The sequence below is a fragment of the Rhipicephalus sanguineus genome, chromosome 4, assembly GCF_013339695.2.
Source record: "Rhipicephalus sanguineus isolate Rsan-2018 chromosome 4, BIME_Rsan_1.4, whole genome shotgun sequence".
NCBI lineage: Eukaryota > Metazoa > Arthropoda > Arachnida > Ixodida > Ixodidae > Rhipicephalus > Rhipicephalus sanguineus.
The window spans coordinates 210,948,829-211,020,917 of NC_051179.1; the positions used below are offsets into that span (position 1 = coordinate 210,948,829).

The 72,089-nt window shown below is 46.9% G+C and overlaps 1 long non-coding RNA gene across 1 annotated transcript; it reads left to right on the forward strand.

Annotated features, from left to right (window-relative positions):
* Positions 1-19,724: 19,724 nt before the first annotated feature.
* Positions 19,725-48,232, forward strand: LOC119391087 (uncharacterized). The gene is made up of 3 exons (XR_005183611.2): positions 19,725-19,836; positions 46,305-46,358; positions 48,119-48,232. It is a non-coding gene; the product is annotated as an uncharacterized LOC119391087 (long non-coding RNA).
* Positions 48,233-72,089: the final 23,857 nt, after the last annotated feature.

Here is a 72,089-nt window from a genome sequence, read left to right on the forward strand (position 1 = left end):
CTCCATGAATATTCCGCCCTCCAAGCGTCACTTCGTGCACGGAGCCGGCGTCAATACCACCGAAGACGCGCAAACAACTCGTCCACGCAACGCATTCCAATAGACCAGGAGACTGAGACGATGAGACAACTGAGAGAGGAGAGCGGCGCGCCACCCCGGCGCCAACCCCGTCTGCGTCGCCGAGCAAGGCGCCACAACGGCGCCAAAGGGCGAGCGTGCGATATGTATGGCGTATACGGCGGCTCTAAGCCAATCGAAACGCGCTTCAGGAGGGTGCAGAGACTCCTTCCCAAATGCGAACTCTTTTTTTCTGCCTGTACCTTCCAAAAGGGGTCAGATGGACACCCGAAGACAGTCACGGTTCCATGACCCTCTTTTGACTCTCCTTTTTCTTAGAGTGTACTTGTTGAGTGAATCATGGTGATACAAATGTCAGATCCAAGCAACTGCTGTATCTCAAACGACGTAAATATGTTGGGCTGCCGTCGTTCATAATGTTAAGCTCGTGGCGTGAGGCAAATTCAGCAAGTTTCGGGCTCTTGGAATCAATTTCGGTGCTACTCCAAAGCAAGTGATGTGCATTGAAATCACCAATGATAATTCAGGGCCGAGGTGTCGCCGTCAGGATGTCATGCAGTATTTCACTGTCGAACCGACCACATAGTGAGATGTTGGCGCCGATAAGCGTGAAGGCTACCTTCTTCTGCGCAACGCGGAGGCACAAGTACTGATTTCCGTTATGGGGTTGCACCAAATGTTGAATCTCGGAGGTTAGGTCTGTGCGGATATACACAAATACTTTGCTGGGTTCACCACAAGCCGATGAGGTGAAGGCTTCGTAGCCAGAGAGCTGTTTCGCTTTTGACAAGTTCGGTTCACATATGACTAACATAGGAAATCTCTTCCAGAAAACGTACTGGCGAAAACATGAGATCCGTGATTTGACTACTCTGGCATTTCACTGAAAAACTATTGCACTATGTACTGTCGGCCGCAAAAGTTTGCGGGATCTGCAGCGCGTGGCGGAGCGACGAAAAAGTGCATTGCTGCGTCACCTACCGTGACGCGGCGGGTGTCGCGGCTATAGGCCTCGGCGATTAGTGACGGCGCGTTTAGCCGACGTGCCGTTGCCGGATCTAATCGCGGAGGCCACGGCCGATGGCCTCAACTAGAGCACTGCACGGGCCCTGATTCTCGGCCCGGGCCTGGCCCGGGCCCGGAACTCGTTCAAGTTTACCCGCCCGAACCCGGCCCGGTCACTCAAAAGAGAGACCCGGGCCCGGCCCGAGGCCGACAAAAAATTTCGTCTAACCCGGCCCGGGCCGGCCCGACGGCAGATCGGGCCCGACAGGGGCCCGAACCAGTAATCTAGGTGGTGTTGCCCAAACATGAAATCAACAGCATAGTGCTTTAGGTGGAAAATGTCTAGCCTTTGTTGGCGCATCTTTCGCTAACAATTATGCCTTAACCTACGGTAACTTATTTTAAAAAGGTGCTCACGGTGAAACAGTTGCGCGGACGTACTGGGTACAATGAATGTTCGTTCGTTAGAGGTATACTGTACTTATTTTTGCTGCAAATGGAATGGGTATCATCAACAGCGTTTCGTAGCAGATACTGTAGCAAGGATAGTGATTTGCAGCAGTTCAGCTTCGGGGAGACGGAGAACATAATGCTACCTTCACTTCACTTTTATTGTGCTCTCTATTGAAATTTAAACACGCTCTAACGAGAAAACCAGTCGTGCACCCTTCTGGATATGCAGCGCCTGCCTTCAGCATAGCAACACCTTGCCACAGCAAGAGAAATACAGGAAGAAAGTCAAATTTATTACCTTGTTGTAAGTACACTAACCTAGAAAGAAACTAAAACAAACCGCGTGCACCACGTGTACTTTAGAAATACGTATTCTTTTAGCATTCTTTTCATATATCACACCACTGCTACTATACACAGTCCATAAGTTTTTTTGTGGTATATTTCATAGTTTATTTCTTCACATGTCAATGTGCAAAAAATCAAATTATCAAGAGATTTCGGCTTTAAGCACGCCACGCGCTGTTGCATAACATATCCTACCGCGCTAAAGTTTCTCGCGTGGCGTGCGCTAGCCCAAGGGGCGTACATCTGACTTGCGAATTGTGAAGGCATCGGCAGTCGTTTTTAACTTCCACCACTGGAGCAAAGTTAAGATGTCTTTAGGGACCTCTGCGGAATGAACATAGCTGCCCAGCTTATCTCTTCACTTCTCTCCTTCTCAAACGTGGTCCCACTCTTCAACGTCATCTATAAAACTCCTCTTTGAGGGTTTATCCTAGTAGTTTTCAGGAAGTGGGTTATGCAAGGTTTGCACCGTGCTCTTTTTTCCATATCACAATGGTGTGTGCCTTCCTAACGATGTTGTACTGGTAAAAAGTTTTCATTGGATTGCGCGGGTAGGACTGGCAGGACGTGCACCATGAGATTTCGAACTATTTTGGGGTTCGTTCCAGTTTGGTAACAAAATCCTGAAAAAGCTGCTCGTCGCTTACTCATTGCATGCATATGGTTTGACGAAAGGGACATCACCCAGATATTTCGTCAACCAAATATACTTCGCTTCACGCCTTGCTTAATGGACCTACACTATTCCTGTACATTCTAACGCTGTTGCGGCAGTATCATCATGCAGCTCTCGCACTATATAGCGCAGGGGTCTCAAGAACGCGTCCCGTGGCCCGCACATGACTGTATTCGACCCATTTTCTTTTATTTTGTTTAAAAGTGCGTTCCTATGCTACGAAGACATGGCAGGCTTCAAGCATCTTTTTAAAGACGATAGTCTTTCTTGGGGAACTTAAACGCAGAAATTTTGGTCTGTCTGTCTTTCTGTTTGTCGGCACGTCCCTCGATTCAGCCACTCGGCCAAAGTTGAACCACTTGCCCAAGGGTCAGCCGTCTGAACTGGTACGGCTGTTCATACTTGTGAACGTTGTCGATCAAAAAGTAAATATCATGCATATCTAAGGTGCAACATAACTAGGTAAGTATTAGGTGGCGTGTTCCTTTAATAGAAAATGCATACATACGTAATTTTAAGGACCCTAGTTTCTTAAGCTGCGCTGAAAATGCATAAGAATGGAAGCTTGAGCGAGTTGGTATGCGTTCATCTTTGTTGAAACAGCGCTCACTAGGCGACGACGAGGTAAAAGAAGGCACAGGACAGGCAGCGCCTGTCCTGTGCCTTCTTTTACTTCGTCGTCGTCTAGTGAGCGCTGTTTCAACAAAGCTGAAAATGCGACTGCGCTGAAATTTGCCTTCCTCCGTGCCCTTCGCACGAGCTCATTGTTGTGTTTCGGTTTCGGTTCTGTTGCACTGTACGAATGCCATGGGTTGGTGTTGAAAAACTTTAGTTTTGAGAAGGCCAAGAAGGTGAAAAAAATATTTAAAAAATGAAAAAGCAGCGTTGTGGGCGGCCTTCAGGCTGCCGGTTGTGGGCGCCGCTCTGGCGTTCCTGTTTTACCCAGGCGGCGTGTAAATAAAAGAGTGTGTGGAGAGTACTCGTTGAGTGCGGAAGTTTCTCTGCTTCAGAGCTTAGCGCCAAACCGCGTTTTCGGGCTGGCTGGCGTCCCCGCCGGTCGCGTTGGTCACCGCCGGTCTTCGCCTGCTGCTGCGCCGGGACTACCAGCACGCAACACAGCACTCATGTTTCCCGACGTATTGCCAGATGGCGTCCATATCTCACACAGCGCCTCTTCTATCGTCTTTGCACGACATTTGCAGCGAAGCACGCAGATACGCGGCCAATTTTTTGTTAGGCACCCCATGCGGCCAGCATGTGCTGTTTCAAAACCGTGACACAAAACTCTATAATTCAGAATCGGCATCCATATTTTAGTCATTTTGGAGATAGGTATCGATATGTGGTTGGTATCCTGCCGCCAAATACCCTTCAGAAATGACCAATATATATGATATACGAAAGGTCTTCTTTGAAATGGCAACGTTAGCTGACATTTAATTGTGGGTATAAATTTATTATATTACATTTATGACTGCTACTACAATATAACATTTGGGATATAAAATAATAACGAATGCAAACAAAGCAAAAGATAGCGAGATGGTAACTATATTGGCGCCTGGTCTATTTACTTTTAACTCGCCCGTTTCAGATAAATCAAGTAGCCCCATATGCAAGAAGCAAAAGAGGTTCAGTACTTGCCCTTCATGAATCTTCTCCAAATAAGTTAAAAAGCGCTTTTTTTCATGATAAAAAGTGAAACATATATGTATGCACAACGTATGTGAACAAACTTTCAGGGGTACGAAACAGAAAAATGATTTTTCTATTATTAGTAAATTACTGTTTTACAATTCCAAAATCGCCACGCTCGCTGCGACAAGACTCTTTTTAAGCGCGAAAACGCGCTAAAAGCAAATGCGGGTGGCGACGCCATCTTGAAATTGGTGCAGCAGACGCCATGGCTTCGTAGATTCTGACGGCGTCTACTGGGGCCTGCGTAGTTCCCAGTCGGTAAAAATGAAGTACACTGACGTCTGAGGAAGCCATAGACTTAACATACCAAGTTTCAGGAAATTTCGTACAGCTAATGTCCCCAAAATACGATAAATGCAGTTTGAAATCCGTAACCTCACGCGTGGAGATTTTAGCGAGGAAATTAAAAACGGAACTTTGCCCTTGATTTCCCCCTCTATTCATAAAATTATGATGGTGAAATGAATGATATTCGAATTCTCAGAGTACACTTTATCAGTCTAAACCGATTCATTGTTTCAATTTAGTGTCCCTTTAAGAACTGAGCAATGTCGAAGCCCGGCCCGACCCGAGCCCGCCACTTCAAACCCAGGCCCGGCCCTAAGACCGGAGCTTCAGGCCCGAGCCCGGCCCGAGCCCGGCCTGGGCCCGCCATGGAAACTACTTTACCCGGGCCGGGCCCAGATTTTCGGGTAGGCCCGAGCCCGTGCAGTGCTCTAACGTCAACCCCCGCCGCGTCACGGTAGGTAACGCAGCAATGCAGTTTTCCGTCGCTCCGCCACGCGCTGCAGATCCCGCAAACTTTTGCGGCCGACTGTGCGTCATCACGGAATGAAGGCAACGAACGAGCCATTGTGGCTACGCAAAGTTGGCAAGCACTGGGCTCAGCGCATCCAATACTTGCACTGCGCATCGTGCTGTAGGCGTGTTCGTATTACCTACAAGAGTGCGAATAGCACCGATGAGAGACTTGATCATTGTCAAAATGTCACGGTCATGCTCTGTCAGTTCATCTGGGCGAAATGCAGAGTGTGAGCGTCGTGCTAATGGTGCGCTTTCCAGTTTATCCGCAGCAGTTATCCTTGGAAATGATGGTCATGCTTCTTCCACAGCCTCCATTTCCGGTACAGCATTCTCAGTACGCGTGTTCCTTGTGTTCGGCGGTGGTTATAAGTCAACCGAAAGAGGCTTTCCAGTAGGCATGCTCCTGTGTTAGCCCCTAGGGGGATGTGTCATATGGGCTGAGGCTGTTGAAAAGGCTGATATCATTGTTCAATAAACTCAGTTGTTAGCCTGCGCTTGTTTGTCTTGCCTTTCTCTTCGTGTCTCGTCCCGCTGTGCAGTTTGACCAGAATGTTATTATTTCGGTGGTTTAGGCACTAGAGGCGTTAATGAAGGAGAACTTGTCTACTTTTTTAACCCGGTTTCTGCGGTCAAAAACGACGACAGGGGTGCTATGCAGGTTGGCCCGAGTTTGGCGAAACTCGGAACCTTTCCGAGTTCTGGCGACACCCCCTTTTGAACGAGCTAACAGTACGAAATAGTCAAATCCATCCCTGAGCGCGCGCTGAACTTCATTGGTTACGATGAAACGCGGCGTCATGTGAAGGGCGGTCGACAAACTTGGGTGGTGTCTTCAAACCAGAGGCATCTTCTTTCACTTGTTTGTCGTTCCACTGAGGGCAGAAGTGCATCGGTGCAAAAAAGTGTCAGAAACTTTTACTAACGATATTTTTCAGAGGTACGGGCTGTTTAAATCCCTTTTCGGGCGTTTAATGTTTTCATTAAATATCATTTAGAATAATCAGCACCGTGACCTCTGAGATAAGCTCCGGCCGAGTGCTTACAACGCCGCGGCCGGAGCTAATCGCCGAGGCCACGTGTATAATCATCATCGTCGGCCTATACGTTCTAGCGCGTTGCTCGGTACCAGGGTTGCCAATGGTGGCTACTTTTCGCCAAATTGGCGAATTTGAGAGGCTCGTGGCGACCTAAAATTATGAATGGCGACACGGCGAATTTTTGGCGATTTTCGGCTTAGGTTTCCACTGAGTTATGCATCCTAAGCTCAGTGTCTTGCCAACGAATGAGCAGCAACATTCTCTGTATTTTTCTTGGTTTTAGACCCACGAGTTGAATGTGCACATTACGCGTCATTCGGTGTGTATCTCCTCAATTCTTCTAGATACAGGAGGTACTGCAGCGGCCCCAAGCGACATTCTGTCAACATGTAAGTCAGGAGACTGCCTTGCATACCACAAGGCGGCAGTGTTTTACTATAAGTTTAAGGCTTTCGGTGCCTTAAGCTTCTCTAAAGTTTCGCTTCTGAAAGGGCTAGACGACAGGTTGGCCGCGTCTTCCGACCATTTGTTCCGCCAGAGCTCCAACTGTTCTGAATAGCTTGGCGACTTATTCACTGTTTCAGTTCCCCCAATTCAGCTCGTAAAGACTGTTTTGGAATAGCGAAGACAGGCGGATACGCGGCTATTTGTGCAATAAAAATATATTTATTGAGGCATTTTCCACTGTTCTCGGTGAGCGTTTGCAATGAAAACAATTAATATATAACATTTTACCTTATCTACTTGTTCATTAATAACGCATCGGATTAACGCGTGTAGATATAAGTGACTATAAGAAAGGGTCGGTGGCGACCGGTATCATATTAGTTCACACTGAAAAGGTGTAAGACTCACTAATGATCGGTTCCTGTAAGAATTCTGTCGTGTTACCTCCAATAAATCTTTTAATCCTTTTAATTCGTATAAGGGTACGTAAAGCTGTCTACAAAGAACGATTTCACAGTTTTCGCCCAAGGTTTACCATACTTTTACCTTTGAAACAGTCGGATAGGGATGGAAGGATATCATGAGCGTTTCATTCATTCACCCTTTCGCCACCATGGACATCTTGCGGCTAGTCGGAGAAGCAGCGCCATGTACTCCCATGGTGAAGCGGGTGATACGACTGGCATTGAGAAACGTCCATATAATTTAAGGGTCTAGGATGGTACTGTATTCTGCGGGGCTATACATGAGTGGAAATTTTTATTACTATAGGTATGCCGCACATATCTATAGAATGGCGACATTTTTGGCGAAATTTGTGAAAAAATGGCGACTTTTGGCGACTTTTTGCTCATCGTTTGGCGACATTTAGTCGAAAGTCAGTGGCAACCCTGCTCGGTACGGCGCGCGCCCTCTTCGCCCTCTTACTCATCCTCTGCTCGCTCCCCGAGCACGTGCGCCCGGCTGATTAGCTAATTGACTGGGCTCTATACCTAGCTAATTAAGTGAGTACATGCTATAATGAACCTAATTAATCCATTTCATACTAAGACCGAGCTAATAAGCCACCTCTTACTAAGGCCATGCTTATGAAGCCGTGTAGAGCTAAGACTGAGCTCATCAGAACCATGTTAATTAACGCGACGCTAATTAGGGGTGCGCTAACTAAAACCGAGCTAATTAGGACCTTGCTCACTGAAACCACGCTAACTACGATCGCGCTAATTAGGGTTATGCTAATTAGCTTCATACTAAATAAAACCTTGCCAAATAAACCTGAGTAATTAATGACGTGTAAATAAAACATTACCAATAAGACATACACACAGCGTCCGTCGAACTCACACTCATGGTGTCTCGCGCTCGCATATGCGCAACCGCGCCGTCACACGAACGCGCACATTCTCCGGAGACAATCCCACCACCAGGCTAGTCTCAAGCCACACCGCTGATCATAGCGCACAGGATCGGCGGCGCTAGCTACCCGCTAATAAAAATAGCTAACACTCGGCCGTCCTGAAGCCTTAACGTCCTCGTTAAGCTGGTTGCAAAAAAATGATAGCTGTTTTACATCACACAGTCGCGTAGCCTGGCAGGCACTATCCGTTGCCTGCGAGGGCCACTAATTGCCAAGGGCTCGTCGCACTGATCCTGGTCCGTCGCACTGATCCTGGAGCCCTTCCGTTTTCCCACCAGGGGCTTTGTTCAAGATGCATTCAAAGCACTGTGAGATGTGCTTTCGCACGTAGTCGCGCATCCGAGGGAACCAGAAAGTCTCCTAGATCTTTGCCGGAGTTTGGTCCACAGAAAAATGACCAAACAGATCACGACATCGAACCACAACTGCTTTCCTCATGCACTTCGGTAGAACAAACTTCATTACCGTCTCTTTGTCAGAGTCGATGATCCGCATGAGTCGATCATCCTTGAGCACATAGTCCTTTGTACTGTCCTTGTCTTCTCTCGGGTGGTCACGTTCCGGCTGTTCAAGTATTCCTATAATTTCTCGTAACTCTTCGTCTCCTCTTTCAGTGGCAACTATCTGGTCTTCCAGACTGCAGGTCAGGCACACCTCAACGCGTCTCTCCAAAAGATCATCCATGGTATCAGTCGGACACTCCACTGGTTCTCGACTCAAAGAGTCGACATGCTCCATCCGTGTACCCGGCCGATGCCTTACTGTGAAGTCAAATTCCGGAATGAGGTCATACCATCGTGCAATCTGTGGTTTCTGTGTTCCCTGTGCATTCAAATAGATGAGGGCCTGGCAGTCTGTGACCACCGTGAAATGTATGGCCAAGAATAGGAACCGCAGTCGATCAACACACCACACAATGGCCATCAGTTCCAATCTCGTGGAATGATGTCTGCTTTCTGATTCAGTTGTCTTCTTGCTTACACAGTACACAAGGTGCCAATTCTCACCTTTCTTTTGGAGCAACATTCCTGCTAACCCCTTGGAACTGGCGTCAGTGTGCAATTCGGTTTCCGCCTTTGGAGGAAACAGCTGCAACACTGGCTTGACGTAAGCTTTTCCTTCAGATCATGAAAACTGCTCTCTTGGTCCGACTTCGATTCAAATACTGCGTCTTTCTTGGTTAGTCTTGGGAGTGGTTCAGCAACCAAGGCGTACTTGTGAATGAACTTCCTGAAGAATCCACTCGATCCGAGGAAACGCCTCACCTCATTCACATTCCTTGGCCTTGGGAGCTCAGATATTGCCTTTGTTTTGACCTCGCCTGGCTGCTGTACTAGTCCTCTCATCAGACGGAAACCCAGGAAGTCCACACGGTCGTTTGCAAATGAGCACTTTTTGAGTCTCAGTGCCAAACCTGCATCTCTGAAAGCCTGCAGGACTTGACGCAATCGCACGACCATTTCACTGCAATCTTTTGCCGGTATGACGATGTCGTCTAGGTAGCACCGAACGACTTCACCCTTAGTGGTCCGAGCACTCGATTCATAAGCCGTTGGAACAAGGCAGGCGCATTTGTAAGACGAACAATCATTCTTTCGAACTTGGTTTCTTCTGTCAAGGGCACTTGTAAGTAGCCTTGAGCCAAACACAGAACTGTGTAGTAGGTAGCTCCCGCGAGGCCTTGGAACTGATCATCTATGTTAAGAAGGGGATACTTCTCCTTCACGGTTTGCGCGTTAAGCCTTCGGTAGTCGATAACAAGGCGCTTTTCCGCATTCTTTTTGTCTACTACGAGCACAGGGCTGGCATAATCGGAGTTCGTCTCGGTCACTATGCCTTCCATTCCTTGACAATTCTTCGGATTATTTCTCGCCCTTCGGCGTTTGTTAGATGTGGACGCAGTGCAGCAGGGGTGCTACCCGGCACTTCTACAATGACCATCTTCAGCACACTTGTGCAGTCCAATTCTGCTAGGGTCATTGCAAAGCATTCTTGGAATTCGTTCAAAACATCCACGAGTTCTGAATACTGGGACTCTGTCACAGATGGTCCAACGTTCACGTCACAGCGTCCTATCGGCTGTCGTTCAGTTGGCGCAGGCACCTCTTTCACCGCTATCTTTCCCTGCTCCGCGTCATCCAAAATGGACCTTCGTGCAGAAACCTGTAGTACCTCTACTTGTGTAGCTCGTCCAAGCGGTTGACTCTTGTATGAAGGCCTGTCCGTCACCTACTGGGTGCATAGGAACAGTAACTTCTCCAAGCGTCATGTCGAGCAGGACATCTTGACCACAGTGTCTGTATACGACGGCAGTGGTGACCCTTTGCTCCGTGCAAAATGTAACCCAGTTTACGGTGTCCCTCTGGAGTATGCATTCCTCCTTGGCTCTCAATTGCAGACTTTGGTGACTTTCATCTGGCTCCAGATGAGCAAACGGACAGTCCCTACAATGCCAAAACTGCAGAGAACCTCCCATTCTGGCATACGTGATGTAAGCCAACTCTGTAAGTGCCCTTCCGACCAATAAATCGACATATTGAGCTTCATCTGGGACTACGAGAATAAATATGTCCTTAGCCAAAACACCATTGACGCATAACCCGGCCTTGCATCTTCCAATGCTTTTTGCCGCAGACACGGTACTATTTCCAAAACTATACAGGGCTGTCACATTTCTAAGTCACATCGCTCTGCTGGGGAGGCACGCAGGAGACAGCCAGAACTGCCTGTGTCAATGAGCCCAACGACAGTGAACCTTCCATTCATAGTGACTTCCTTCAGCGACACGCTTGGGCTCTTGATTTCACATACTGGCTCAGTTACAGTGTTTGCTTCATTGCGGTGCAGTACCACCTTGCAGTGACGCTGTGTGTGGTCTGTTCCATTGCAGCGAAGACACTTCATCGGCCGTTTTGGTTGCGGACAGTCTCTCGCTATGTGGTCGTATGGTCGTTTCAGATACTACACCGCATTGATGGCTTTCACTTATTGGGCTTATCCTGTATTCGTTATAAACACACCTATTGTCATTGACCGTGCCACTAATTGTCATTGACCACCTATTACCATCGACCACCTATTGGCCACCTATTGTCATTGATGACACCTATTGTCATTGACCATGCCAAGTTGTACTCTTTAAATTATTTTATTGGGCTTTTTTCTTTATGACAGAACATTGGTCAACCAAACAGGTCTGTTCCTTTGCAGCGAAGACACTTCATCGGCCGTTTTGGTTGCGGACAGTCTCTCGCTATATGGTCGTACTGGCCACAGTTGTAGCACTTTCGTTCTCCCTTTTCATTAGACACAGGGGGTCGCCTGTCCTTGGTACTTCCCTCGCCGACTGATTTTCTTGCATGCAGCACGCTGGCATTCTCAGCACGTGTTTCGCCACTCGCCACTTTACGGTCACGTGTTGAACCGAAAAACTCTTGCCTTTCACGCTCAATCCTTTCGAATTCTTGAATGTCGTCGTCGTCTTCATGACTTCTTCCGAGCAACATCGTGCTACGTTGTTTCCAACATAGTCGAGTGATTATCTGCTCACGGGTGTCTCAGAAATCCAAGTTCGCCTCCTTGCACAACCGCACCTTGGCGTGTAAATAGACCACAGAGCTTTCGTTGCGCTGTTGCACGCGCTCGTGCATTTTGCGCCAGCGTTCAGCTGCGCGCGTCTGGCTCACAAAGGTACGCCGAAAACGCTCTTCAAAATCTCTCGAAGTTTTGATTTCGGACCTCCTCAAACGCAGCCAGTCTCTTGCCGGTCCGGTCAAACCAGACTTGGCGGTCTCAATCATAAAAGACACAGGCCAGCTGAGTGCCACGGAGAGAGAATAAAACGTATATTTGATGTTCTGTGAGAAGATAGGTGAGTGGGATCCCATTGGCGCGGGCCGTTGTCCTCGCACATTTCGCGAGGGCCTCTTGGACCTTCTGATCCGAGCTGCACAGAGCTGTCTCCCACCCTTTCATGTTTAGTTGCGTCCTGGGTTGCATGGGTGGATTGTGTGGACGTTCCCATACCATGTGGTAATGTCCTTTCATGGGATGGTGGCGCCCTCTCTCAGCCTAGCGGCGAAGCTCGGTGGCTGTTTCACTTCGAAATGCGTGACCACGGATGGACGCCATTTGCCTTCGGTCAATACGTGCATTGCACTTAAAAGCCAAATTCTGGGGCATGCGCACCAAGGCTACGAGAATACTACGAGGCATGCCATAGCGGGGACTTGCGATTAATTTTGAGCACCTCGGATGCTTTGATGTGCAACCTAATCTGAGTACATGGATGTATTTCTTACCTCCGCAATTACGGCGAGTTAACTCTAAGAGGGAACGCTTCCGTGCGTCTTTGAGACCTTCAGCGTCAAATTGCATGGTACGTTGTAGTGCTCAGCCCAGCAGGCAAGGAGTTACGGTAGCACACCGGAGCCGGAGCACATAACGTATAATCAAACATTTACTGTAAATACGCCGTCTCTATGAGGTCACGTCTTGGGCTGATACAAGCAGACAAAATGCAAAACAAATGTCTTCACGGAGAGCTCGCTGCCGAGTGTACTTCTTCTGGCAATGGTTTAGAATGTTATGACCATTTTGTCACTTTTGTTGCTCCATAGAGCGGTTCCTGTTATATTTAGAAGCTGCCTATTGCAGCTTTCAACTCATGATTTCATCAAAGTGTTTCTCGAAAATAGCCTAAGTTGATTGATGGACAGCTGGTTGCGTGACGCTATGCTCTCTCCTCGGTTTATTTCTTTCTGTGTAACTGCATCCGGCTGCGGGCAGCGTGTGCTCTGTAGACGAGGACAGGGGAAGCGCTCCACTCGGGATCACTCGGAAGAACGTTCCGCGTTTCCTTTCAACAGCCGTAGCCACACAGTCACTGTCGATGCTCTGCCATTCTACTACAATTTTAAATGTCTCGCACCATTGCACTGCCTTGAAAGCCCTTCATTGACCATATTGACAAATTTATGCCGGATATCTGAAAGCTCGGCATCGATGAAAAGTAAGCCTTTTGCGGAATGCTGCTCATTCATTCATTGTTCATCAATATTTTCAGCCCTACGGCGAAAATAGCCAGGGTATTCTCGCGAAGAATATTTCTTGATATATCGCGATATATATTTATTATGGCCATATCAAACCATTGTCTAACATGAGCATAGAATACAAAAGGCAAATATCAGCCAGAAAATTTTTAGGAATTGATTTTTCTCCCAGGTTACGCAGACCACTATGAAGCCAAACAACGGAGCTTGAGTGCAGTGTTTGTCGGTTCTTGGCAATCCACACAATTTATTCACTCACAGGCATGCATCGCTCTCTAATATCACCTGCAAAAACCTACAGCCATAATTTCGAGCTACTATGAGCAACTGTTTTTCTGCTAATCAAAATAGGTTCACGCAGACGGTCCAAACTCAACAATTTTCAGATAGTACACCGCATTGATGAATTTCACTTATTGGGCTTATCCTGTATTCGTTATAAACACACCTATTGTCATTGACCGTGCCACTAATTGTCATTGACCACCTATTACCATCGACCACCTATTGGCCACCTATTGTCATTGATGACACCTATTGTCATTGACCATGCCAAGTTGTACTCTTTAAATTATTTTATTGGGCTTTTTTCTTTATGACAGAACATTGGTCACCCAAACAGCACATATTCATTCGGTAAACACTGCTCTAAATAGAGACAAAGAAGAACACTGGAATAACTACTAGCTCTTACTAGCTCGCATTCAGGCCATATTAGGTTTCCTTACCACATATCATGGTCGGCTGTCCTTTGGTTAGACCCTCCCTAACGAGTGCGCACTAACCGCCAAAGTTACAAAGCAATTACTACAGCAAACTCATCTACAAAACTTTTTAACAGCAGAGTTGTTTAAGCCGAGCGTTAGTACGTCCCTCGCGGCCAAAAAAAAAACCTCGCGTAACGATGACGCCACGTCGCGTTGCCTAGCAGCCCCTGGCACATCAGTGCTTAGCTTCGCACTCGCTTCCCTAGCTCGCTATCTAGCCCTTGCATGGAACGGCCGGCGACTTGTCTCAAAGCTGGGCGCAGCTTGCTCTAGTGGCGCAAGGCTAGAGTCACAGCGGAGCTGATCGGCACCTAGGTGGCCCTCGCCCAAATCTGAGCACTACTGGCTGCCACCCGACAACACTGCACTCGTCTCTGATGCGGGGACACCAACCGAGCCTGCAGGCTGGCTTAGGGACTATACACGCGCTATCCGCAAACCCGCTCCGCACGTGGCGGGACACTTGCCGCCCGCAAAGGGAGGAGGAAAAACCAGAAAGACGCCAATCATCGCACACGGGGTACCGGTTTTTCCTCCTCCGTTTGCGGGCGGCAGGTGACCGACCACGTGCGGAGCGGGTGTGCGGATAGCGCGTGCATAGTCCCTTAGAGTGATAGAGCTGGACTTGGCGAGTCTAGGCATCGCCTCACAACACTTGGCAAAGCAGCAAAACTTGACAATGCCTAGCAAAAATTACCATTATCTCGCAAAACGTAACCCAAACTAGCCTAAACTCGCAAACCTTAGCAAAAGTCACAGTTTCGCCGCAAGGGCGAAGGAATGAATGCGATAGCAAGAAACTGTAATGCTATACGAAGTGAGGCTCTCCAATGGATACTCTCAGTTTCAACAGAGCTCCTGTTCCAAAGGCGGCCGAAACAGCGAAGGAAGTGTTGAAAGGCGGGCAAGTTGGTATAGATTCATACTGAAAATTGGCAGCGCAAACAAACGGGATACAGAAGAGGAACACAAACAGGCGCAGACTGAAACTTGGATTTATTCACAGAAGATAATATATACCAGAAAAAACATGAAGGGAAAGGGAAATACATGAGGGAAGGATCCACCATAATCAGGTGTCGTCCATAAAGGAGATTTCACAATCTAAAAGCGATATAGAAGGTGAGCTGACACAACTATCGATATTCTTTTTAATGAAAAAGGCTTCCGCAATCTCCCTAGTTTTAGTGTCACGATGGGCATATAAAACAGACGTGCGCGAAAATTCAGGTACGCAACCACACTTTGTGCAATGGGCGGACAAATGTAAACCCGGGGCAGACTTAAGCGCATTGTGGTGTTCTCGCAAGCGCACATTCAGGCAGCGCCCTGTCTGCCCGATATACACCCTGTCACAAGACAACGGGATGCAATAAACCACTTTTGACCGACACTTAGTGAAACAATTGACATGTTTAACACCACAACCTTCCTTCACAGGGCCTGCTTTCAATTTGCATTTTCTGTCAATTTTGGAACACACCTGCTGCAATTTTTCACTGGCGGAAAAAACAACGTCAAGGTTAAATTTTTTTTGCACATTTTTTTATCCTATGCGAAAATCCGTGCACATACGGGACAACCGCAAACTTCTGTCGCTTTTTTACATCATTTGTAGGGCATCCTTTTCCTTTCTTCAATCTCAAAACCTTCTGAGCGGCGAACACCAAAACACTGGACGGAAAGCCTGCTTCTTGTAGCCTAGTTATTTGTTTTGAAAAAACACATGCCATTGTGTGGAAACATTATTTCGTAACCGCTGAATTCAGAAGGTTAACCGCAATACCTGATTTTACAACTTTAGAATGCGAAGAAGAATAGTCTAAAATTGGTTTCTTTGAACGGGGAGAGAAAGACCAGCATAAGTGGTTTGCATGAAAAGATAGCTCAAGATCAAGAAACTGTAATAAATTATCTTGCGGAACCTCGTGCGTGAAACGCAACCCATGCCCTTTTTGCTCGAAGATTTCTATAATCTTATCCCGGTTCTGTTCCATGGAAGCAGAATCGACAAGCACAAGGTAATCGTCCACATACCTGAAGACATTAATTACAAGGCTGCTCAGCGCAGTTTTCAAAGCCCTATCAAAATAACTTAGGAATATATCACACAGGACAGGTGCAACCCGAGAGCCGATACAAATGCCAGATTTCTGAACGTAAAACTTGTCGCCCCAAATTACAAGAGTAGAATTCAAGTAAAAAAGTGGTAGTTCCATAAAGCTATCAACAGACATCATGCATTTGTTGATAAATGTAAGTTCGTCATTTTCCTGCGTGATGCATTCTTTTACACACTTCATAAGTTCAGGATGTGGTACAGAGGAAAACAAATCGACTACATCAATGCTAAAACCACTGCAAATAGGCATTTTTTTGTTTGCCAAGAATTCGACAACCTGATTAGATCCTTTTACGAGAAAAGGGTCCTGAAAATTCAAGGCAGACAAGTGGTACTGCAGGAACGTTGAAACTTCATGTTGCCAAGTGCCTCGTTCTGTGATTATCGTTCGAAAAGGAATGTCCTGTTTATGTGTTTTTGCTGAAAAAAATGGTTCCAGTGCGGTTTTTTTCGCTCTTTTCACTGAAGATACTAGTCGACACACGTTGCTAGCTTCCAGCAAAGCAATGGCTCGTTTCTTAACCTCAGCTGCCCTTTTTGAAACTTCTTTAAAGTTCTTCCCGATAGCTGAGGACGCCTTTGAAACGTATTGTTCTTCTGACAGAACAACGAAACACCCATCTTTATCAGCGGTAACAAGCCTCAGCCTGTTAGAAACAAAGAAATCAACAATCGGGCCCACTTTGCTACGAACACCCACACTCACGTTTCCTTTAGAAAAAGTTGATACACAGTCCTTAACACAATGCAGACTGTCCGCTTCATGAACTTTTTGTGCCACTGACCGTGTCATGGCGAGCTTCTCGAATCCGTCAGGGGTAGATGCCGGACAGAACTTGGGTCCCATTCTTAGAACACGAAGGTGCTCCTCGTGTACCTGGCAGTCGGCCAGCACCACAATGTCCCGCTTATCTGTAGGCATCTTCTTCCTTGTCGCCAGGGTTGGCCTTGCCGCGTTCCAAAGTGTCTCAGCGTAGGTTTCAGCCAAGTTAATCCAGGAGGAAAATCTTTCACCACGCGCACAGCACTGCTCTCGGAGGCAGTCTTTAAACACATTGGCCTGGTGATACCACTCCGAGCGAATTATCCTGGAAAGACGTCGAGCGTGGGAGGGAGATGGCTGGAGCCACCCACACATGGCCTGAAGCTCCGTCGGGCACATTCGCTGCCTTGAATGCCAGGAAGCACATCTGGCCCGGCATACGCACACCGCTATCAAGGCCGTCAATACAGAGGGATTAGATAGATCTAGGTTAGAACACATAACAGAGCCCGTGGACGAAGTGATGAATTGCAGAAGTGTTGAAAGGCGGGCAAGTTGGTATAGATTCATACTGAAAATTGGCAGCGCAAACAAACGGGACACAGAAGAGGAACACAAACAGGCGCAGACTGAAACTTGGATTTATTCACAGAAGATAATATATACCAGAAAAAACATGAAGGGAAAGGGAAATACATGAGGGAAGGATCCACCATAATCAGGGGTCGTCCATAAAGGAGATTTCACAATCTAAAAGCGATATAGAAGGTGAGCTGACACAACTATCGATATTCTTTTTAATGAAAAAGGCGAATTCTTGGCAAACAAAAAAATGCCTATTTGCAGTGGTTTTAGCATTGATGTAGTCGATTTGTTTTACTCTGTACCACATCCTGAACTTATGAAGTGTGTAAAAGAATGCATCACGCAGGAAAATGACGAACTTACATTTATCAACAAATGCATGATGTCTGTTGATAGCTTTATGGAACTACTACTTTTTTACTTGAATTCTACTCTTGTAATTTGGGGCGACAAGTTTTACGTTCAGAAATCTGGCATTTGTATCGGCTCTCGGGTTGCACCTGTCCTGTGTGATATATTCCTAAGTTATTTTGATAGGGCTTTGAAAACTGCGCTGAGCAGCCTTGTAATTAATGTCTTCAGGTATGTGGACGATTACCTTGTGCTTGTCGATTCTGCTTCCATGGAACAGAACCGGGATAAGATTATAGAAATCTTCGAGCAAAAAGGGCATGGGTTGCGTTTCACGCACGAGGTTCCGCAAGATAATTTATTACAGTTTCTTGATCTTGAGCTATCTTTTCATGCAAACCACTTATGCTGGTCTTTCTCTCCCCGTTCAAAGAAACCAATTTTAGACTATTCTTCTTCGCATTCTAAAGTTGTAAAATCAGGTATTGCGGTTAACCTTCTGAATTCAGCGGTTACGAAATCATGTTTCCACAAAATGGCATGTGTTTTTTCAAAACAAATAACTAGGCTACAAGAAGCAGGCTTTCCGTCCAGTGTTTTGGTGTTCGCCGCTCAGAAGGTTTTGAGATTGAAGAAAGGAAAAGGATGCCCTACAAATGATGTAAAAAAGCGACAGAAGTTTGCGGTTGTCCCGTATGTGCACGGATTTTCGCATAGGATAAAAAAATGTGCAAAAAAATTTAACCTTGACGTTGTTTTTTCCGCCAGTGAAAAATTGCAGCAGTTGTGTTCCAAAATTGACAGAAAATGCAAATTGAAAGCAGGCCCTGTGAAGGAAGGTTGTGGTGTTAAACATGTCAATTGTTTCACTAAGTGTCGGTCAAAAGTGGTTTATTGCATCCCGTTGTCTTGTGACAGGGTGTATATCGGGCAGACAGGGCGCTGCCTGAATGTGCGCTTGCGAGAACACCACAATGCGCTTAAGTCTGCCCCGGGTTTACATTTGTCCGCCCATTGCACAAAGTGTGGTTGCGTACCTGAATTTTCGCGCACGTCTGTTTTATATGCCCATCGTGACACTAAAACTAGGGAGATTGCGGAAGCCTTTTTCATTAAAAAGAATATCGATAGTTGTGTCAGCTCACCTTCTATATCGCTTTTAGATTGTGAAATCTCCTTTATGGACGACACCTGATTATGGTGGATCCTTCCCTCATGTATTTCCCTTTCCCTTCATGTTTTTTCTGGTATATATTATCTTCTGTGAATAAATCCAAGTTTCAGTCTGCGCCTGTTTGTGTTCCTCTTCTGTGTCCCGTTTGTTTGCGCTGCCAATTTTCAGTATGAACAGCGAAGGAAACTAGTGTGCTTCAAGTGTCGAGCTGTGACACTTGATAGTTCGCGCTCATCTTCTGTTTGTTCGTTCGTTTAGCGGCGTCCCTTGAGCTCGAGTGACTTTCGTACGCTCCGTAACATCAGCGCGGACATCACGGTGAAAGCTCGAAACATCCCTCCTCCCCTCACCACGAGATAACCGCGCGAGCAGACAGCGGAAGGGCAAGGTTCTCCCTGCGCAAATATTAGTAGAAGCGAGCGAGCTGGCCGACGACTTTTAAATGCGCCCGTTGGGCTCCTCGCGTCATCTCGCTGGTAATGAAGAAACGCTTATAAGCGCCTGCTGTCTCCGAGTACTGCTAGCGGTAAAGGGTGCGTACATAACGTTCGCCCTTAGCTACCTGGACGACCTGCGTTTTGTGGCGTAGTGTTTATCGCCAAGCGCTGCGGAGCGAGAGGTCGCTGGTTCGATTCCGCGCTTCGGAATTATTTTTTCTTTGGGACTTCTATATATATACACATAGTTATACATATATGGTTCATGACGCCGGCGACGGCGGCGGCAAAAACCAGCCGAGACTGTCCATATAATTACTATGGCAATAAAAACTTGGTAAACACCTTGAAAGGCCAGGGCCAGCTAGGTGCCGATCAGCTCCGCAGAATCTCTAGCCTTCAGCCACTAGCGCATGTTACGCCCAGTTTTTATCACTCTGTTTGTTTTGACGAGGGTTCTCATGACCGTTGTGCGTACCCTCACTGACTACGCCCTTTAATGAGGAAATGACCCGGCGGGTGTACTTTGCAATCCTATGACGCAGGGGGCCGCTCCATACCAAGAACAACTCTACAAGTGTATGAAATATCTCGGGGATTCCATTATGCTCATTTACCCAGTGAGTATTTCATTGATCGTTTAATTACCACTTCAATGGCGCCAGATACTCTTCTAGCCATGTAACGCGACCGGCGACTGTGAAGAAACAAACAGTAAAACAAATAATAGGTACAGCGAAAGAAAACTAGTATGTTGAACCGAAATGTGATAAATTAAGAGGTATAGGTCAAGTAATAAATGTCTTCACTAGTGCGCAAAAGGTTTTCTCACACACCCGGTAATAAGCAGAGCTCTCGAGCTAACATTTTGACAAAAGGTGCATAACATAAGAAGTAATTATTCACAGCGATATGAAACGGAAATCAGCTACATTAAGTTTGCGACTTGGTTCTGCATGACGACGATGGGAATTCGCTTCGAACAAGACGCCCACAGAAAGGAGACAAGACGCACACAGCGCACGCTAATGCGCGTGACGCTTCGGCTGCGTTCTGCCATTACTGGGCATGCGAGAACTGAAAGTCCTTGTTGAATAACATCGGGGCGGCTACAGTGACACAAGCTCCTGTTCGCTGACAAACAATCTTGTTTCGATGGTAAGCCTCGCCGATTGATTACGGCGGCGGGATATCACGGCCCAATAATCAAATTGTGGGGTACACGCGAAGTGAGTGGTCAGATGGCCGTCAGTTTTGTTCTTTACATTGCTGCAGCGTCGCCTTAGCAAGCTCAGCACTGTCGAAATTTGGGCTTGTTGGTGCATTGTGACAACTCAAAAATATCGCTAAGAAACGGGGACACAAGAAGAGGACACACGACACAGGCGCTAACTTCCGACATAATGTTTATTACCACCGCACACTCGCCTATATCACCAAAAGAATAACATCACATGACATGTATGAAGCGCACAAAAATTAATTTCTTAGAAAATACAATTCCTTATCACTGAGCGTAAGCGAGGGAGTGCTGACGCACATAGGCGAGCGTGCGGTGGTAATAAACATTATGTTGGAAGTTAGCGCCTGTGTCGTGTGTCCTCTTCTTGTGTCCCCGTTTCCTAGCGCTATTTTCAGTCGTCACTTATCAAGCTCATATAGGCATCTAACGGTTGCCTAAACAAGTTGAAAATCCACTAAACAAGTTCAAATCACAAGTTGAAAGTTCCTGTGTGTGTGCCTCCTCTCTCCGCGTCTTCGAAGCACGTTGCCATCGTCGTTAATAAGCTGCCAGCAATATCAAAAGATATACGTGATTAGTCGCTGAGGTACCTGAAGCACAAATTCAGGGCGAGTGAAATAGTCAATAATGCAGGCGGTGACAAGCTAGCTCTAAACATTGCAAGACTTTGGATGCTAGTGGTTTTTGTTTCCTCTCCCTCGATTTTTATATAAGGTGTAATTGTATTCTCATAACTACTTGCTTTTTTTCCCTGCTTTTTGCAATTTTCATTATATATATATATTGTCACAACGTCAAGAGAGAGGTCGTAACGCCAAGATCGAGAGAACAGCAGGTCGGTCTTTTTAATACCGCGCGCAAGCGAGTTCCTCTTCTTTCTTCATTCTGGCTCCTGTAAAACGCGTATGAGCCTTTTCGCTGTCGTCTTCGTCTTTCTCATAGCACGCACGCTGCATTTGCCTCCCTCCGAAAGACGCATCGTCCCGATGCGCAGCCCAGGCGCTCTACTTCGAAAAGCGCGCACATATGCACTGAAACCCAACCAGAGTTAGCTGGACAGGTACGGTTTCATCCGCACGACATGCACGACTTCGGGTGAATGCTTCCGGCGACTGGAACAGCAATCACTGTCGGGAACGACCTCGTAGTTCACGTCGTTCAAGCGTCGGATGACTCTGTAGGGACCAAAGTATCGTCTCAGCAGTTTTTCAGAAAGTCCGCGTCGACGTATTGGGATCCAGACCCATACCTTGTCGCCTGGTGTGTAAGTAACGAATTTGTGTCGCAGGTCGTACCGTTTCGCATCTTTATGTTGCTGATGACAGATGCGTACGCGGGCAAACTGTCTGGCTTCCTCGGCGCGCTGAGTAAATTCTTCGGCGTCGGTATCAATGTCGTCACCCTCGTGCGGCAGCATAGCGTCCAACGTTGTCGTGACCTCGCGACCATGGATTAAACTGAACGGTGTCATTCCAGTAGTTTCCTGTCGAGCGGTATTATAGGCGAAGGTCACGTAAGGCAAGATTTCGTCCCAGGTTTTATGTTCCGTGTCGATGTACATAGAGAGCATGTCTGCGAGGGTCTTATTAAGGCGCTTCGTTAGTCCGTTTGTTTGGGGATGGTGCGCAGTCGTTCTCCGGTGAGCTGTACCGCTGAGCCTGAGAACCGACTCCAAAAGTTCCGCCGTGAAGGCAGTTCCTCTGTCGGTGATGACCACTCTCGGGGCGCCGTGCCGAAGGACGACGTTTTCGATGAAGAAGTGAGCCGCTTCTGCTGCTGTGCCCTTCTGCATAGCTTTAGTCTCCGCGTAGCGAGAAAGGTAATCAGTGGCGACAATGATCCATCGGTTCCCTGCAGTAGAAGTTGGGAATGAGCCCAGGAAATCCATTCCAATTTGGGCGAATGGCCGTGCTTGCACTTCTACAGAACGTAATAGGCCCGCTGGCTTACCGGGGGGCGCTTTGCGTCTTTGGCAGTCAGCACAAGTCTGAACGTGATGTTTTACAGCAGCAGGTAGTTTTGGCCAGTAGTACTTTCGTCGCAGTCGGGACAACGTTCGGGTGTAGCCTCGGTGACCGGAAGTGGCCTCCTCATGGCAAGCTTCTAAAATTTCTTTTCGCAGTGATGAAGGCACGACGAGCAAGTACGCGCTGCCGCTTGGAGAAAAGTTCTTCTTGTAGAGAACGTCGTTCCGTAAACAAAAAGATGGCAGTCCTCTGGCAAAAATTCGCGGCACGTCTTTACGTCGTCCTTCCAAGAAATCGATGAGCGGAAGCAGCTCTGGGTCGCCGCGCTGCTCTTGTGACATAGTGGCCGTGTTGACGACTCCCAAGAATGCGGCGTCCACGGATTCGTCATCAATGGCGGCAGGCTCGACGGGCGACCGCGAGAGGCAGTCGGCGTCAGTATGCCTCTTTCCGGATTTATAAGTTATGCTCATATCAAATTCTTGAAGCCGAAGGCTCCAGCGTGCCAAACGGCCAGATGGGTCTTTCAGGTTAGTGAGCCAGCAGAGCGAATGGTGATCGTTGACGACCTTGAATGAACGCCCGTACAAATATGGACGAAATTTGATTACTGCCCACACCACAGCGAGACATTCCTTCTCGGTAGTCGAGTAGTTCTCCTCGGTGCGAGAGAGAGCTCGGCTGGCATAGGCTATCACTTTTTCAGTGCCGTCTTGCCACTGTACCAGTACGGCGCCCAGGCCTACATTGCTGGCGTCGGTGTGAAGTGCTGTTGGCGCATCCTGGTCAAAGTGCGCAAGAACTGGAGGTGTTTGGAGGCGTTGACGTAAGTCGGTAAATGCCATTTGTTCCTTTGCGCCCCAAAGAAAGGGAACATCCTCTCGTGTGAGTCGGGTCAAAGGTGCCGCAATAGACGAAAAGTCCGCGATGAATCGTCGGTAATAGGCACATAGTCCTAAGAAGCGCCTGACTGCTTTTTTTTTTTGTTGTGTGGTGCAGGAAAGTTTGCAACAGCGTCTATTTTGGCTGGGTCAGGTCTAACACCCTCGTGACTTACGACGTGGCCGAGGAAGGAAAGCTCACTGAAGCCAAAATGACATTTTTCTGGTTTTAACGTCAGGCCAGCCGATCGTATAGCTTGGAGAACTGTGAATAACCGGTTTAGATGTTCTTCAAATGTAGCTGAGAAGACAATAACGTTGTCTAGATATACCAAGCATGTTTGCCATTTCAGGCCTGATAGCACGGTGTCCATCAAACGCTGAAAAGTGGCTGGCGCTGAACATAACCCGAATGGACTGACTTTAATTTCATAAAGACCGTCGGGCGTCACGAAAGCAGTTTTCTCACGATCGCGCTCATCGACCTCTATCTGCCAATAGCCGCTTCGTAGGTCCATTGATGAGAAATAGCGTGCATGCCGCAGTCTATCCAGAGAATCGTCTATGCGTGGCAGTGGGTAGACGTCTTTCTTCGTGACTTGGTTTAACTTGCGGTAATCTATACAGAAGCGCAAGCTGCCGTCTTTCTTTTTAACCAATACCACGCGAGATGCCCAAGGACTTTTTGAGGGCTGTATGACGTCATCCTGGAGCATCTTCTGCACTTGCTTCTGAATCTCCTCGCGTTCTTTCGGAGCCACACGGTAGGGATTTTGTCGGATCGGTCTCGTGCTATCTTCAACAACGATTCGGTGCTTGGTCAATGGTGTTTGCCTGACCTTTGATGTACACGAAAAAAATGCCCCCACCTCCCCGAAGGGAATCGTGAGGAAATGCGAATGCATTTCTTGCGCCGAGAGTACACGGCGCAGTAATTTTAATGGCGTAAATTAATGACGAGACGTGGATTTGTACCGTAACCATTTATTTACACATTCATCAGCACCTGTTTGTGTTGTCATTGTACCTGACGGCCATAATCTCAGCCTTGTGGTCGCCGTTGGCGTTTCACAGCGGCGTCTCGAGCACACATTTCGAGAGGCGCCCAGCCAGCGGACGGGAGAGTGGGGCGCAGGGAGGAGAGAGAGCGAACGGCGAGAGAAGGAGCGGCGAAGCACTGCACCCAATGCCACCTAGAAGAGCGGTGTGGAGCCGGCGCGCGCCCGCGCAAACCGCGTGGAGGAGGCGGAGCGCGCGCAGTCACGTGGGGTGTGACGTCGCTGCGCCGTTGCTACAGACGCTCCTCTCCTTTCCTCGCGCCGTTGCTATGGGACGGCGGATTCAGGGTCGCTTATAAAGTGCATTCGCACTTAAAACAATCTTCGAACTGGTGTATCAGTTCCAGTAGGCGCTGCCTATCAGAGGGTGACAGAGTAGAACTGACGTCGACAGACAAAGGAGTCGAGGGAGGCGTGGTCGCGTCATGAGGTTGCAAAGCGAAACAATCCCTCGTTTGGTCGATGTCGTCGTAGTAGGCAATCGCGGTACCCTTCTGGATGTCACGGCGCTCGTTGCTGAAGTTGGTGAGGAGTACTTCTGCCTGCCCACCAGCTAGTGCCAGAATGCCTCTCGCGACGGAAACACCTTGCGTAAGCAATAGCGTAGCTATTTGCTCCGCTGTCACATCCTTGTGACACGGCCGCTCACATGATACAGACACAAGGCAGCAGGATCTCGGCGGGAGCGTCACATCGTCGGCAACTCGCAAACGCTCGTGTCGGTCGTCAGTGGTGGTCGTGGTGGTGTCGACATACGGATGTGCGGAAAACGTCACCATACGGTCCGGAATGTTGATGACAGCGTCGTACTCTCGCAGAAAATCCATACCCAAAATGAGCTCTTTACAACATTCTGGTAGAAGGACAAAAGTGGCGACGAAGCTGGAATCGCCGATTACAAGCCGAGCGGCGCATTTACCCGTTGGAGTCATTAGCTGACCACCAGCACTTCTTATGTGCGGCCCTGTCCACGGCGTCTTGACCTTCCGAAGGCGGTCGGCGAGCTCTTGCTGCATAATCGAGAAGTCAGCGCCTGTGTCAACCAGTGCTGTCACGCGGTGTCCGTCTATGAGAACACTGAGATCGGCCCGTACGACGTCGTCGGCATTAGTATTCGTCGTCGTCGTCATATCGTCTTTTTGCGGCGGTAGGGGGGACTTTTCGGCGTCTCGACGATTGGCAACCTTGCCCCCGGAGGTCGCAGCAGTTAGTTTCCCCGGCGCGGGCTCGGGGAACGCCCTCTGGTAACGTCAGCGTAGCTCTGGCGGTTCGGGGAAGTGTGACGCACAGGTTACGGAGATTGCCAACGACGACTTGGTGAAGGTACGTGGCTGGTCGACAAGCGGTCACCATCGTGGGCGCGACGGTCTTCAAAGCGAAAAGAAGCTGGACGTGAAAAGTTGCCAAACCCAGCATCTCGATGACGGCAGTAGCGGGAAATGTGGCCTGGTTCCCCGCAGTGGAAGCAAAGGGGTCGACGGTCAGCCGTGCGCCACAGGTCTGTTCTTCGAACTGGTGGTCGTCTCGCAGAATCCCGTTGCCACCAAGGCACGAGAGCGGGCGGTGGCTGGAAGGGCGCTGCCTCAGGCGAAGGTGGAGGACGACGGACCACTTCAGCATAGTTGAGCGAACGCTGCTCAGGACATGGCGCGGGCGATGTGAAGGCTTGCCGCAACTCCTGGCGCACGATTTCAGCGACAGACGCAACTGGCGGCTCGGTAGAAGGAACGCCGAGGGCCCGAAGTTCCTCACGCAGTATTTCCCGGATCATTTGTCGCAGGGAACTTTCGCCAACGGCAGCGTTCTGAGCCGCAGCACTTATTGGCGTGTGGTTGGGGAGGCGGTCCAAGTGGCGGCATCGTTGCTGCAGTTCCCGCTCAATAACAGTCGCCTCCTTTATAAATTCGTCGACTGTTGTCGGCGGATTTCGTACGAGGCCCGCGAACAGCGGTTCCTTGACGCCCCGCATCAGATGACGCACCTTCTTCGACTCGGGCATGTCAGGGTCAGCTCGGCGAAACAGACGAGTCATGTCCTCTGCGAACATGGCAACGGTTTCGTTGGGCTTTTGCACGCGGGCTTCAATCAGTTGCTGTGCGTGATCCCGCCGATCCGAGCTCTGGAATGTTTCGAGGAGCTTGTGGCGAAAATTGGCCCAAGTTTGGAAAGTGGGCTCCCGGTTCTCGTACCATGTGCGAGCGCTATTTTCCATCGCGAAATAGGCACGGCCAAGCTTCTGTTGTTCGTTCCAGCGATTCACCACAGCGACCCGTTCGAACTGTTCGAGCCAGTCCTCGACATCCTCATACGCTTCCCCACGGAAGATTTCAGGCACGTGAGGGTGCTCAAGAGTCACCTGGGAAGGAAGGAGATCCGCTGATGTTGTAGGAGCGGCCATGCTGGGAAGAGGAGGAACAGTCGAGAACTCCGGACTTAGGCCTAGGAGACGCCGGCTGAATCGGTGGACTGGAGTCGGGACGGGAGGCTGAGTCTCCGGACTGGGGGTACGTGTCCGAATAAGGCTTTCCTGCATCAGGTTGCAGGCTCCAGCACCTCCACCAGTGTCACGACGTCAAGAGAGAGGTCGTAACGCCAAGATCGAGAGAACAGCAGGTCGGTCTTTTTAATACCGCGCGCAAGCGAGTTCCTCTTCTTTCTTCATTCTGACTCCTGTAAAACGCGTATGAGCCTTTGTTTGTTTGTTTGTTTGTTTGTTTGTTTGTTTGTTTGTTTGTTTGTTTGTTTGTTTGTTTGTTTGTTTGTTTGTTTGTAGCCTTTGCATATTGGCACATACCCACTCGGGGGGATTGGCCAAGAAAACATGTTGTGGCCTATTAATGATAATTATAAAATGTCCACCTTCCTATCATTGAAGTAGAAAAAAAAATACCTAAGATAAAGAGCAATAAATCAAGAGAGGGAAAAAAGGAAGGGAAAAAATTCTTTCTCAATAGCGGAAGTCCAAAATTTTGATCCGACCAGACAGCTGAGTTTTCCAGACCCGATCAAATTCGACTGTATTTCTTACAGTAGGCATTATATTGTAATACGTTTAGTGGCAAGAATGAAATTACACACTGCATTGAAAACTTCTCTGTGACACTGTCTCAAAACTGAGGTACCGAAATTTAGAACATTTTATGCAGTTAAATTTAAACCAATCTTCAAAAGCGGAATAATCAAAAGTCTTTTCCTAATTATTGAGTAGTTGCGACATGATATGAAGTAATGTTCAATAGTTTCTGTTTCGTCGCAAAATAGGCAAAGAGGGGATATCGCAAGACCAGCTCTGTGTAAATAAAAGTTTAATGGGGGGACACGGCATCGAAATTTGGTAATAATCACTTCAAACTTTCTCGATTGACTCCACTGAGTTTTCCATGGAAATTTAAGGTGCTGAAATTCTGTCCATTTTGTTATAGTTTCCATCATATCTGTACAAATTGCGAATTTGCGATATCTGATCGCTGCTATGTTTTCTACTTCTGGGAGAACTGAAAGTATTGGTCCATCAAGGGAAGCCCGGGCTAAAGAATCGGCCAATTCATTTAATTGTAGCCCGCAGTGACCTGGGACCCACAATAATTTCAGGAGTTTCAGCTGTGGTGGTACTAATGTGCGCAAAGTCATTAGGGCTCGTGATTGTTCTGAAGCTGTAAGTGCTGTACATACCGAAAGCGAATCTGTTATGATGATTGCACTCATTTCGGTTGAAGGCAGTTTTCGAAGCGCCAAAATAATTGCCATGAGCTCGGCTTCAAAAACAGGAGTAAAATCTGGCAGCCTCACTGAGAATGACCAGCCAAGTAAATCGGAAGCAATTCCTACGCCTGCCTTTTGATTATTCACTGAAGCATCTGTGGCTATTATGTTTTTTTGTTCCTGCATGTACCAAGTAATCTTTTAACCTGTTATTCAAAAATTTGAGAGATTGGAATTTAGGTTTCGGGGGGAAAATTTCATCATATTCTATTGTAATATTACTATGTGAGCCAATCGTTTCAGTTACCGTCCTTATGTCCACCTTAATGCTGTCTAGTTTCTTTTGAACAAAAATGATTTGGGGTGTATGAAATCGTGGCCAATGAGCAAAAAAGAAGGAGTCGTGGTCTCTGATAAAGGCGTATTCTGATCTTCTAGTCGGGAAGCTGTAGAATTTTAAAAAAGTTTGCACTGTTAAGATGCAGAATCGACAAAGAAGTGTTGGAAGGCGTGCTTCTTGGTATATAACATTAATGGCCACAAACTTTGGGAGTCCCAGACACATTCGCAGCGCTTCACGCTCCAATAGAACTAAAGGTTTTGTTTTATAAGCAGGGCCACCCGAAAATAATATGCACCCAAATTTCAATATTGGGCGCATGTACATTTTGTACAACATTAATAAAGTGTGTCTACGTAACCCGTATTTTCGGTTGCTCAGTCTACGCAATAAGCCTAACGCCTGTTGTGCCTTTGCTGTTATATATTCTATGTGCGGACTCCAATTTAGTCTTTCATTATAAATCATGCCCAAATATTTGATAGAATCCACTTGTGGAATGGGTTCCTGCTTATACAATACGGAAATTGAAATTGAATCTGCTAGTCGGGAAGCTGTAGAATTTTAAAAAAGTTTGCACTGTTAAGATGCAGAATCGACAAAGAAGTGTTGGAAGGCGTGCTTCTTGGTATATAACATTAATGGCCACAAACTTTGGGAGTCCCAGACACATTCGCAGCGCTTCACGCTCCAATAGAACTAAAGGTTTTGTTTTATAAGCAGGGCCACCCGAAAATAATATGCACCCAAATTTCAGTATTGGGCGCATGTACATTTTGTACAACATTAATAAAGTGTGTCTACGTAACCCGTATTTTCGGTTGCTCAGTCTACGCAATAAGCCTAACGCCTGTTGTGCCTTTGCTGTTATATATTCTATGTGCGGACTCCAATTTAGTCTTTCATTATAAATCATGCCCAAATATTTGATAGAATCCACTTGTGGAATGGGTTCCTGCTTATACAATACGGAAATTGAAATTGAATCTGCTAGCGGAAACACCAAGATCGCACTTTTACTGATGTTTAAAGACAATGAAATCGACTGGAGCCAAATTTCTAGGGTATTAATATATCTCTGCAATTTTTGGTGTAATGTGTAAATGTCACTGTCTGCCGCGAAAAACCCGATATCGTCTGCATAAATGTAGACATTGACATCCTGGTCATTTGGAATAGAGCTCATCAGTACATTGAATAATACCGGGGATAGGACTGCCCCTTGAGGAACTCCGCGTTTCTGTTTGAACTTAGATGAGCAACATCCCTCCTTAACACAATAAAATTCCCTTGATTTTAAAAATTCTGCTACCCACTCAATAATATATTGTGGAAAATTTAAGCTCTGTAGTGTATTCAGTAAAATGGGGTGCTCTACGCTATCATAAGCATGTCAAGGGTGACAAGAGCAGCGTAATGTCTTCTTTTTCTGGCAAGCCGTATTCGACTCTCTAAATCAGCATGAGCACACCAAATTGAACACTCATTACGGAAACCAATTTGATTTGGTTTTAATATTGGCTTGTCTGCCATCCAGATATTTATTCTGTCATTGAGGACTCTCTCTATAATTTTGATCATATTAGATGTTAGAGAGATGGGTCTGATATTTTCTATATTAAAACCTAACCCTTGCTTTTTTAATATGGGAATGACCTTGGCTATTTTCCAGTCACGTGGTATCCAGGCGTTATTTAAAGAATAGTTTATCATATTGAGGACATCCTCAGGTGATAACTTGTATAAAATTTTGATCATAGGCACTGTAATTCCATCTGGACCAGGAGCTGACGAAGGTAAATATCTAATCACATTTGACACTTCGGACAGTGTCACTTTTTCAAAGTTAGTCGTTTTGGTAGATTTTTGCCAGTTGTTCGGCAAAGTCGAAGAGAATCTACTTTCTAGACCTTTGCCAATTGACTCTAAAGATTTTGTCATTTCTTGCGCCGATAGACTTTCATAATCTGTATTTACTGGAGACGGCAGGATTTTGCGAGATCTCATATAACGAAATAACGCTTTTTTACTTTTAGGTTTAGAGAGAAAATCGAAATGTCTTTTGTCATATTCTTCTTTCGCTTGGGCCACCGTACGTTTAAATCCAGCAGCAATAAATTTGTAGTCTGACCAATTTTGGGGGACTGATTATGAATTAGCTGTTTCCAAGCTGCCTGTCGTCGTCTGTGCTCACGTGAGCAATCTGAATTCCACTATGGACTATAAGGCACCCTCTTGGCCGATTCAACAGTAAACTCTGCTTTTTAGTATGTTCTTTTAATAACTGCGCTCAATTTCATAGCTTTAGTTTCATCGCTGTCTTCAGAGGGATATGCTAAAGCTGCTTTTAGGTCATTTTTAAATTTTGAATAATTAATAAAAACTCGGACGTGAGAACATGATGGTATTATGGGGTAAATGATCTCAAACATTATGGGCAGGTGGTCACTATTGGTGGCACAATCCAGGGCTGTCCACGAAGTGCTAGAAATTGTCGAGCTTACAAAACTCAAATCTAAGGCAGAGCGAGATCGATCTCGGATAAATGTTGGAGTTCTAGCGTTGAGGCGCGATAAATTGTTGTCTATAGCCCAGTCCCACAATCGTTGGCCACATTGGTCTGTTCTAAAACCCCAACAGGTGTGGTGGGAATTAAAATCTCCAACCAGAATTTTTTCTTTACACCATAAATGGACTGCCACATCTAAATTTCGCGTGTCTTGTACGCCCACAGGAAAGTAGACGTTTACTAAAGAGAATGGTGAGCATCCTGGCAAGGTGATGCCTAAGGCAAAAATTTCGCATTCTGGGGACATACTCTTGTACGAAATTTTGGCCTTTAAACTAATTTTATTACTGATAAAGAATGCTAAGCCTCCGCCTTTAGCTGGACGGTCTAGTCGAAACGATATGAAGTTGGTTAAGTGAAACGAATGATGTGCGGAAAGCCACGTTTCTTGCACTGCAATAATGTCTGGATTGAATTTAGAAGACAAATACAACAAATCTGTTATAGCTGAGTGAATAGATCGGCAGTTCCAATGCAGAATTTTCAGGGACCCTATGGTTTCGACAGAATAGAGTCGGCGACAGCCTTATCTAGAATATTCTCCTTTAGAAAATCGCTTTTCGAGAGGGTGTCCTGGTATTTTTTTGCTTTTCGAATGTTTTGGTGATCCAGATTTTTTAGAGATAGGGGATCTCGAACGCTTTAGAGATTTGAGGTCCATGTCCATTTCGTCTGATTCCTGACCATCTTCCGGTATGACATCACTTTGCCTGTGGATGCCTCTCCGAGAGGACCCTGCAGGCTGTGTATTCGAAGCAGTTATTTCCGAATCTGCTTCCCTTATTATATGTGGAATGTCAGCATTTTGTGAAGCTGTGCCCATATTCCTCGACGTGTCGCATACCTGCGCCATCTGGTTGGCTACAATATGAGACACGGACTCACAAAGAGTGGTAGCGAGGCGTTGCATAGCTTTTTCCATAGCCTTTTCGATCATGTCTGCAATGGACAGGGAAAGAGATGCTTCCAATGCTACGTTATGGCGGGCTGCAGCACCAGCGTACCCCTGTGTTCTAGCCTGTATTTCAGCAATGGCGTCTTTTCGAGAACGTCGCCTTCGGTCAACAATTTCAAGAATTTGAATTTCCCGTGCTTTGGCCGAGCAATCTGGGTTATCAGCGCAATGCGCTTCATGGCAAAGACAGCACTTTTCTTCATTACTTTTACATTCATGTGAATTATGCGCCTCACCGCAAATTCGGCATCTAGGAGCTGATCTGCATCCTTTGATTGTGTGACCGTAGCGCCAGCACTTTAGACACTGTAGGGGACGAGGCGACAGCGGTTCCACTCTGTATATTAGAGGCCACGCCTTGATTTCCGTTGGGCGACTCGACCCGGCAAATGTAACGATCACGGACTCAGTAGGGATCTTATTCTTATCTACAACTCGTCCACACCTAAAAACTGCAATCGCACCTGCCTCGGAAAACATCTCGAGTACCTCAGCTGGAGTCATGTTGATATCGACGCCCCGAACTAGTCCTTTCACGCATGCTAGGTGGGGTGGAATAAAGGCGCTTACCGGATTGGTAGCGAACACCGAACATTTGAGCAAATCTCGAACACAGAGCTGGTCAGACGAGAAGCATAGTATGCCACCCTTGCCGAATTGTCGGACCTCTGTGATGCTGTGGAAGTGAGCTGTAGCTGATCTCAGTTCCGCCTGAATGACTTTTGGGTTCTTCATTCGTATGACCCCTTCGTTGTTTGGGACAAGGGCCACAGGCACAGATGTGATTCCATTGCTTAGAAAGAGGTCTACTGGTAACTCCTGCGGAGGAAGAGAAGCAGACCAGAGGAAGGCCCCTGGTCCAGGTGAGGAAAACCGCATCTGTCTGATCCACGATCAGAAAGGAGCTTATTTGGCTTCTCTGCAGCGAAGACAGTGGTGACGCACGAAATGTATGCGTGACACGTTTCATTTTTGTGGGGAAACGCCCAGACATACCGCGTAGCGTTGTCTATCGCCAAGTGAATAAACTTCTTCGCAGAGTCGTATCCAGAAAAACCACCTGTAGTGTCCATCGCCAAAAGATCGAATGGCTGTTCCGCCCTTTGACTGTTTGGTAGCGACTCGAGCGATCCGAATCTTTTGGTTTTAGGTTTCTTGCATCGCTGGTATATGTCGCAGTGTCGGACGTGCGATGAAACGTCTCTGATGATTTCCGGATAATAATAGCGAGGTGACAACAACGCCAGATTTTTCTTTACTCCGACATGTCCGAACTGGTGGTGTGCTTTCTGCAGAAGTTCCAGTCTAAGCTTGTGAGGAACGTACACTTTGCGAATTCCTTTACGTGTCACGATAGTGACCCCGTTTGCAGTAGTGTACTTGCAGCGAGGGTGATCATCCTGGTAACCATGGAATTATGGTAACGAAAGGAGTTGAACCACAGGACTCCGAGAAAATGCATTTGCCTCAACGCTTTCGCTGCCTTTTGGGTGTCGTATGTTAACGTCATACATAGACAGCTGCAGAGACCATCGAAAGAGACGGCCCTGGGGATTTTTTATATTTTTGAGCCATTGTAGGGCAGCGTGATCGGTGACAACAGTGAATGGTCTTCCACGGAGATAGCAGTGCCACTTCTCAACAGCGTCGACTATAGCTAGGCATTCAAGCTCTATTATGGCATAGTTTAATTCGTGCGTTAGTAGCTTGCGCGAGTGATAAACGACAGGGTGTTCTTTGCCATCATCATCAGGTTGCTTCAAGACTGCACCGATAGCGACGTTAGATGTGTAGCAATAAAGTATGCATGGTTTCTAGCAAGGAAGTCTTCTTAAAATTGTCTCTTCGGTCAAACAATCCGTCATTTCCTCGAAATCTTGTTCGCAAGAAGCGTCCCATTTCCACGGTGTGTCCTTCTTCAACAATTGTATAAGTGGGAAAACTGCGTCACTGAAATGCGGTATGAACTGGCGGTAAACGTTGGCGGTGCCGCGAAAACGCTGCAGCGCTTTCGGAAACCTTGGTCTTGGGAAACGCAATACTGCTTCTATATTGCTCCGTTTAGGCGATACTGTACCGTGGTACGCCCAGTGACCCAAATATTCAATAGAATCTTGGGAAAAGTGACACTTCTTCAGCTTTAGTTTGATGTTCTCGGATTTTAGAGCTTGCAGTAGAGGTGATTTAGGTGCTCAGAAAATGTGGCCAAAACATCTCTCAAAGCAATTTGCTGCGACGACGGAAGGTGCGTTACATCAATGGATGTAAGCGGGTATGTATCCGCATTGAAGACGTCCTTTTTATTTCCGAAGGGGGTTTGCAGAACTTCGTTATCTTGAAGCAAAGTCATGGTGCTCAAGTTCAGTGAAAGGTCGAAAAAGGAGGCGCTGTCCAGGCCTAGCATGAATTCATTCTTCATTCCTTGGAGAACGTCTGCTTGGACTGCCTGCTTTATCTTCTCTATTTCCAATTGTATGTGTACGCGGCCCAAAGATTTTATTGTTGATTTGACTTCTTGGACACTGATGCATGGATCCTTTAGCAATTGCAGCTTGAGCTCTTTGAACGCAACGTCACTGATACAGGCAATAGTGGCTCTTGTATACAGGGTTGCGTTCACAAGTGCACCAGAATGTATTAGTGCAGCATTGGGCCGCCCTCTTCATTTCCCTGGTCGTCAGCAAGAGCAGACACCATTTCACGATAAGGGCACTCATTGTGCCAGTGAAGCTGATTTGGCAAACCAGCAGATGCACACTGTCGGCACTCACTGCGAGGGGTGCGCATCGATCCTGCGGGGTTCCATCGTCGTGTAGGTGAGCCTCGCGTTGCACGGGTTGCTGCTTCGACGAGCGTGGGGAAACATCACTTTGGACAAAGACTTCCGCTTGGAGAGCAGCAGCAAGACGCTTGGCTGGGGTAGGGAGCGTCAATCCAGCTAGGCACCTTTCGATCTCTTCGGGCACACCGTCAGTCAAGCCTGATATTATACGAGCGTCCTTCAATTCTGCGAGGCTAACAAGACGCGTCTTTTCCGCCTAGTAGTGCATGACATGTTGTCCTTTTTTGAGTCTGAAGTGTATGAATTGGCAGAATGGGTCTCCGATGGGCTCAGCAAATCGCTCTTTCATGCTTTCCTTGAGTCCTTCCCACGAGTCTTCAACGTCGAAAATCTCGGTGAGGCAACAGCGGAATGCCTCACCTTCCAGGTACTCGCTGATGTAGACTATGTATATATATAGACTATATAGACTATATAAGGAATGAAGAAGACTATATAGACTATATAAGGAATGAAGAGACTACGAGTTTCGTTGGTTTGGCACTGTATATTTCCACTAATGTTTCCTCTGGTGGACCAGACTTTGTCAAAGTAACAAGTACATCGTGGTGGGTTTCCTTATAAACACGCCTAAATTAGATAGATTCAAGGAACCTATCGATAGGAAGAATAACAACATAAAATAGCGAGCACACGCAGTCGACATAGATTCATGGGCGCACATTTGGGACTCGTGGCAGTGAAGTCAGGTTACGCAGAGTAAGATAGATTGCACACACAGTTGATATGGCATTACACACTAATGATATGACAGAACTATTGGATTGCACGTCACATGGAGGAAAAGGGGGGATGACATCAGATCTGCGCTTTATCTAATTATTTCGCAGGAGCGTTATCACATGCTAGCATTAAACTGCAAACATTCTGAGATCGCAAACAGAAAATCTACGCAGCACTAAGATCAATTTTTGTTTTTTAAATTCTCCTGACGTACGCTTCAAGCACATCAAGGTTCATACGAGAACAAAATATAAAACTAAAAAACAGCACAGACACAGTACATGATACACACTACTCAGTACGTCAACACGTAGTCTGGTACGAAAGCTGAAAAATAGTGGGTGATTACCTAGCGTAACCGTAGAAGAAACACGATCGATATTAGAAACAGAGCTTCCTATCCCGTTGAAGACCAGGTTATGATTAATAGTGCTTAGTGCGAACACTTGTAAGTGTGCCTGTGCTTTCGTTGATACCGGATGAGACGGTGTTCAACTTATAGATTAGATAAGACTCGTGGGCTACACGATCATGATGAGAACGAAAGCCTGACTCAAGTATAGTGGCCCGAATACTTTCAAAAGAATGTTCAGGTAAACGAATGTGTTTTGATAATGGTAGGCTAGGAAGCTTATTGGAATGCGATCTATGGTTGTTAAAGCGTAATCTAAATGAAGTTTCCGTTTGGCCAATGTACTGTTTTTTGCAGACGGTACTTTGAAGCATGTATATAACGTTAGAACTTTCACAGTTAAATGAACCTCGAATGTTAAGAGAGGTCTCAAAACGTGCTAATGGCTTTCTGTGTCGTTTGCATATCTACGCATTCCTTGCAACGTGCTTAGTTGCAGGGTGCACAGTCAGTTATTTCCGGCCTATTTACTTTTGATGACGTTAATAAATCTCGGAAATTTTTAGACCGTCGGTACACAACGCCAGGTGGTTCAGGAAAAACACGCTTGAGATGTTCGCTATGGGCAAGGGTATTATAGCGGCGTTTTAATAGAGTGTACCTTTGGTGCTGATGCTGAGTGTGTTAGTACAAGGTTGGTGCTATTCTGTTTTTCGGGCAAACGGTTCCCCCTCAGAATTTCCGCTCTATTTAATTTACCTGCTCGACCTATTGCGTCATCGATTAAAGCCGATGGATATTGCCGTTTAGTGTGAGAAGTTTTAAGTTGCTCGCAATTGTTATGAAATCCTCGCGGTTGGAGCACAATCGTTTAAAGCGATGGGCATGACTATAGGGAATGGCGGTCTTGCAATGTCGTACATGGCTGCTCTGGAAATGGAGAAGCGGGGTTTTATCAGTAGTTGTAGGTTTACGATATAGTTTAGTCAGCAGTTTTCCTTGGCATAGCGACACAGTGACGTCTAGAAAGTTTACCGAAAGTGGAGAGTAACTAGGCGATAGTTTGATTGACGGGTGGAAATTATTAAACGCATCTATAAACTTCAAGAGGTTTTGCTCCCCATATGTCCAAATCAAGAAAATATCATCAATGAATCGCTTATCAAGGAAATGTTGTATGTCACTGCTGGATAAGAAATCATTCTCCAAAATACCCACAAAGATATTACCATAATTCGGGCATATTCGAGTTCCCATTGAAGTACCGCTGACCTGAACGTAATGGCTATCATTGAATTCGAAGTTATTAAATTCAAAAATAAGCTTTAGCAGCGATCCCAGGATTTCTTTATCTACAGGCTTTTCGACACGGCACTCTTCATACGCTTTAAGGAATGCTAAAATCCCGTCGTGTAATATATATTAGAGAAAACTATTCGTATCATTTACGAATGACGGAAATGTTCCAGGAATTTGGTTGTCAAGGCAGTCTACATAGCGTGAAAGGTTTTCCGTTGTAGTGTTCACAACGGAAATGATCGGGCGGCCTGGGTTACCTTGTTTGTGAATCTTTGGTAGCAAGTACAACCTACCAGCCACGGGACCGAGCGGTATGAGATACTTTTTCGTCTAGTTTTTTCTGCTTTAGTATTTTTGTGACCTGATCTATCAAAATGGACCTAAAGTTATCGGTTGGATCGGTTGCGTAGGGTTTATAAAAAGTGGCATCCGAGAGTTGTCTGGTCGCTTCCATGATAAAACAACTCTTATTGAGAACAACAATCGCTCCTCCCCTATCCGCGGGTTTAACGACAATATCATGATTATTTGAAATCTCTTCAAGCGCTGTTTTTTCTTCCTTCGTCATATTCTGTCGGTAACGGACACGGGTCTTGTACGCCTCGAGTATTTCAAGTTGCAGTGCACTTATATACAAATCTAGACATTTATCACGTTGCGCTGGTGCGGTGCAGTGCTTGTCTAAGGGCACAGATAGTTTAGCGTCACTAGGATTTTCACGGTTATGGAAGTACTCTCTTAGGCTCAGACATCATGGTTTATTGCACGTATACATACCCTCATTCATACTGAAGGACGGAGTCTCGTTCATCTATGTGTGATCTCATTTCAGCCACATAGTGCAGGTCACTGTAAAATAAACAAATAAAAGTGGCGGGAACGCCGTTGACCCGGTTGCCAATCATGATTACCAATCAGAATGCGCCTTTGTGGACCTGCTGTAACGAACAAAGATGCTAAAAAGAAACAAGCTTTTTCTTCTTTTCCATTCCTTTATACCTTTTCACAGACGACTGCCTGGCCGCCGCCATAATCCTCTCTGGGCTGCGCTAAATAGGCGTGACCTCCCAAAAGATGCACTGCCGAGTCTATGACGTCAGCCTCTGTGCTCCCACGCGCAGCCCAGCATGGCGGCGTTTTTTCACTCTTGTGGAAAGGTCTTATGAAGCGACCAGGGAGAGATGCATGCGACTTCTGCACAATGCATCGCTCGGCAACTCCACACGCCGGCAATATAGCTTGCCGCCAAACAGGTTGGCAGCGCAACGAAGCTTGTACGCAAAGGATTCTTGCTGTTGGCGGGGCCCGAACTTTTCGTGTATGAAAATGTTCTGCCCATGAGCGGCTGTTGCCCGCAGTGCGGCTCGTCGCTTGAAAGGAAGGTTCCCGTCCGAGAACCGAAAAAAAAGGCGCACCTCCCCGAAGGGGTTCGTGAGGAAATGCGAATGCATTTGGGTGCACCCGATGAGTGTGCGAATAATTCATGAAGAGAGACGAGAGTGTGCACGTAAGCATTATTTATTTATACGTCAGCACCTGTTCGTGTTATTGTTGTACCTGACGGCCACAGTCACCGCCTTGTGGTCGCTGAAGTGCACGGTCAAAGGGTCTTTGAGAAGCATACGCGCGGCAGTTTCGCGTAAACACCAGATCAATGTAACTCCCGTGAATAGTAGTGGGGCACGTGTTGTCGGAGGCGGCAGAGCGACAATGCATAGAGTGCTTGGTCTGCATGTACTCCACCAGCCACTCGCCACTCTTCTTGCACACGTCAACGTTGAAGTCGCCGACCAAGACAATGGGATCAGAGGGTTTAGAGCGCACACGCACACTTTCCATAGGCGCGTCCAGCTTCGCGGCAACGGCGTCCCGAGCGAGGTTGGGCGCGAGGTACACGGTCACCACAAAGACTCCGTCTCCTGTGTAGGCAAGAGTGTACAAGTCCTTGTACGGAGACGCGTCTCGAACAGGAGACGTGGCAACAGCGTGCGATATCAGTTCCCGTACTCGCATCGCGCAGCTCGCTCCGCGATGCGAGCGCCATCACACGCCCGCGCACTCCTCCCCCCCCCCCTTACCCTCCGCCGCTCACCACCTGCTTCGGTTGCTAGGCGCGGCGCAGCTGTTGCTAGGGGCGAGGAGGAGCGCGCGCGGAGATATCTGTGCGCACGCCGGCCAGGGACGCACGACAACTCTCGACTAAGAAATGCATTCGCATTTAAAAAACAACTCGGTGGTTCTCGCAAATCCAAATGCCTGGGCACGGGTCCTGACTATTGACGGATTCCGAAGCACTGTTCAGAACACGGCGTTCATGCGTCCATCCCGCGCCTCCGTGGGGCCCCAAGTGGCTCGTCATTAGAAGGGAAGCCGCTTTGCTTCCGAGAACTCATCAAAAATAAAAGCCTGGCAGTCGCCACCAGGGGGCTGGCACCTGTGACTGCAAACTTAGCATGGTCTGTGTGTTCCGGAAAATCACATATATATCGGCTGACCGATACGGGTACTGTTACAGGTGGGTATTCGGATCCATCCCACAGCGGCCATCCAGTTGTTACGAGCGGCGTCGTTGGCCGACGCGGACTCAGGGGGTAGCGTGGAGCTGAGCGGCGGGAGTCGTACCGCAGGCCCAGGGATGTCCAGGACAGCAGGAAGCCGAGGCAGAGAGACCGGCGTTGAGGAAAACTTAACAGACGTTTATTTACAACATCATAGAGGACAGGATCGTCAGAACGACATCTACTCCGATCGATCCGTCCCGAGCAGACGCTCTGCTGCTCCTTAAATATGCTTCCTTCCCAATATAGGGAAACGCCTTAATTGGAAATGTCCAATCACAAACGTGCATGCCTTTGAAGCTCCATAACTAGCAAACGTCCAATCACAAACGTTCATGCCTTTGGAGGGTCCGTCTCTTCGACACATAGGTCACCGCCCCCAGGATAGCAATGCCAGGGACCACTACACTCTCACTCTCCACGTCCGACCAGTTCGGAAGAAAGGGGGGGGCAATGTCACTTCGGGGAACTGAAAATCCTTTTACGAACAAAGGCACCAGCTTTCACCAAAAACAAGCTCGTTGCAAACACGTGTTCCACGGAGGAGACCCGCGCGTAGCTGCCAGCTTCCAGCCGAAGCGCCCAGTTCAGGGAAAAGAGGGCAGGTGTAGTGTCAAATCGGTTCTCTGAAATGAGGGGAGGGGGGTCCCAGAAGCGGGAAGACTCCTTTGGGGACAGCTGGCCCCGGACCCTCGCATCTGCTTTGTAACAGCTTCCCCGGCGGCAGGCCGAGACCTCGACGCACAAAGGTCAATCACCTTTGTGGGGAGAGGTCGATGAAGACAATGCTGATGTGCTGAAGCCGTGCACACCCCAATGCTGCTCTGCTGCATTCCTCCGCCACCTCAGGTGATCTGGAACATCTGGTAGCGTCGTCCAAGTTCGGAGAAAAGCTTCTTGCTGTACTGGCCAACATTCCTTCTCGAAAGACAGCACCTGTGTCAACCACGCGAGAACCACAACCACCACAAGCAGGCAAGCGCCCGTACTCTCTCCCTGAGACCCACCAGGCTTTTACTTCAAACGAAATGACCTGCTGTCAATTACAGTAGCAGCAGCAATTCCAACAACACAACCTCAAATAGGCTGCTCAAATCCACAAACACATGTCGTGATGAAGCACGACCACAACCAAAAAAAAAGGCAATTGTAAACCTGTCACATAAAGAAAATGAACCAAAATATCCAAGCCAGAGTACCCGATGCCATCAAGTTCCCTAAATCGCAAACAACCCTAGCCTTTGGCTAAAACGCTTTCGCTCATTGCACTTGGCAAATGAGTACTACATTAAGAAAACAAAGCGCTTCAAACTTAATACGAAATAAAACTGAAAATCAAATTCACACGTATACCATAATACAAAGCGAAAAGTTAAAAACATACTGACGCGCTTACTAGCACGTAACGCCAAACCGAATCAGTAGTACGTTAAACAGAGGCCTTTAACATTCAGCCTTCATCTCTGTAACCACTACGAACAGCTCTCCTCTACTCGAGCCCTACCAGCCATGTTTCTAGCTGTCAATACAAGAGTATCTAAAACGAAGGCTTTTAAATCAGCCTACATCTCTTTCAAAACACTTCACAGCTCTCTACATGAGCTCTAACAGTTATGTTTCTAAATATTAAGAAAACAAAGTATCCAATAAGTCTACTGCTAAGATAAGGAGGAAAGAAAATTTTACAAAACATAGCGGCATTCCTCCTTCATCAGCCGGCGACCAAACAATTATCAAGCACATCCTTTCCAAATTTGAATACAAGATAAATTCTTAGTATTCGACGTTACGCTGTGCTTATCCGCATACGGCGTCCTTTCAGACGAGCTCTGGGGAGACGCGCATTCCACAGATTTCGAAGGGTCCGGTCTCGACAAAGGGACAAAAAACAAACCTGTCCGAAATACCTAGTAGCGGACACCTCTGACCCGCGACCTCCCGACTCTGACAAAGGGCATCGCTTGCTCGTTGTACCGCTCCGGGCTAAGCCGTCAGCCTTTAGGCACCGAGGGGGATAGCCTTTGTCACGATTCCGGCGTACGCGACACCTCGCAGTTCTCCTGCCTCTACTTGGCAGTGAAAACGATGAGATCAGGCGGTGACTTTGGCGTCTGAATTCCACTGAAATTCGTTTCTTCGTGACGCGCCTCACGTCCGATCTAGATTTCCGCGAGACTCTCAACTTGGAACTTGTCCTAGCACGCCTTTTCAGGATTTCAGGCCTAGCCTTTACCTTGGCGTCTCGAATAATGCAGTCGTCGGGTTTGGCTAGCGCTTTAGCACGCTTACCGCCACTGGTCTCTTTTGCGTTCGCCTTTCGTTTGCGCCGGCGCCTTTTTCTCACCGAACAGCTCGCAGCGCTCATAGTCTCGGCACTAGTACACTCAAGTGCGCTGCCTTCGACATCCGCTGCCAAAACTCCCGGCGGTTGAATTGACTTGTCCTCTGGGTTGTTACTAGGTATCTGTGCGTCTGACCTAACGGTAGAACCGACACTCTCTAAGTCAGCTAGCTCGCCCTGAGATGTCTCTTCAGCTTCGGGCGTTCTATCACTTTCGTGGATAGCCCCTTTTCTGTGGCCTTCGAAGTCGGCCTCCTGCTCTTCGCGCCTTTGACACTCTTCAATCTCACGCGCTTTGCGTAGTGCCTCTGTCTCTCGCGCCACGCGAAGTGCTTCTTGTTCTCGCGCTCTCTGACGCGCTTCCTCATCTAGCGCTTTTCGACGCGCTTCATCCTCACGCGCCTTGCGGAGCGCCTCGGCCTCTTGCGCCACGCGAAGTGCTTCTTCCTCTTTCGTCTTGCGAAGCGCCTCGTTCTCACGTGCTTTGAGACGGGCCTTAAATTCTAGTGCTTTGCTACGCGCTTCTTTCTCACGCGCTTTGCGTAGCACCTCAGTCTCTCGCGCCACGCGAAGTGCTTCTTGCTCTCGCGCTATGTGACGCGCTTCCTCCTCTAGCGCCCTGGCGTCCTCAAGCTCCCCACGACGGGCTTCAGCCTCTAGCGCCTCGCGACGGGTCTCAGCTTCAAACGCTTTACGGCGCGCGTCATCCTCAAGCGCTTCAGCGCTGTCTTTGTTGCCTCGACTTTCGCAGTCAGCAGGACCTGAAGCAGCGAAGTGGCGCAACAAGGCATCTCTGTCCTTATCAAAGTCTTGCGCTTCCTCCGTGGTTAAGCGCTCCAAAACGCATGCAATCTGTCGCGGCAGCAACGTGACAAGCCTCTCCAACCAAAGGTCTCGGCTAACGCCAATGTCCTCGCAGACAGTCTTAAAGCCAGCAAGAAAAGTCTGAATGTTCTCGCCTGACTTGAAGACGCGGAGACGGCATCGTGCTCGCTGCCACTTAATCGCCTGAATTTCACGATCAAGCTCCTTCATCTGGTGAGCATTTTCTCGCCCCCGAGCCTGCCTCTCTTCGCGCCTTTCGCGTTCCTCTGCCTCTCGCTTTTCGCGCTTCAGCCTCTCATTTCTTTCTTCCGCTTCGCGCCTTTCTTTTCTTTCTTCAGCCTCGCGCCCTCATTTCTTTCTTCCTCAATTAGCTCTAGACATTCTGAGAGCTCGTCGTCGTCTGCCTCAAGGTTCTCAATAGCCTCGATAATCTCTGGCTTTCTCATTTGTTCTCGAACATCCAAACGCAAACTTTTAGCTAACTCTAGCAAAAGCGGTTTTTTCAGTGCCTTCAGATTCGTGGTTGCTGCAAGTGCTGCTAACTTCACTACTACTAAGACGCTACGTTCCCATGCACAGGTCAACGTAGAGTAGTTACCCAAAAATTACCACCTTTCATACAAAACTCGAGACAAAGCCTGGTAAAATCTCAGTGAAGAAAAGTCAAGCACTCACCACACCCTGCAGCCATGATCTCAGCGGAGACGATTGCGATGCTGGCACGAGCTTGTTGCGACTTGGCGTGAGCAGAATCCCGTCGCTGCCATCCAGTTGTTACAGGTGGGTATTTGGATCCATCCCACCGCTGCCATCCACTTGTTACGAGCGGCGTCGTTGGCCGACGCGGACTCAGGGGGTAGCGTGGAGCTGAGCGGCGGGAGTCGTACCGCAGGCCCAGGGATGTCCAGAACAGCAGGAAGCCGAGGCAGAGAGACCAGCGTTGAGGGAAACTTAACAGACGTTTATTTACAACATCATAGAGGACAGGATCGTCAGAACGACATCAAGTCCGATCGATCCGTGCCGAGCAGACGCTCTGCTGCTCCTTAAATATGCTTCCTTCCCAATATAGGGAAACTCCTTAATTTGAAATGTCCAGTCACAAACGTGCATGCCTTTGAAGCTCCATAACTAGCAAACGTCCAATCACAAACGTTCATGCCTTTGGAGGGTCCGTCTCTTCGACACATAGGTCACCGTCCCCAGGATAGCAATGCCAGGGACCACTACACTCTCACTCTCCACGTCCGACCAGTTCGGAAGAAAGGGGGGGGCAATGTCACTTCGGGGAACTGAAAATCCTTTTACGAACAAAGGCACCAGCTTTCACCAAAAACAAGCTCGTTGCAAACACGTGTTCCACGGAGGAGACCCGCGCGTAGCTGCCAGCTTCCAGCCAAAGCGCCCAGTTCAGGGAGAAGACGGCAGGTGTAGTGTCAAATCCGTTCTCCGAAATGAGGGGGGGGGGGGTCCCAGAAGCGGGAAGACTCCTTTGGGGACAGCTGGCCCAGGACCCTCGCATCTGCTTTGTAACAGTACACGCACAGCTCAAACGGTCACCTGCGACTAAAAACAATTTCCTCCAGTAGGACGCCAAACGATGAAATTTTTGCGATAAATTTATGGCGGTGTGCATGCAGACCCGCTCATAAAAGTACGCTAAAACTGTTTCGCAGTTCCGTGCATCCTATGAGGTGGACAAGAACATTTGCGCCCATCAGAAAGCCAACGCGCGGGGCGTTGGCTTTCTTTTTCTGATGCATTGGCACCCAACAATTCTCATATTACCCACCTGAAGTGGGTGCTCCGGTGCTGCGACCGGCGTAAAGGGGCGTTGGTCTTTTCGATGCCTATCAGCATCAGTATGACACAGATGGCACGTTCACTCATTTCTCGCATAATACCTCACCCTCCTCGGGAGAGAGAGAGAGAAGAGGGAGAAAGGAAAGACAGGGAGGTTAACCAGAAGCAGTCTCCGGTTTGCTACCCTGCACGTGGGAAGGGGTAAGTGTGAAGTGTGCGGAGCGATTCCCTCCCTACTTCGGAATTCGATCTGCCGTCTATTCGCAGACAGCTTCGCAAGCTGGGTCAATGTTTTCAGCTATTTTAGCTTGTCGAAGACCCACTACACCGACAAAGCGAGTGCTCTTTTCTCGCACAAACTCGCAATTTTCCTGTGCCATCAGTACCTTCCAATTCTGTTGCAATAAGAGACAGCCTAAGCCCTTTGCGAGCTGATCTGTGACTTCACATCATAGTTTCTAACACAGCTATGCGACTGGATGCACATCAGCCTTTCTTGTGTGCGTGCATTTGACTTTACCATCCCTTCACTCCTTTCTTTTTTTAACACGAAAGTGTTTTATGCGGGGCTTCACCACGGCTCCACTGAGGTATTTCCGTCAGGGATACGAAGTTGTAAAATATAAATACTAACATATTGCAAAGAAAACACTACAAGAAAAAGTTCCGTCACCTGGAGTCGAACTTACGACCCCTCGCTCCGCAGCGCGCGGCGCGAAACGATTCGGCCACAGACGGCACGTTCTTTGCCGTGCTAACGGCGAGCTATTTATATACACCATTTGCTGGTGGCGCTACTCATAGATCGGTGGTACATCAGCGAGCGTTCGTTATCACTAGCGAGATGGCGCAAAGGGCTCGAAAAGCGCGCTTTAAAGGTCGTCGCCCTACGCGAATGAGCGCGCGCCTCTACAGGGCGTGGACACTCCTGCGAGCGCTTATCTCGTGATGGCGGTGGTTTGTACGTTTTGTGCTCTCACCGCAAGTTTGCGTTGAGAGCAGGAAGGTCAGTTCGCTCATTGCAGCGGCTGCTTTTGCGAAAGGAGTGCGCTGCTCACACAGGAGTAAGTTACAACTGTACAGTTCGCGCTCATCCTGTGTATGTTCTTTCCGTACGTCCTTTCTGCTTGAGCAGCGCGTTGCAAGTTTCGAGCTGCTTGCCGTTATTCGAGTGACATTACAATTTGTTGCTATAGCATTCATTCCTTCGCGCTTGGGGCGAAAGAATGCACAACAAACGCTCAACTACGTCTGTGAAGACACGTTTCGCTTTCGTGTTATACCGATTCCTATAACAGAGGGATCAGCCATGTATTTTTTTTCTATTTAGCCTCTGTCATGTATATATTACCTTTCTGCTATCACACCAGTCGTGGTGACTTAAGCTACTATGTCTCTGTGGGGCTAAGCATTATGGCGGCGGCACGGACCCCTGCCATAGCGTCGCATTCGAATTCAGGAGAAATGCAAGAAAACACTACTGTACTTACACTTGGGGGCACCTTAAAACCAACGGGGTGGGAAACCTTTTATCCGCAGTACCGTTCATTTGAAAGCTTCCTACCGCTTCGAGTGTAGAGTACAAAGTGTTTAGGCTCCACTTCTGCTTATGCTCTTTGCTGCCTTACAGGGAATACAGGCCAAGTACCGGTTTAACTGGAACGAGGTATTGGGACTGGTTCAAGTAAGTGTTGTTTTCCTAAGTACTGCCACCACGCTGCATTCGCGTCAGGGCTGTAACAATTTTTAACTTAGCCACGAATGCCATTAGTATAATGCTTAGCATTGGAAAAGTTCCTGATGAACCTGGTACCTGCCATAAATGCTGTGAAGAAGGAACAGCCCAAATAATCGGGTTACATTGTACCCTCCTGCCATGTTTTTGTAGCGTTGTTTCCTGCATACGGAACTCTAACTGGGGGTGAATTCTTGCAAGAAGGGTCCTAGCTTCCGTCCTGAAATCCTATTATAAACATAAATGCTTATAAGGCCTAGCTGGATATACAACGCGCACTTTGAAATAGGGTGTATTTTTTGGTCGTCCATCTGTCACACACTAATCGTCACGCGACTTGCTTCCGTTTCTTTTCTTGGAGGACTGTGCGCTGGATACCCCTCCAAGAGTGCTCTGTCACGCTCAGTGCGGTCGTGATCCCACATACCGGGAGCGCTGCGATGACTTTAGGGGCACAAGATAGGCAATGATTATGCCATGAAAGGGCATCTCAAAACGCAAAACATACTGATAAGAACATGCGTGTCCTGAAATCCCTATCAGGTCTCTCTTCAAGTGCACAAAACTCCGTTGGTTGTTGTAGCTCTTTGTCATTAAAGTAATTGTTTACGTATGACTTCGTTTGCTTTTGTCTAAGAAATGACCTCCTCGAAAAAATGTACCTTTTTTTCGTTGAGCATGAGAGCGATTTAGGTTGCATTTGTTGGAGTTTGCATTGTCCGGAGCCCTTTACTACAGACACCGTAGTAGAGGGCTCCGGATAATTTCGGCTACGCCGCGTTCTTTCATGTACCAGTACCAGTACCAGTGCACAAGCCTCTACATTTTGCCTCCATCGAAATGCGACCGCCCCGATCGGGACTGAACCTGCTCTACCGGGTCAGCAGCCAAACGCCTTAACTACTCAGCCACCGCGATGGCACGAAAGCAATCAGTTACTCTAAAACCCCCAGTATGTTATTCCCAACATGTATATAATTATATGTACATATTTTTTTTTCAAATAAAATCTTTAAGATAGAGACGATATATGGCAGCCATTACGCGTTTGTGCCCCACGGCCTCTTTATGGGCTACTGCAACGTGCTGCATGAAGCCGCTCCCTTAATTTGCTTTTGAGAGGGGACAACAGCGTCGCCGCACAAGCTACACGACAAATACGAGTAAGTGGCAACGGGACTGGCGTACAAGAGTTCTCGCTGACGCAGGGAACGCATCCGCTGCCATCACTGCGCAATCACGAGGTTTCCCTTTGTCAGCTGTACGGGAAGAAAATATTTAAGCCAGACGACTATATGTGAAAACACGTAGGCTGCACATACTCACCTTTCTAAAAAGAGATTGTGAACGCCGTTTACTACAAACCTTTCGATAAACCATTAAAAGGATGCAAAGGGTCTTTGTGAATGTGGCCCAGTGGGCGAGACGAATATAGCAATTCGTGGTGCCCTCGTTCTGTGTGTCTCACCTCCGTTTGCTGTTTGCCCGACAGCATGGCTGACTATAAGAAACTTCTTCGATATCGACAACGCAGTGCCAACGCCACGAGTCCCCAGTGCCTAACCGCTGAGTCTTTGTCTCGTCATGATATTTTGCTTAGAGACAATCATTCGCGGAAATAACTGTTCTTTCATTGTTTCTGCAAGTGTCTGCCTTGTACTCTACGATTGCGCCTATTTTTTTCTTATTTGTATCTTTCTTCTTTGCAGCGGTGCGCTCAACGTCACTTCCCGAAAGATGGCCGCCTCATGCTGAGATCGATGCAATACGCGAGGGGCTTATTTTCCGGATGAAACACTAAACTAAATGACGTTTTCCATGCGAAACTTCAAGAATCTAGTTATTTTTCATTATTTTGTTTTTCTTTGATACTCTAGTAACCTGTGTGCAATATCACATCAACGCAAAATATAGAAAATGAGGTACAGTCTTTTCAGCCTCAATACGAAAGAAACCATCAGTAATGGTCACTCTTTTTAGGCTGATGATTTGTTTTGCTTTTGCTAGCAATAAGGCTCATGATATTTTGCCTACCTACTTCTTTTTCTCAAAGCGATCCTTGAACACGGTGTCTCGCTGGAGCCAACCTTTCGAGAAGTGGTCCTGTCTTCCTCGAGAGTTGCCTCCCTGAAGAAGACAAGACCACTTGCCGTTGTCTCCAGCGACAGCCCGTGTTCAAGAATATTTCGTCGCTTCAATAGTCCACCTTTCCCTGAACGTCTACCTTATTGTATTTCCCTTTTCTTAAGCTGTATATGCAACTGTCTAGACAGAAGCGTTTATACGTGGCGGTAGAACATTAGGAAATCGAAATGATGTATCGCCGCCCCTATGTAGTGCCTCTCTCTGACCAGTCTAGCAAATCAAAAGCCTTCATCATCGGCACACAGTGCCCCCCGATGAGGCCAACGTGCTACCACGCCCCAGGAATGTTCACTAGCATCAGTTAAACAAGAGTGCAAGAAATGAGGTATACACGAGACAATGCGCCGATGATAACTTGGACTGCCAAAACAGGCCGAAACAATTTTCGTCCATTATACGCTACCTAAACCTATTCAAAAGGTCAATCTGAGTGCCGTTTACTAAACCACAAGGTATAGTAAAATCACCTAGAAGAAATTTACTGTTCGGCGCACCGCGGATAAATCGGACACATTCCGGCGATTCATACCTGGTAACCGATAGTGCACTTTCAGTTTGCAGTAGATATGGGAGGAGGCTGATATTTCTGTGTCGTGTGTCTAAGTGCCCGGAAGTATGTCTAGATAAGTGTCCGGAAGAAGAAACTAGCGGGAAAAACGCACTGGACCCCTAGTTTAAGGAAATGATATAATTCTTCAAACACCGCTATGTCTCCGCGCAGATTTAAACAATGCTGTGCTGCATAATTGCAGCCAAGGAACATTTTAGCTGCTTTTGTTTCGATATGGTGCTGTTCATATTTTATTGTGTTAACGTGAACGGGCTTTCTTGCCGTTGCATTCAAGAATTCTAGTGAGACGAAAGTATTGGCAGCCCTCACGTCTGCTACCATATGACGTATAACGGATGACATAGAAACTTGAGAAAAACGCTAGCGCAACTTGCACTAAGTCACAAGGCTGGGACACAGCAGAGCTGGTGGGCGGGCACCTGCTGCTCCTGGCTTGGCTAGGCTTTTCTAAGTTTTGCTAAGTGTTGCTAGGTCAGTTGATAAGTGCATCTACACACGGCAGCACGAGGTGTTCACGTGATCTCACCCGAAAACCATGTTTTCAACCCTAGCTTCGAACGGTATCGACTGGGTGTCGATTAGCCATCACGTAGCAGCACCGAATCAACACGATTCCAGAATCCTAATTAGGATAATTAGCTTAATTAAGCTATTTAGCTTATCTGCGCTTAGTCTCGAGTAACTTGCATTTCGAAGCCCAACCTGACCTTAAGTAGCTTGGCTCGGTAACATTTGCCGAGCTCGACCTCACTACCCACACTAGGAATTGAACTCGGCCTAAGGAGGGGCAATTACGTTTCGACTTAATTAGCGTAATTACACTTAGTTAATTAGGCGTTACCACGCCCCCAACTAGGCTTATTTAGGCTTGGCTATAGTTACCCTGGCTTAACTAGGCTCATTTAAGCTTAACTTGGCTCGACGTTGCAAAGGCAAGCTGGGCATGGTAATGGTAGTTTTCTTACTACGCCACACGGACAAACCTCGAGCATAACAGCTATTCACCAGAGCACGCCTGTCTCGCACCCAGGCTTCTGGCGAGCCGAGCGGATACTCTCGCACCCAGACGCCGGGCTGACCGGGCTGCCGAGACGCGCGCGGGCTGCACCAAGTAAACAGGGCAAGCTGCAGTTCTGAGGCTTTAAAGTGCGAAAAAGTACCCGTTCACGCCACTTCAGCGTGTAAGAGCTCGTCTGGGCACTACTGCGTCGTCTTTGGATGCCAAAACAAGCAGCGCAACAAGAGGATATTAGCGTTGTCTGCGATGATTACGACGCGCAACGGAAATAGTGCCGGTGTGGTGTTTTCAGCTTCGCCGCGAGTGGATAACTGTGATTCAAGCAAAAAAACTAAAAGCCGAGTGAAAATGCGCGAGTAAGTACACTAACTGCGTGTATTCTGCAGTGTGATGCCCACCTATTTCATTTTGCGAACCTAATTTGCGTGACACGCAGCTGGGTTGAAGGCAGGCGCGAGCTTTGTGTGGGGGTGCACTTCATACCTTTGAGCGTTTCTTTTGACGAAAGTCTAGTGCAAGGTAGTGCTTTCAAGCCCAAGCAATCAGCATGCTTTGCCACTTTCAACGTAGTATTAAGCTTTAGTGATTTGATGGCATCCACGCCTTCGAGATTTCCTCTTCAAAAGGTAATAAATGGCACGGTGCTCCTCAACAGCTGGTCAGAATTTCGTGCTTTCAATGCAGTGTTTGATGTCCCCAAATTTATTTGGACACGAGGCATCCAGCTGCACATAATACATATATTGGCACGTAAGTAAACAGTACTCGCGCCAGTGTCCTTTACGTCGCAGGCGTAGCTAACCGGCTTAACTAAGAGTAGCACAGTTTCGCTTGTAAAGCACCATCGTTACAAGAATAAAATCGCGCAGGTAGCTTCGAAAAGGAATCGCTGAACGATACTGCAGGTTATACTCTCTGATAGCACGCTTTTGTGAGCAAGACGCATTATTGTAAGAACGCACTTGAAACAAAAATTACGTTCCGCGAAGCTGTACCCGTAAAGCGTACTCTAATTATTACGCGATGAATGCTGAAATATGGTGTAATATGGCTTGTAATATGGCGCAACAAAACATCGTTTCACTCTTTCGCGAGCTGCACGGCAATTACGATTCACGCGTATTACAGCGAGAACGTTTTTTTACAAATGTAACAGCGTACGTATCTGACGAGGTTGCTTCCGCAGCCCACTCAGCACGTACTGTATACATTGCGGACTTGCATGAGCAAGATGTTCTTGATGTTCCAATAAAATCAGCGAAAATGTCCAGGCTAGAAAAGACGCGAAACACGCTCTCCGACGGGCTGAGTTTCGGGAGTTTCACGTTTGCTCTGTGTAGCGTCTGCTGGCGTGGCAGCCCGCGCATGTTGTTTCACCGCGTGTGCGATAGATGGCGCGACGCGCGATGCAAATATGGCGATGCGCATGGAATTCTCTGTGTTCTGGTCTATAATGTAAAATTTAAGGACCACGCCGCGTTTTATGGAACCGAAAATGATAGGTGTAACTTTAAGGGATCAGGAAAGAGCAGAACAGAACAGAACGAACAGGGCTAGCCGATATTATAGCTGACAATAAGCGATAGAAATAAACCTGGGCCAGCCACGTAATGCCTAGGACAAGAAATCGGTGGACATTGCTGGATAATTAATAGGTGGCCAGGTTGGTTTGGGTTCACAATTCTGATAGGGCAGCGCTACAGAAAGAACACACAAGGAACGAGAAGACACCGCATGTATATTGTCTCCTTCTCGTTCCTTGTGTATTCGTTGTCTAGCGCTGCCATGCCATATTTATGAACCGGTGGTCACTTAGAGCCACGGAATGGGATAGGGATTGGAAACGCAGATGTAGGCGGCTGTGAGGTAGATTGATCGACGACACCGAGAATATATGGAATCAGCTCCTACAGGATAACGTGAATTATGGATTGTTGCGAGAAGCCTTCGCCCTGCCGGTGATATAAGAAAGGCTGTTAATTATGAGGATTGTGAGACTTGTGTTACCACAGATTGCTAATCGTAGTCGTTTTATACTTAACATAGTTTATACTATGACCAATGACTGGCTTTTATACCTGAGTAAAGCGATGTAATATGTAAACTTATGAAATCTTTTAAGTGTGGAGCGCTTTAGAGGCCCGGCTAGTCCTCCATCCATGCATGTGGCGTGATCACGCTCACAATAAAACGTTCAATACAGGCCACAACAAGACTAGCAATGCTTAAAGCCGAGTTAAAATGAATGAACAAGGTCTAAAATATATAATTAACCGAAATAACCAATAAATAATCGCTGAAAGCGTTTCGAAAACCTGCGGCTGACTACGGGGCCGCGCAGGAGAGGGCACCACCGCCTCGCCGAGCGAGCCAATTCCCCCACCCCCCCACCCCCCACGCTTCGCCGGCGCCGCGTCGCTACATCTATGGGGGAAACAACCTGATGGAACTCGCTGCATACGACGCGTATCTCAACTGCCGTAACAAGCAGGAAGTCGATAAACCGCAGCAAAAAGTCGCGCACATGTCGCACACCGAGTTTGCGAATCTGCCTAACAAAATTCTACTCGTACCGAGGAAACCCTCCATGCTCACCTCAAATATTGGCGTCATTGACGCTTTGGTAAACGGAGCAGTGGGAACTCTACGAACGGGAATCGCTGGGTGCCCGTGGTACGCACTTCCTCAGGTTTCACAGTAGTGGAGCTGCCATACGTTTTTTTTTGTTTTGTTTTTTGCCATCGACCACTCGTCACCACTTCATGTGGCCCTTAGGCGAAATTCCTCCCTTGTGCAAAAAGGATGTCATCAGTAATATTGGCTAGAGCTAATTGGCTAGAGTAATATGCCTGTTTTGCTGAGAGATGTCACCACTCCGGGCAGCTATGCCGAAGAGTTTGGCAAAACTGTTACGGTATGTTCAACCCAAAAGGCTGACTTCCTTGCATAGGAAAAAACTTGCTTCGCCTTGGATGTTGACGTCACAACTATGACACTTCTCGCAACAGTACTACATCGAAAAGGAATATTTATTCGCATAAACACAGAGAAACGTATCGAAACTACAATGTCCAGACTGAAAAATCCTGAGGGGCGCAGGAGCAACGTGTGCTTCAAGGAGAGCGCCGCGAGCATGTCCCTTGAGAGCGATCACATGAAGGTGGCGACGCGCATTTTATTCCAGCGGGAGTTCAGCGCTAGGCCACGGCAGCGCTCATCGTTCGGCAGACGCTCGATGCGAAGTCTGTTGAACGAGATGGCGGCCATCTCGCGCCGGTGCCTTCGGTACAGTGGCCACGGCACATCGCGCGTTCGATCAGGCATCCTGCACACAAGCAAAGCCTGAGAGGTGAGCTCACGAATTTCGCTTACCTAGTAATCACGGCTATCGAACCACCAGCACTGACACGCCTGCGCGATATCTGAAGAGCGGAAGAAAGGAAAGGGTATGCTTAACAGTGCAGTCACTGCAAGAAGTATTTATTTATTTATTTATTTATTTATTTATTTATTTATTTATTTATTTAATTTATTTTCATTTACTGCAGCCCTATTTAGGACTGCAGTAGGAATGTGAACGTTCTATAATCCTAGTAACACAACAAGCAAGAAAACGCAAGAAAATACAGTAATGGTAAAACAAATACACACACGCAAGAGAACAATTATAAAAAAGAAGTAGTTTACATGTCATTCAGATGCTTTTCAATTGCAACTACAGTAAAACCTCGTTAATTCGGATTTCACGGGACCGGAAAAAATGTCCGAATTAACCAAATTATCGAGAGTATCAAGAAATCAATAAACGATTGTCTATTACATCAATGCATTTTCATTTTCTTATGAAAACTTAAATCCAGTACTTATTTTGCATAACAGCAGTGTAAAAACCGATATTTTCGTCACTTGCGGCTTCGTTCACAATGTGACAGCAGCTCAAGATCCACGTGCCTTTAGCTGAAACGTGCACTGAACCCATCCTTTATTACACACCGCCACCACCAACACCACCACGCGCACGTGACATTTTGTTCGCCGGTGAAATGGCCGGCAGCTGATCGTTCGTCCATCACAATTTAGCAAGCGAGTTTCATGCCAGCATGCAGACTGCGGCTGAAGCTCTTCGTCTTCAACAGCTTCCACCGTGTGTGAGTTTTCTTACATTGCGCGCGCATTGTCCGAAGCCAAAACGAAGCTACTGAGTGCCGTATCCGCTGTGGCCGAAACCGTAGTCGCTAAGGACACAATCATAGGGACCACGCAGTTCTGAAGGCATGCGCGCGGCCTATGCTCAGAGTAGAAACGAAACGGCTGAGCACCGCATCCGCTGATGAATTAACCTGGCTCGCTAATGCACAGTCACGGATGGCGACTACGCAGTTCCGAAGGCACGCAGCAGTACGAAACTAATGCTTGTCGACGCTTGACCGACCTTGCTTTGACCACAGTCGCTATCGGCGCGATCATAGATGGCGCCCACGCTGTTCGCGTGCGCCGAGTAAAAGAGAAAATGAAACTAGTTTGCCGCAGCTGCTGAAACCTTGGTCGCCAACAACGCAGTTGTAATATAGCGGATGGCGACCACGCCTTCTTGAAGGCCCTCGGGCAGTTTCGGTTGTTCGCGAACGCCGTTTTCTCTCCATTGTGTCGCACGTACACATGCCGCACTTCGTGCTTGGCGCGCTTTGAGGATCATCCCAATTGACCAGGTTGCGCCCAAATATAACCGAATTAATGTGCCTTTGACGCCATTAAACAATACATATGCTTGCCGGGCTATTCAGTTCACGATTGCAATTGTAACCATACATTGGAGAGCATACAACGACATGTAGCCCTAGGACAAGTACTAACAGGAGAGCCTAACCACGAAAAGAAAATTCACCGAAGAATACGAATGGGCTGAAGCCCATTCCGCAGGCACTAGCTCCCAAATAATGTGAGGAAATCTGCCACTGTCATTAAAGCGAAAAGTATACGACCACTGCATACTGCCAGTTCTAACATATTGCCGCGAGAGGAAAGATGGGGCTGAAACTTTCGCCATCTAATAACAATAATTGTTGTGGTTTTACGCCCCAAAACAACGATATGATTACGAGGAACGCCGTACTGGAGGGCTCCAGAAATGTCGGCACCCTGGGGTTCTTTAACGCGCACCTAAATCAAAGTACACAGCCCTCAAGCATTTTCGTCTACCTAAAATGCGACCGCCGCGGCTGAGATTGGATCCCGCGACCTGCAGGTCAACATCCCAGTACCATAACCACTAGAACACCGTGGCGGGTAACTTTCACTATGTAGGATAACAAAGCAACTAGAGAAAAAGTAGAGGAGCAGGCAGCGTTAAATGGAACTAAAAATCGTAGGAGTAATATTAAATGATCGAGGGACGTCAGAATAGGCCAGGGAACAAACAGGGTCATCGGATATTGTCACGTCTTCGTGACGGTGAAGAAGGAAGCAGTCGGTCTATTAAAGACTAAACTCTTCACTGGGCTAACTTGTGTTCAGGAAATGAAAAGTGAACGTGCAAGAAATACAAGCTTCCCACTGATACCGGCAATCTGAGTCGTCGGCCGTCGGTAATCTGATCAGCGGTAAGGCTCGTCGGCATTTATACATACGGCATTAAAACCCGCCACGGTGGTCTAGTGCTTATGGTGCTCGACTGCTGACCCGAAGGTCGTGGGATCGAATTTCGGCGGCGGCGGCAGCATTTTCGGTGGAGGCGAAAATGCTTGAGGCCCGTGTACTTGGATTTAGGTGCACCATAAAGAACCCCAGGTGGTCGAAATTTCCGGAGCCCTCCACTGCGGCGTCTCTCACAATCAATCATATCGTGGTTTTTGAACGTTGAACCCCAGATAACGTTATTATTATTGAATTTAGGTGCAAGCTAAAGAACCCCACATGGTCGAAATTTACGGAGCCCTCCACTACGGCGTCCCTCATAAACATATCGTGGTTTTGGGACGTTCAACCCCAACAATTATTATATTATTGCGTTGCACACCAACTGAGACCATTTTCAAGGTTGATTTGGCCCACTCCCAAATTTTGAATGGCCCACAGCTGAAAACTTGACTTTGTTTAGTTTGGTACCGATTTTCCGACACCAAATTTTTCGAATGGGTGCCGATTTTTCTCAGCAAATATCTATAAAACATTATGCAGGTGACACCATTGTGTATGCGAAGTTCTAACAATCAGCTGGAGCTTGATAACCATTTACAAAAAATTATTCTTTGGTGCGACGAATGGCAAATGGAATTGAATGCATCAAAAACTCTTTTCATGCGCATGACACGCAAAAAAGACCCGTTATCTTTTCCTTACAGCAATTAAAGGCACAGTGCTAACTGAAGTAAAGAATGTTAAGTATCTAGGTGTTCATCTTGCACATGACTTGAACTGGTCCATGTATGTTGACAGTGTTTGCAATAAAGCCATGCGTAAACTTTGGTCCTTACGACGAAAACTTCACAATGCCACCCCGGAAGCTAAAGCAATGGCGTATAAAATGACTATTCTTCCGGTACTGACTTACGCAAGTCATCTATGCGAACCATACACTAAAACAAATGCACTAAACTATGAGCGTATACAAAACAAAGTCTTACGGTTCATTTTCAACTCCTATTCCAGAACTCAGTCTATCAGTGAGCTTAGAGACAGAGTCGGTCTAATGACGATGAAACGAAAAATGCAACTTAATCGACTGATATTCTTTTTTCACATACTGAATGGAGCCTACAGGGTTAACCTAAGAGCACTCCAGCCATTTACCACATCCAGAATAAAACATTCGAAACATATCACACCACTTAGGCACAGAACAGATTTATTCAAGTATTCTTTTTTGGTTCGGAGCATCGATGACTGGAATCAATTACCTCAATACATAGTCGAACATTGCGATTTACAAAGGTTCGAAAAAGCTTTGTCAGAGTATTTGTAACCAAATTGCTTGTTCTTTGTTGGTTGAATATGTTCAATGTACTGTTCAATATGTACTATATCACTTTAAATCTTTTTTCTCTGTTTATTTCTTATTTTTTGGTGACGTGTACGGAATGTATCCCAACATGTTTCTTTTTATCGGTGACCTACGCGGGATGTATTATAATATAGCTTTTCTTTTTGTTTTGCTATTTTCATATAGTGTGCCTTCTTGAGCATACTGTGTGAAATTTGTTTCGACATATGTTCTTTGTACATGTCAGCTATGTAACCCCAACTCCTGTCTTGGCCCTTGGGCTGACAGTATGAATAAATAAATTTTAAAAATAAAAAAAAATTGAGTTCACCAACATTCAATACCGAACTGGGCCCCTCCCAATAGTGACGCCCACAGCACACGGGTGGTCAACCTTCAATTCTGACTTTGCCCAATTTGACAACATGACCAAATGAACACGTACACAGGCGAACAAGTAGGCCTTAAGTTGCGATGTCATATGACCGCATTATGACGCCATGTGACAATTTCACGTGACAAGAACGTCGAAATAATATAGAAGTCGGTATAGCCAACGCGCCCAGACACGCGGGGCTTTCGCATCTTATAAACGCAACAATACTCAAATGCCTTCGTGCGTTTTATGTATTTGCGCCACCCGACGTCTCACCTACAATAAAATACTTATATTCATAACACACAAGCGAATATGCATAGGTGCAACATTTATCTTGCAAATGTTAGCACCGTTATCAATTAATCTTGGAAATATATTCTCTTTGCGTTAAGTGTGATTGTACGAACTCGGATTTCGTGTGCCTCTTGAATATGGTTTAAAAATATCAAAGCCCCTTTCTTAACAAAACGTGGTCGAACGCGAAGCTTTCTCCCATGCAAACTTAAAAGTCCAAAGCCACGCAACGAACCCAAGAAATGCTGAGCGACGCGACGCGACACACATGTGCAGCATATGTACTGAGAGGAAGAGGATCGGTTCGGTTCTGTGGTTCCACCGGCTACCTTGAATTGCCCTTGGAAGATAATTTTTTTGGAAACGAAAAACGGCACACAAAAAAACGAATACAAGAAAGAGAGGGAAGACACACAGCGTTGCACTCACACTGAAAGCTTATTGGAAGGAAACATCAACTTATAAGCACAAATCGTGCATCTCAAGTGAAGTCAACATCAGCACAAAATGTTAAGTCATGCGTTCGTCAATGAAACAAAACTATTTTTGTGCGACATCACTGAGGGTTGGTTAAACCAAAAATCGCTCGGCTTGCTAGTGCAGAAAGCTTCTGAAACGTCTCGTGTTAGCCAACCTTCAGTGATGCTGCACAAGAAAGTTTTCTTTTATTGATGAACGCATGACTTAATATATTTCGCTGAAGTTGATTTCACTTGACATGCGCGGTTTGGTCTGATAAGTTCATATTTCCTTCCAGTATACTTTCAGTTGTGAGTGCAGCGCTTTGTCTTACCTCTCTTGTCTTCGTTTTCTGTGTTTTAATTAAAAATGAAAACTCCCCAACTAGCCGAACTTGGCATCTGGGAAGGCCAGTTTTGCTTATTCGTTCCAAATACTTCTTTTTTCCACTTATTCCTAAGGCTTTCGTGCGTCCTAACGCTACAGCTCATCAGAAAATAATCTCTGATTGAGTATTTAACCGCCACCTTTAAAGGGACCGGCAACTGATTTTCCTCGACCCATTTTTTACGACGCGACAGAAAGCTCACCCTTCGCAGTGTTTGTAGCTGCAGTAGTTAATCCCAAAAGCACGTAGTTATTTTACAAGCAGTATTTCTCGATCTGAAGTGCTCTAAACACGGATGCAGCTTTCCTCCAGCAACGCTGAGAATTGATAGTGATGCCACCAGCCTTTTTCGCGGTTTGTGAAACCTGTCGTTGTTCTGCTTTCGCAGGAGTTCCTGTAACTATGCTTAACCACCTTTATTTATAGCTTTTCAACTATTTTTGAAAATAACAAGCTGTTACAATGAGATGATGTGGCATTATACACCTTCCGTGTATTTGTACTGCGTTGTGTATGCATCATGGTGTGCATGCGTCCAAGGTTGCCTGCGCCTATGTCATGGGTAGCTTATCCCGGCGTCGTTACTCTCTCGATGCACGAGCCAAGCCAAGTCATCGAAAACGTCACTACGCATATGCGCGGCCGCACCGAGTCGCAGCGCGCGCCATTTCTGCGACGAGGTGTAGGTAGCAAAACTATGTCGCTCCAAAATCTTAGCGACCTGGAAACTGCGTGCACGGTTGCATGAGCACGCTGAAAAGTTGCTGAAGACGCGCTGACGAGCATGGGATCATTACGTCACGCGAAGGCAGCGCCACTTTAATGCATACTACTAACGCAGGCCTATATGTACATTATTATGGAGCAATACCTTTTAATATAAAGAAACGAACAATATTTCAATACTAACAAAAAAATCGTCGACCGCGTACAGCAGTCAACGGTCACGTGGCCGTCTTCATCGGATCATTCATGCTTTTGCAGCCAGAGGCGCCACAGTTCATTTTTCGCGACTTTCAGTTAATGAAAAAGCCGGCAGATCCCACGCAATGTGGGAATCGAAGTAATGCGAAGCAGCCAGCAAAGAGCTGCATACATCGTCTTGTTTGTCATTCAGGCAAACGAAGTCATTCATGTAGTGACATCTAGTTCACTATATATCGCAAGTTTGCCATGAATGCATGGATGTATAATCTGGTATATGCCATGCTAATGAAACGTGCATTCTGGTACATATATACGATTCGTGATCTGCTATTTATATACGACACGCACTCAGGTCATGCCACACTGATTTTCGTATATACCCAGCTAACAAAACAGCCGCGAGCGCACCATGAGCGTGGGCTCTAAATCATGCCGTACTTGACATGCACGTCATGATTGTCATATTAAATCCTGTTATTTATGGTCGTCCGACAGTCATGTCGCGCAATACCGATTTTGGTGCATATCAACCTAGCGAGGCGTCCGCCAGCGCACCATGAGCGTGGCACGTAAGTCATGCTGCACATGACACGTGTGTCATGATTTTTTTATGTTAACGCCTGTTATTTATGTTCATCACACAGTCACATCATGCAATACCAATTTTGGTGTATATCAATCTAGCCAAACGGCTGCCAGCGCACCATGAGCGTGGCACGTAAGTCATGCTGTACATGATGTGCGTGTCGTGATTTTCACATTAACTCCTGTTATTTATGTTCGTCACACAGTTATGTCGCGCAATACCAATTTTGGTGTATATCAAGCGAACGAAACGTTCACCAGCGCGCCATGAGCGTGGCACGTAAGTCATGTTATACATGAAATGCGTGTCATGATTTTCATATTAACTCCTGCTAGATATGTTTGTCACACAGTGAGGTCGCTCAATACCAATTTTGGTGTATATCAAGCGAACGAAACGTCCGCCAGCGCGCCATGAGCGTGGCACGTAAGTCATGCTGCACATGACACGTGTGTCATGATTTTTTTATGTTAACGCCTATTATTTATGTTCATCACACAGTCACATCATGCAATACCAATTTTGGTGTATATCAATCTAGCCAAACGGCTGACAGCGCACCATGAGCGTGGCACGTAAGTCACACTGTACATGATGTGCGTGTCGTGATTTTCACATTAACTCCTGCTAGTTATGTTCGTCACACAGTGAGGTCGCGCAATACCAATTTTGGTGTATATCAAGCGAACGAAACGTTCACCAGCGCGCCATGAGCGTGGCACGTAAGTCATGTTATACATGAAATGCGTGTCATGATTTTCATATTAACTCCTGCTAGATATGTTTGTCACACAGTGAGGTCGCGCAATACCAATTTCGGTGTATATCAAGCGAACGAAACGTTCACCAACGCGCCATGAGCGTGGCACGTAAGTCATGTTATACATGACATGCGTGTCATGATTTTCATATTAACTCCTGCCATTTATGTTTGTCACACAGTGAGGTCGCGCAATACCAATTTCGGTGTACATCAGGCGAACGAAACGTTCACCAGCGCGCCATGAGCGTGGCACGTAAGTCATGGTATACATGAAATGCGTGTCATGATTTTCATATTAACTACTGCCATTTATGTTTGTCACACAGTCAAGTCGCGCAATACCAATTTCGGTGTATATCAAGCGAACGAAACGTCCGCCAGCGCGCCATGAGCGTGGCACGTAAGTCATGTTATACATGAAATGCGTGTCATGATTTTCATATTAACTCCTGCTAGTTATGTTCGTCACACAGTGAGGTCGCGCAATACCAGTTTTGGTGTATATCAAGCGAACGAAACGTTCACCAGCGCGCCATGAGCGTGGCACGTAAGTCATGTTATACATGACATGCGTGTCATGATTTTCATATTAACTCCTGCCATTTATGTTTGTCACACAGTGAGGTCGCGCAATACCAATTTTGGTGTATATCAAGCGAACGAAACGTTCACCAGCGCGCCATGAGCGTGGCACGTAAGTCATGTTATACATGACATGCGTGTCATGATTTTCATATTAACTCCTGCCATTTATGTTTGTCACACAGTGAGGTCGCGCAATACCAATTTCGGTGTATATCAAGGGAACGAAACGTCCGCCAGCGCGCCATGAGCGTGGCACGTAAGTCATGTTATACATGACATGCGTGTCATGATTTTCATATTAACTCCTGCCATTTATGTTTGTCACACAGTGAGGTCGCGCAATACCAATTTTGGTGTATATCAAGCGAACGAAACGTTCACCAGCGCGCCATGAGCGTGGCACGTAAGTCATGTTATACATGACATGCGTGTCATGATTTTCATATTAACTCCTGCCATTTATGTTTGTCACACAGTGAGGTCGCGCAATACCAATTTTGGTGTATATCAAGCGAACGAAACGTTCACCAGCGCGCCATGAGCGTGGCACGTAAGTCATGTTATACATGACATGCGTGTCATGATTTTCATATTAACTCCTGCCATTTATGTTTGTCACACAGTGAGGTCGCGCAATACCAATTTCGGTGTATATCAAGCGAACGAAACGTCCGCCAGCGCGCCATGAGCGTGGCACGTAAGTCATGTTATACATGAAATGCGTGTCATGATTTTCATATGAACTCCTGCTAGATATGTTTGTCACACAGTGAGGTCGCGCAATACCAATTTCGGTGTATATCAAGGGAACGAAACGTCCGCCAGCGCGCCATGAGCGTGGCACGTAAGTCATGTTATACATGAAATGCGTGTCATGATTTTATATTAACTCCTGCTAGTTATGTTCGTCACACAGTGAGGTCGCGCAATACCAATTTTGGTGTATATCAAGCGAACGAAACGTTCACCAGCGCGCCATGAGCGTGGCACGTAAGTCATGTTATACATGACATGCGTGTCATGATTTTCATATTAACTCCTGCCATTTATGTTTGTCACACAGTGAGGTCGCGCAATACCAATTTTGGTGTATATCAAGCGAACGAAACGTTCACCAGCGCGCCATGAGCGTGGCACGTAAGTCATGTTATACATGACATGCGTGTCATGATTTTCATATTAACTCCTGCCATTTATGTTTGTCACACAGTGAGGTCGCGCAATACCAATTTTCGGTGTATATCAAGCGAACGAAACGTTCACCAGCGCGCCATGAGCGTGGCACGTAAGTCATGTTATACATGACATGCGTGTCATGATTTTCATATTAACTCCTGCCATTTATGTTTGTCACACAGTGAGGTCGCGCAATACCAATTTTGGTGTATATCAAGCGAACGAAACGTTCACCAGCGCGCCATGAGCGTGGCACGTAAGTCATGTTATACATGACATGCGTGTCATGATTTTCATATTAACTCCTGCTAGTTATGTTCGTCACACAGTGAGGTCGCGCAATACCAATTTTGGTGTATATCAAGCGAACGAAACGTTCACCAGCGCGCCATGAGCGTGGCACGTAAGTCATGTTATACATGACATGCGTGTCATGATTTTCATATTAACTCCTGCCATTTATGTTTGTCACACAGTGAGGTCGCGCAATACCAATTTTGGTGTATATCAAGCGAACGAAACGTTCACCAGCGCGCCATGAGCGTGGCACGTAAGTCATGTTATACATGAAATGCGTGTCATGATTTTCATATTAACTCCTGCTAGTTATGTTCGTCACACAGTGAGGTCGCGCAATACCAATTTTGGTGTATATCAAGCGAACGAAACGTTCACCAGCGCGCCATGAGCGTGGCACGTAAGTCATGTTATACATGACATGCGTGTCATGATTTTCATATTAACTCCTGCCATTTATGTTTGTCACACAGTGAGGTCGCGCAATACCAATTTTGGTGTATATCAAGCGAACGAAACGTTCACCAGCGCGCCATGAGCGTGGCACGTAAGTCATGTTATACATGACATGCGTGTCATGATTTTCATATTAACTCCTGCCATTTATGTTTGTCACACAGTGAGGTCGCGCAATACCAATTTTGGTGTATATCAAGCGAACGAAACGTCCGCCAGCGCGCCATGAGCGTGGCACGTAAGTCATGTTATACATGACATGCGTGTCATGATTTTCATATTAACTCCTGCCATTTATGTTTGTCACACAGTGAGGTCGCGCAATACCAATTTTGGTGTATATCAAGCGAACGAAACGTCCGCCAGCGCGCCATGAGCGTGGCACGTAAGTCATGTTATACATGACATGCGTGTCATGATTTTCATATTAACTCCTGCCATTTATGTTTGTCACACAGTGAGGTCGCGCAATACCAATTTTGGTGTATATCAAGCGAACGAAACGTCCGCCAGCGCGCCATGAGCGTGGCACGTAAGTCATGTTATACATGACATGCGTGTCATGATTTTCATATTAACTCCTGCTAGTTATGTTCGTCACACAGTGAGGTCGCGCAATACCAATTTTGGTGTATATCAAGCGAACGAAACGTTCACCAGCGCGCCATGAGCGTGGCACGTAAGTCATGTTATACATGACATGCGTGTCATGATTTTCATATTAACTCCTGCTAGTTATGTTCGTCACACAGTGAGGTCGCGCAATACCAATTTTGGTGTATATCAAGCGAACGAAACGTTCACCAGCGCGCCATGAGCGTGGCACGTAAGTCATGTTATACATGACATGCGTGTCATGATTTTCATATTAACTCCTGCTATTTATGTTCGTCACACAGTGAGGTCGCGCAATACCAATTTTGGTGTATATCAAGCGAGCGAAACGTCCGCCAGCGCGCCATGAGCGTGGCACGTAAGTCATGTTATACATGACATGCGTGTCATGATTTTCATATTAACTCCTGCTAGTTATGTTCGTCACACAGTGAGGTCGCGCAATACCAATTTTGGTGTATATCAAGCGAACGAAACGTCCGCCAGCGCGCCATGAGCGTGGCACGTAAGTCATGTTATACATGACATGCGTGTCATGATTTTCATATTAACTCCTGCTATTTATGTTCGTCACACAGTGAGGTCGCGCAATACCAATTTTGGTGTATATCAAGCGAGCGAAACGTCCGCCAGCGCGCCATGAGCGTGGCACGTAAGTCATGTTATACATGACATGCGTGTCATGATTTTCATATTAACTCCTGCTATTTATGTTCGTCACACAGTGAGGTCGCGCAATACCAATTTTGGTGTATATCAAGCGAACGAAACGTCCGCCAGCGCGCCATGAGCGTGGCACGTAAGTCATGTTATACATGACATGCGTGTCATGATTTTCATATTAACTCCTGCCATTTATGTTTGTCACACAGTGAGGTCGCGCAATACCAATTTCGGTGTATATCAAGCGAACGAAACGTTCACCAGCGCGCCATGAGCGTGGCACGTAAGTCATGTTATACATGACATGCGTGTCATGATTTTCATATTAACTCCTGCTAGTTATGTTCGTCACACAGTGAGGTCGCGCAATACCAATTTTGGTGTATATCAAGCGAACGAAACGTTCCGCCAGCGCGCCATGAGCGTGGCACGTAAGTCATGTTATACATGACATGCGTGTCATGATTTTCATATTAACTCCTGCCATTTATGTTTGTCACACAGTGAGGTCGCGCAATACCAATTTTGGTGTATATCAAGCGAACGAAACGTCCGCCAGCGCGCCATGAGCGTGGCACGTAAGTCATGTTATACATGACATGCGTGTCATGATTTTCATATTAACTCCTGCCATTTATGTTTGTCACACAGTGAGGTCGCGCAATACCAATTTCGGTGTATATCAAGCGAACGAAACGTTCACCAGCGCGCCATGAGCGTGGCACGTAAGTCATGTTATACATGAAATGCGTGTCATGATTTTCATATTAACTCCTGCCATTTATGTTTGTCACACAGTGAGGTCGCGCAATACCAATTTCGGTGTATATCAAGCGAACGAAACGTTCACCAGCGCGCCATGAGCGTGGCACGTAAGTCATGTTATACATGACATGCGTGTCATGATTTTCATATTAACTACTGCCATTTATGTTTGTCACACAGTGAGGTCGCGCAATACCAATTTCGGTGTATATCAAGCGAACGAAACGTCCGCCAGCGCGCCATGAGCGTGGCACGTAAGTCATGTTATACATGACATGCGTGTCATGATTTTCATATTAACTCCTGCCTAGTTATGTTCGTCACACAGTGAGGTCGCGCAATACCAATTTTGGTGTATATCAAGCGAACGAAACGTTCACCAGCGCGCCATGAGCGTGGCACGTAAGTCATGTTATACATGACATGCGTGTCATGATTTTCATATTAACTCCTGCCATTTATGTTTGTCACACAGTGAGGTCGCGCAATACCAATTTCGGTGTATATCAAGCGAACGAAACGTCCGCCAGCGCGCCATGAGCGTGGCACGTAAGTCATGTTATACATGAAATGCGTGTCATGATTTTCATATTAACTCCTGCTAGTTATGTTCGTCACACAGTGAGGTCGCGCAATACCAATTTTGGTGTATATCAAGCGAACGAAACGTTCACCAGCGCGCCATGAGCGTGGCACGTAAGTCATGTTATACATGACATGCGTGTCATGATTTTCATATTAACTCCTGCCATTTATGTTTGTCACACAGTGAGGTCGCGCAATACCAATTTCGGTGTATATCAAGCGAACGAAACGTCCGCCAGCGCGCCATGAGCGTGGCACGTAAGTCATGTTATACATGACATGCGTGTCATGATTTTCATATTAACTCCTGCCATTTATGTTTGTCACACAGTGAGGTCGCGCAATACCAATTTTGGTGTATATCAAGCGAACGAAACGTTCACCAGCGCGCCATGAGCGTGGCACGTAAGTCATGTTATACATGACATGCGTGTCATGATTTTCATATTAACTCCTGCCATTTATGTTTGTCACACAGTGAGGTCGCGCAATACCAATTTCGGTGTATATCAAGCGAACGAAACGTCCGCCAGCGCGCCATGAGCGTGGCACGTAAGTCATGTTATACATGAAATGCGTGTCATGATTTTCATATTAACTCCTGCTAGTTATGTTCGTCACACAGTGAGGTCGCGCAATACCAATTTTGGTGTATATCAAGCGAACGAAACGTTCACCAGCGCGCCATGAGCGTGGCACGTAAGTCATGTTATACATGACATGCGTGTCATGATTTTCATATTAACTCCTGCCATTTATGTTTGTCACACAGTGAGGTCGCGCAATACCAATTTCGGTGTATATCAAGCGAACGAAACGTCCGCCAGCGCGCCATGAGCGTGGCACGTAAGTCATGTTATACATGACATGCGTGTCATGATTTTCATATTAACTCCTGCCATTTATGTTTGTCACACAGTGAGGTCGCGCAATACCAATTTCGGTGTACAGTTGAAACCCGCAATAACGAAATCGGCGGGGAAAGCACAAAATTTCGCTCTTGCGGGAATTTCGTTGGCGCGAGAATGCGGCAGAAAAGACATGGAATTTGCAAAAAACACATTTTATTTCCGAAAGTCAGTAAGTTTGCTTTGGCCGGCCTTACCATGCAGCAATTTCATGCCTCTCGATCGGGAATCTCGTTTGCCACGGCACAAAGTTCGCCCCACGCACTGGTCAGTGACGGCGGCACTGCGCTGTCACCAGTACCGTCATCAAATGCGCCTACAGGGGAACCTTTTTCCGGCTGCGCTGGATCAGCGCGAATCAGCGCGGAATCGTGGACAGCAAGCTGCACGCAACACCAAATTCTTCGGTGATGTCCATTTTTTCCCTGCCCTTTTCCACCTCACTGATGATTGCAGCCTTATGTTCCAGCGTGATGAACTTCGGCTTTTTCGTTGGAGGCGGCATCTTCGCAGGCAGCGAAATCGGACGAAGCAATCACAACACACAGTTCCGTTGCACAAAGCGACCAAGCAAACGCTCCACAAATGGCTCCACACACGCGACCATGTGCGCGCAAAGCCGACAAAGCCAAGCACAGAGCCAAGCCAACGAACGAAACTCCACAAGGAATGTGGATTTGGCTACGTAGTCCGCGATAACGAGAAGGTGTTTCGGCAAGCCATCATCATCACCATTGCCGCTAGCTTTATGTGTTTTTGTAAACATTAGCGAGTTTTAGTATAGCGGGAAACGCTTACGTTAGCGTTAGCGTGCGTCTCAACGCTAACGCTAAAACAGAACGCGCTGCGTGCCAACTGGTGGTCTTTCAGTAGAGCGGAAGGCATTCCCGCTAACGCTAACGCAAGCACATACGGCGCCATCTAGACATAAAAACACTAAATGCACTGTAGAATCCACAAAAGCGCCACCAAGTCGAGCTGATCCAAAGTCACGACTGTTGCGTCTCCATGTCGCGTTTGCAGAAGTGTTGAGTTCTGACACACTGGTTTCTGTCGACATGCCGCGATCGAGAATTCTTCAACACCCCTATTACTTGGCCTTTTTATGCTGGGACGCATCACGCGTCACATTCATGCACTGCCGCGAAAGGCATGAAGGGAAACGACGCCTGACATGTATCTGCTTCACTTGTGGCCGTATCTTGGAAAGAGGCGACTAAAGACAGCGTCGCCATCTCTGCGCTGCTACAGAAAACATGAGCGAACCTTGCAAACAAATCTTGCTAAGCCTTCTGCAGCGCAAATCCACTTTGTATCTCAAAAACGGAGCTATTTTATCGGCGGTACACGGTTGGCGAAGCCTCATTACTCAAATCTAAATCAAACACGAACATTATTAGGGAATGAATAAGTTTAATAATGCAGGACGACGGCTACAAAGATTCGAAGTGGACGGCTCTCACTTCAACAGGCACCGCCATCTTGCCTTATGTACGGGATCTCTTGCGTGCGTTAGCGTTGAACGCTATATTCCAGAAATAGCGTTCGTACGTAAGAGCTTGGGCTACGTTTACGTTCTGCTCATGCGCAGTTAAGAGCACGCAACGCTAACGCTAACGCTAAACCCTTGCGTTTGCTGTTTTCCGCTATACTAAAACTCGCTATTGATGGCGGCTGCTTCTCAAGTGCGCTGTCGCGATAGTTTTGCACAATTTAAGTGTAGCATGAATGCATTTCAGCAGTTTTCGAATGTAGTTAATCTTGCGAGAGTAGATTATTCGCGCACTCGTGTTTCAAAAGTTTCGTTAATGAGGGACTGCGGTATGAACATCTTTCGTAGTCGCGAGTTACGAAATGCATTGACTCCTATGGGCGTTCGCCGGTGCTCCGAAAATACTTCGTTGCGGTGAGAATTTCGTTCCCTCGGGATTTCGTTACCGCGGGTTTCACTTCACTTCACTTCACTTTTATTTCCTTAAAGACCCCCTTTAGGGGTATTACATAAGGGGTGGTGCATAACAAAAAAAAGAACTATACAACGGTGTTTTTAATGGCTTCTGCAAACATAGATGGGTTAGTGATGGCACAAATGGCGTGAGGCAGGCCGTTCCAGTCTTTTGCTGCTCTTACGAAAAAGGAGGCTTGGAATGTAGTGGTCCGGGTACGTGGTATTGCGACTTGTAACGGATGACCAGTGCGATGGGATATGTGCGGAGGGGGCGTGATGTACGGTGGATGATTCAGTGAACTGAAATAAAACATATGAAAAAGAGAGAGGGTGGCACACTGTCGGCGTGAAGCAAGGGTTTCCAGACCTGATTCCGCCTTTAGAGATGATATGCTGATATCGTACGAATATGCAGAATGAATGAACCTGGTAGCCCGATTTTGAAGTGATTCGAGTTCTCTTATGATGTATGATTGATGAGGGCTCCAGATGGAAGATGCATACTCGAGTTTGGACCTGATAAACGATTTGTATGCAAGCGTCTTGACGTGAGGCGGAGTATGGCGTAAGTGTCGTCTGAGAAACCCGAGTGATTTATTAGCAGACGAGATGATGTTAGTAGTGTGATGACGCCAAGACAGGTCATGAGCCAAGGTGATGCCGAGGTATTTCAATGATTGAACTGATTGTATGGGAACATTAGCGATGGAATAAGTAAACTCAAAAGGGTTACGGCGGCGGGAAAAAGAAACAAGCTTACATTTATTAGGATTTAAGTTCATTAACCAACGGTTACACCATGTTTGTATGTTGTTAAGATCATGCTGAATTAGTGTTCGGTCATGAATGTTGGTTACTGATCGGTAGATTACGCAGTCATCGGCAAACATACGACTGTATATCAAGCGAACGAAACGTCCGCCAGCGCGCCATGAGCGTGGTACGTAAGTCACGTTATACATGAAATGCGTGTCATGATTTTCATATTCACTCCTGCTAGTTATGTTCGTCACACAGTGAGGTCGCGCAATACCAATTTTGGTGTATATCAAGCGAACGAAACGTTCACCAGCGCGCCATGAGCGTGGTACGTAAGTCATGGTATACATGACATGCGTGTCATGATTTTCATATTAACTCCTGCTATTTATGTTCGTCACACAGTGAGGTCGCGCAATACCAATTTTGGTGTGATCAAGCGAGCGAAACGTCCGCCAGCGCACCAAAGCGTGGCACGTAAGTCATGTTATACATGACATGCGTGTCATGATTTTTATATTAACTCCCTCTCTTTATGTTCGTCACACAGTGAGGTCGCGCAATACCAATTTTGGTGTATATCAAGCGAGCGAAACGTCCGCCAGCGCACCATGAGCGTGGCACGTAAGTCATGCTGTCCATGACATGCGTGTCATGATTTTCATATCAAGTCCAGTTAGTTATGTTCGCCATACACTCTTGCCAAGCCATGCCAATTTTGGTATATATCAAATTAACGAAACGGCCGCAAGAGCCCCAAGACTGTGGTATATAGATCACGCTGTACATGACATGCATGTCATGATTTTCATGTTATGACCAGTCATTTATGTTGTCATACAGTTATCTTATGCCATACCACTTTTGGTATACACCCCATGAACGAAACGGCCAGGAGAGCACAAAGTCGTAGGCGGATAGATAGATAGATAGATAGATAGATAGATAGATAGATAGATAGATAGATAGATAGATAGATAGATAGATAGATAGATAGATAGATAGATAGATAGATAGATAGATAGATAGATAGATAGATAGATAGATAGATAGATACGCCGAAAGTCGTAGAAGTTCGCTAAGAAATGCTTCGCATTTAAAATATAAATCCATCGCTCACGAAAAAAAACAGGGTTGGTTTGAGTCAATGCGACGGGCAATCTTTATATCAGTGGAGTCAACTCATTTCATATTCTGGGCGGCAGTTGTCGGTCCCTTGAAGCAAACGCCTACGGATGTATGTGCCACTATGGGCCATACCCACTGTTTATAAAAACATTCATCACAGGCTCATGCCCGAATCAGTAACCATGAGCGATCGTCCCTCGCAGTCGGATATCGCCTCTAATCAGTTACAAAATGTTTCAGAGGCTGATCAAGCGGCCGCAACAAGTGGTGCATCGCCACAAATTTAGAGTGAGGAATTTTCAGAGCCGTCTGACACAGTCACAGCTAATTCGAGGACAGCTCTCAAATTGAAACAAGATGCGGAAACAATCACTTGACGACAAATGACAATGGTGGCAGCTCATAAACTTCGACAGCAACCTGTACTGTACTGTACTAGCTAGAAGCGCTGCTCTCGGGATGCATTACAAAGACGGGTAAAACGCATTTAGGAGGAAATCACCACCTACATGTATGACTCCGAGAATTGTCTGTCGCTGACGTCGCGCGACTACAACTCTCCCAGGATTTGTGAACCGACTAGTCTATGTGCAGATTCAAGGGCTGATGCAGCAGTAGAACGCGGTGCTGCTCAAGCTTACCGTGAACAGATCGCGGGTCTCCGCCGCGAGATTGCTGACCTACATCAAAGGCTCGTCTAACATCACGCCGGATCTCAGCAGCGGTACACTATCCTATCACGGAAAACTTGGAACCGGATACTGCTGGCCCCTCAACAGTACCGGGGCACCCAGGCGCACTGTATCAACCTCCACGCGGTTCAGGCTCTTATGCTGGAGCACTGGCGATCATCAACCACTTGCACATGGATCTCCGAATTATCCTCAGGCGAAATCAGGTTATGTTGTACACTTGGTCCTAGACTCAGTAGGGCCATCCGCAGCGAGAGCAATAACAAATTTACTCAAGTCGAACATTGGCGCAGTTTCTTAGGGCATTGGAGAAGTAACTCTGAGGCAGACTAGTGTCATTGCCTCAGAGAGGAAGTCAGTTGTTAGATTAAAGTTAGAGTAACTCATTAAGTAATGCAGCAGTGATGGCTCGCAGTGCGCAAAAAAGGGCCCATGTTCCCAGGTGTTGATCCAGACGTTTATCCCTCGATGTTTTTAAGCACACTCATAGCCCGCAACCCCGCATTAACGGTTGACCCAACTAAATGCGCTGTTAAATTAACACTACGAGTACGTAGGGTTCCTTTTCCTTACAGCAAATTAGGATACCGGCTA